At 52.9% G+C, this 71,260-nt stretch overlaps 2 protein-coding genes across 6 annotated transcripts; both read right to left on the bottom strand.

The window, feature by feature from the left end:
- Nucleotides 1–14,687: 14,687 nt before the first annotated feature.
- Nucleotides 14,688–38,984, bottom strand: ASMT (acetylserotonin O-methyltransferase; the record flags this gene model as incomplete). Its single annotated transcript, XM_082681199.1, has 10 exons — nt 14,688–14,821; nt 18,107–18,247; nt 18,737–18,768; nt 20,229–20,291; nt 20,957–21,131; nt 23,170–23,301; nt 25,270–25,444; nt 31,331–31,377; nt 34,392–34,501; nt 38,929–38,984. 10 exons carry the CDS (start codon nt 38,982–38,984, stop codon nt 14,688–14,690), a joined length of 1,065 nt encoding a protein of 354 aa, XP_082537325.1.
- A 1,796-nt stretch (nt 38,985–40,780) lies between these two features.
- LOC309839371 (A-kinase anchor protein 17A-like) lies at nt 40,781–50,041 on the bottom strand. Of its 5 annotated transcripts, XR_014298506.1 has the most exons (7): nt 49,929–50,041; nt 47,552–48,329; nt 46,778–46,926; nt 43,690–43,930; nt 41,745–42,700; nt 41,227–41,496; nt 40,781–41,097 (listed from the first exon to the last, which is right to left on the bottom strand). XR_014298506.1 is itself a non-coding variant. In XM_082681135.1 (6 exons), the coding sequence occupies exons 2-6, from the start codon at nt 48,311–48,313 to the stop codon at nt 41,472–41,474; spliced, it is 2,133 nt and encodes a 710-aa protein (XP_082537261.1). In that variant the 5' UTR covers nt 48,314–48,329; nt 49,929–50,041; the 3' UTR covers nt 40,781–41,471. The 5 variants fall into 5 exon arrangements, 4 of the variants coding, with proteins under 4 accessions (XP_082537261.1, XP_082537263.1, XP_082537262.1 ...); XM_082681135.1 differs by having other exon boundaries at nt 40,781–41,496; XM_082681137.1 differs by having other exon boundaries at nt 40,781–41,466.
- Nucleotides 50,042–71,260: the final 21,219 nt, after the last annotated feature.

Genomic DNA, 71,260 nt, shown 5'->3' with positions numbered 1-71,260 from the left:
AGCAGGTGCGGCGAGACACTCATTTTCTGCTTATTTTTATAAATTCCCGAACCTAGGTCGGAGGTCATAGAGTTCCTTTTCCAAAGAATATGCCTCAGCATCTCCGTATATAAATAACCTGCTTATTCAGGGGTAAGCAGACTCCAAAGGTTACGAACTGTGGGCAAAAAACCTGAAAGAGCGCATGTGCAGTCACAAAAGAAACAGTCTGCTCTGGAAATAAGCGCGTGGGAGAAAAAGAAGCACTCAGCTGCACTGCGGGGGGGGGGGGGATCATGAACCAACACAGGTGGAAGCAGGGGACGTCCCCCACCCCATCATCACCCGCCTCACCTGGGGAAGGTTGTCTGGACCAACCAGTCTCCTCTGTAAACCAGGGATTGGATATGGGTTTGGACGCTGCATCAAGGTTCCCAAGACCCCCCAGGATTGACAACTGTCTGGAAGGACTCAGGCTCGTTACAAGGTGGAACTCATGGTGGTGGTTTAGTCCCGTGAACGGATACAGAGCAAAATTAGCAAAGGGAAAGCTGTGTGGGGTGGATCCTGGGGGGAGCCAGGTGCAAGCTTCCGGGGGCCTGTCCCTGTGGAGTCGCACAGGATGCACTGAAGTCCTCAAGCAACGAGCTGTGACCACATGTGTGAAATGTGGTCACCAGGGAATTTTAACTGAATACAGTAGCGCTCAAACACTGTGACTGTGCCCCCAGGGGACACTTGGCAATGTCTGCGGACAGTTTTGGTTTTCACCACTGGGGAGGGGATGCTCCTGGCACGTGGCGGGTGGAGACCAGGGAAGCTGCTGCACAGCCCACAGGGCTCGGGACGCCCCGCATCAGAGCGTCACCCAGCCCCGATGTCAGTAGTGCTGAGGCTGAGAAACCGTGACCTAACATGAGAGACTATCTATCTATCATCTATCTATCTATCTATCTATCTATCTATCTATCTATCATCTCATGTATCTATCTATCGTCTATCTATCTATCATCTCATGTATCTATCTATCCATCCACCCATCCATCCTGTCTTATCTACCCATATATCCTCTCTCTATATATAATCTATCTATCCATCCATCCATGTCTATGTATCTATATATCTATCCATCCATCCATAACCTCTCTCCGCACCCATTTATCCATCTATCTATCCATCTATCTATTCATCCATCTATCCATCCATATCTATCTATCTATCTACCTACCTATCTCAGTGGTTCATAACTGGGGATGACTTGGCCACCCAGGACACTTGACAATGTCTGGGGACATTTTTGGTTGTTACAACTTTGGGGAGGATCCTACTGGCTGCTGGCGGGTGGAGACCAGGGAATCTGCTCCATAGCCCACAGGACACAGGACGCCCCACAGCAGAGGGTCATCCAGCCCCAGATGTCAGCAGTGCTGAGGCTGAGACACCCTGTCTAGCATGAGAGACTATCTATCTATCTATCTATCTATCCATCCATCCATCCATTTATCTGTCTATGGCTGTGGTTCTAAACCAGAGATGACTTTGCCCCCAGGGGGACATATGACAATGTCTGCGGACGTTTTTGGTGTCACACTGGGGGGAGGGGGTGCTCCTGGCACCTGATGGGTGGAGACCAGGGAAGCTGCTGCACAGCCCACGGGGCCCGGGATGCCCCGCCTCAGAGAGTCACCCAGCCCCACATGTCAGCCGTTAAAACTGCTCTAAGGAAGTCCTACCACCATGAATTTTCAAAACATTCTTTTCTCTCAGTCTTTCCCAGACTTGGTACCAACGACATCTGGCACCTGAAAGGCCGCACATGCCCGGCTTGTCAGGAAAAGACTTTTAACGGGAAAACGCAGAGGTGGGTGGGAATGTGAAATTGGAAGAGGATGGCTGACTTCAGGAGGAAGACGGTTTACAACTCGGACACAGAAAGGCCAGGAGAAGAGCGAGGAACAGAACGGAAGGCTCAGGGGAGCAACCACGCCGGGAAGCGGGCGGCGTGGATTCGTGTATTAATTCAAAGCAGGAAGCGAGGATGCAGGGCGCCTCCCGGTGCAGCTGAGATGTTGGTCTGTGACGTGTCACGGGGAAGCCGGGGTTCACCTGGTCCAGCCTCACCGGCTCAGGAAGCCTCGTTAAAGTTGCTGAAAACGAACACGGGGGGCGTGAGCCACAGGCTACAGAAGCCACAGCTGAGGAGGCAGGAAACACAGGCTGTGGGGAACCCAGGGCTCTCAACTGAGCCCGGGAGGGGATCAAAACCAGCCTGTGCAGTTAGACATACACGACCTTCTCCTCCCCTTTCACCTGGCCCTTCGTGGTCAGCAAACGTCACGGCCTTTGAAAAGCGCAGGACCTGCCCTCCGTGGACCCCGTGTGGCCGTCCCCCAGGGAATGACACACAAAGGGCCAAGCAAGAAGATGCCCTGAGCATCGCTCCCTGAATTCCCTCCTCCACCCTGCGCGCCCCCAGCCCCAGCCCCAGGCAGCCACTGACCTGCTTCCCGTCACTATGGCATTGATCGCACCGCTTAGAACTTTCTAAGCAGGGGATTTCCAGACGTTTACATTTTCCTAGAAATGGAAGGACACCGTGTGTTCTTTGGGGTTCTAGCTGCTTTTACTCTGCATCGTTGTTTGGAGATTCCTTCACCTTTCTCCTTCTCCTTCTTACACTTTCGTGCCAGGCTTCTTTTTTTTCTTTTTTTGCTTTTGCTTTCTTTTTTCTTGAACGGCCCATTTCAATGAATCAAAGAGGTAGATCCCTAGAATACATCCCCCCCATCAATGCCACACAGTTAATCCCACACGTCTTTAACCGTAAAAAATAAAATCCTGTCCTAAAAAAGAGATTGGAAGCTACGTGTATGCTTATATAAAGGAATGCCTTTCTAAACACGATGGACAGAGGTGGACACGGGGAACAGAGACTGGATGATTTGTTTTCCTACCAAATTAAAAATGGCAAATCAAAAAAACTTAAGCGGGAGGGATAAATTGGGAGACTAGGAGTGACATAGACACAGGACTATATATAACACAGATAACTAATAAGAACCTACTGTACAGCATGGAGAACTCTACTCGGTGCTCTGCAATGACCTATATGGGAAAAGAACCTAAAAAAAGAGTGAATACATGTATATGTATAACTGATTAACTTTGCTGTACACCTGAAACTAACACAACACTGTAAATCAACTCTACTCCAATAAAATTTTTTTTTAAATAAGTTAGGGACTTCCCTGGTGGCACAGTGGTTAAGAATCCGCCTGCCAATGCAGGGGACATGGGTTCGAGCCCTGGCCTGGGAAGACCCCACATGCCGTGGAGCAACTAAGCCCGTGTGCCACAGCTACTGAGCCTACGCTCTACAGCCCGGGAGCCACAACTACTGAGCCCACGTGCCACAACTACTGAAGCCCGGGCGCTTAGAGCCCGTGCTCTGCAACAAGAGAAGCCACCGCAATGAGAAGCCCGCGCACCACAAGGAAGAGTAGCCCCCGCTCGCCGCAACTAGAGAAAGGCTGCACGCAGCAACGAAGACCCAGCACAGCCATTAATTGATTAATTAATTTTTAAAAGGTTAAAAAAACTTAAGTGGCAAATTACAAACTGATTGGAAACGGGCAAAGCAGGCAAACGGGCTTTTTGCACAAAGTCATCACGCTTTGCACGCAGGCCAGGACTCATATTTTTCCAGCTGAAACCCCCCCCTTTCAAGTATTTATCAATAGGAAAAGTGCCTCAGAAACGCACAGTAATTAGCCCTGCGAGGAGGGTAACTGACACTTTTCCGATCCTTTCTTCCTTTCTCTACATCCTGCTGTTTTCCACAGGGACTGTCTTCAATTTTGCTGTTTGAAGCCACTTGTGTTATTTCCGGGAGAGCCTCGTTTCTTGTCAACGGAGACTCTGTTCTCAGGCGGCCCTGGGGACCTGGCTGTCATGTCCAGCCACTCTCCTCCGGGCACAATTTGGACGGTTTCCGGAGTATCAAGAGCTCTGTGTGTAGCATCAGCTAGGGAGGTGGGCAGCCGGGATTGGAGTGGGATGTCTCTGCACGTGAAAACGCATCTGGGGAAAGGTGACTGCTAGCAGTGGCCGGCGGTCCAAGGCTGTGGTTTCCGCTTTCTTTTTTAATTAATCAATTAATTAATTAATCTATTTATTTATTTATTTTTGGCTGCGTTGGGTCTTCACTGCTGCGCGCTGGCTTTCTCTAGTTGTGGCGAGCGGGGGATTCTCTTGTTGCGGAGCACAGGCTCTAGGTGCGTGGGCTTCAGTAGTTGTGGCACGTGGGCTTCAGTAGTTGTGGCTCGCGGGCTCTAGAGCGCAGGCTCAGTAGTTGTGGCACACGGGCTTAGTTGCTCTGCGGCATGTGGGATCTTCCCGGACCAGGGCTCGAACCCGTGTCCCCTGCACTGGCAGGCGGATTCTTAACCACTGCGCCACCAGGGAAGTCCCTGTGGTTTCCTCTTGGTGCAGCCTGGTCTCCGGTACGCGACAGGGAAAAGTCCAGCAAGGCTGCAAGCAGCCCGGGGCCTAAATGATGCAGATAAAGAGGAGGGGGCGGGGGCATGGGGGTCGGGCGGGCAGCCCTACTCAGCTGGCATGGGGAGAGGACCCCCTCTCGGGAAGCAGCACTTAACCCAAAAGCCAGCGTCGGCACCAACAAGCCACACGGGGGTGTGAAAGCATCTCACAAAAAAGGCATCGGGAGTGTGTTCTGGGCGGAAGGGATCCAACTCCTATTATTTTTACAGATCCTCCCGGTTTCCCAAAGTCCTTAGGATAAGCAGGGTCACGTTTATCGTCATACAAATGACCTGTCCCCTTTTCCTTCAAAAAGCATAAAAAGCGATAAAAACCGAAAGGGAGTTGATTCTTTTCACGGGACAAATTAAGCGGAAGCGGCCAACGCATCCGACGGAAGCCAAAGCAGAGCCGAGGAACTGGGGATTCATCTGAGGAAACAGATACCTGGGGCCGACAATCCTGTAAAACGTTAGGTCTCCTGGTTGTGGCAGAAACGCGAATGAGAGTCCACGTGTCATAAAGACTAAGGTGCGCTCTTCGGTGGAACGGTCCCTCCGACTGGACCGGCACAGTCTTTCTGGGTGGAAGTCTGCCCACATACATGAGTCTTGGGTCCTCAGATCTGAGTCGGAAATCAGTATTTTAGTTATTTCTCGACCCCATATGGATCAAACCAGGGTCACTGTCGGTGGCTTTCTGGGACCAGCACACGCTGTGGGATTTATCGTCTGCCTGTGGGATGAAAAGTCTAATCCCTGAGTCATCCCCAGGGACCACACCTGAGGGTCCCACATCCCCTCCTGGGGCCCAGTCCGGGGTCTGGCTCGGAACCCGTTTACTGAATGAATCGATCCGTCCATTAATGATTCAATGAGTGAGGACGTCCATAGGTTATCTACAGTGAAAAAAGTCAGAAATGACCTAAATGTCCTTCCGAAACAGAAGCCATTCAATGTATTCACACAGCCATCAAAAACCACATGGTTAAGGAAACTTTCAGAATGTGGAGGAAAGACCCTAATGAAATAGTAGACAGACATGATCAGTCTATTTTTGAATGTTTGGTGCCTAGCAAAGAAATACACCAATCATAACTAGCGGTTATATCACCAGGACGTGCAATTTTTAAGCATACTATCTTTTTCCTAACTCTTATTGAAAATCCTCAAGTTTTGTGTTAAATTATAAAGAAAAAAACCATGCACTTTCAAAGCGGTTTTGTAGTTTCTTGCATTAAGTAACTGAAATTTATCTGATGCCTACGTTATACAAGAACTGGCCTTGACATCTCCGCATGTCCTGTCCCCGGGGGGCCACAGGTGGGCCAGTCAGCAGGCAGCCTGGGGGGGCGTGCCCTGCACCCCGCTCCCCCATGTCTGGCTCCATTGCTATGTCAGCTGTCCCGTCTGAGGCTCTGTTTCCTGTTCTCCCCACTTACAAATTCTCTTCCCCCCTCATCCGTAACTTCAGCCACGCCAGACGACTTCCCGGCCGGAAATGTTTCTTCCTGTCTACACCAAGGCCACGTGCTCTCGAGGCCCTCCCTCCTCACGCATTCCACCTAGAAGCAGCGGGGGACTCAGCTTCCCCCCACGTAATGAGCCAGGAGGACCTGATTTCCTGAGACTGGGGGGGCGTTGAGGGTGGACCTTGTGTCCACACCTCATTTATCGTCTCTCCAGGGGAGCAGTGATGTTTATTTCCTTCCTGGAAAACCACGCTTTCAACAAAACATTTCTACTAGTGCCTTCCCATCCAAAGGGCCAAAATATTCCCCAGGGTTATATAGTACCTTTTCACAAGCTGTCCCTCTGATGCTGGACCAACTCCATGGAAACCGGAAGTTGAATCCCTCTGTCCACAGCCTTTTATCTCCTTTCCATACACACTTGACATTAGGTTTGGGGGCCGTAGACTTTAAATAAAAGCTGGAGTTGTCTGTCTTAGTCGCAGGACCCCGGTATCCCCACGACAGAAATTTCATTCCCCCTTCCACCTAAGCTCAAATGGGGACACAGAGCCCAAGCTGGCTTGATTTGGAAAAACAAAGGACTGTGACATGTCCCTTAAAACAGTTCACACATCATCCCTCTTCCACGTAGCAACCGGGTGACTTCTAGTCATCCAATGACCATCAGACCCCAGCCCCAGCACCAGCACTCCCGGGCTCAAAGCTCCGTGCTGATGCCCACTTCCAGAAAGTCAGTGATGGTCTGTGCCTCCGTTTCCCCATCCAGGAAGTGAGTATAAGAATGCCTGCCTTGGGGGAAGGTTGATAATGAAAATAATGAACGAAATGCGGAAAGCATGCAGGATGGTGCCCCGCACAGACTGCATGCCATATGGCTGTTAGCACTTTAAAAAAATATTATTATCATTATTAATCATTATTACAATAATTCTATAAACACAAGGGAGAAAATGGCTTCCTGAGATTACATATCTCAATGTGTGTTTAGCCAGACATAGAGAACAGACTTGTGGACATAGAGAACAGACTTGTGGACATAGAGAAGAGACTGGTGGTTGCCAAGGCAGGTGTGGTGGGGAGGGAAGCATTGGGGGTTTGGGGTCAGCAGATGCAAACAATTATATATAGGCTGGATCAGCAACGAGGTCCTACTGTAGAGCCCATGGAACTCTACTCAATACCCTGTGATAAACCATGGAAAAGAAGATAAAGAAGTATATCAGGTGTTTTGAACCCTGTGTTATTAAAAGCCAAAACAAATCAAGAAAGCAAGAAGAGAGAAATAAACAGAACAGGGAGAGAGGGGAAGGAAGGAAGGAAGGAAGAAGAAAAAGAGAGAAAGAGAGAAAGTTGAGTCAGGATTGGCAAACTCCATTGGAAAATGTAGGGGAAATTCATACCCAATACAGGAAGATTTATACTCAAAATTTTTCTTTTATTCAGACTTTAATTCAGTTGTGCGGAATACCTCTTTCCATGGCCACCTGGAATAAATGAGGTGTCTCCGTAGTTGGAAAAAAAATGCACAGAGATGCCAAGTATTTGAATAAATTGTAACGTTGTAAAAAACAAAAGTGTTTAGAACACGTAAGTTGCCTATACTTATAGACAGACCACAGAATAAGCTTTCAGATTATACAGAGACAAGCAGTGTGACCGGGGATTAAAGACACGGACATAGTCTTATCATCCCGGACACACACGGGTGTAGACACACACGCAGGGTCATAAATACAGACCCGGAGATATCTACGGACAGGCGCCATCCTTGGATTATATATTATAGAACCAGGTATAAACAGATGCTGTACAATTACAGAAGTAATACATGTAGTCATACACTGGTCCAGTCTCCACGTAAAACAGCAGGACAATTACTAGAAGTCATAAGTCAGACACGAGTAGATGGGAAGCCACTTCCGACCCAGAATCCCCGGCAAAGCGAACGCCCCGAGCGCCACCACCAGGCATCTTTCTTCGGGACAGACCACAAAGTGAATATATAACAAAGTGAATCAGTTATACATATACATATGTTCCCATATCTCTTCCCTCTTGCGTCTCCCTCCCTCCCACCCTCCCTATCCCACCCCTCCAGGTGGTCACAAAGCACCGAGCTGATCTCCCTGTGCTATGCGGCTGCTTCCCACTAGCTATCTATTTTACATTTGGGAGTGTATATATGTCCATGCCACTCTCTCACTTCATCCCAGCTTACCCTTCCCCCTCCCCGTGTCCTCAAGTCCATCCTCTACGTCTGCATCTTTATTCCCATCTCACCCCTAGGTTCTTCATGACCTTTTTTTTTTTTTCTTAGATTCCATGTATCTGTGTTAGCATACAGTATTTGTTTTTCTCTTTCTGACTTACTTCACTCTGTATGACAGACTCTAGGTCCATCCACCTCACTACAAATAACTCAATTTCGTTTCTTTTTATGGCTGAGTAATATTCCATTGTATACATGTGCCACATCTGCTTTATCCATTCATCTGTTGATGGACACTTAGGTTGCTTCCATGTCCTGGCTATTGCAATCAACGTGATACACCATATTAACAAATTGAAGGAGAAAAACCATATGATCGTCTCAATAGATGCAGAGAAAGCTTTCGACAAAATTCAACACGCATTTATGATAAAAACCCTGCAGAAAGTAGGCATAGAGGGAACTTTCCTCAACATAATAAAGGCCATATATGACAAACCCACAGCCAACATCGTCCTCAATGGTGAAAAACTGAAACCATTTCCACTAAGATCAGGAACAAGACAAGGTTGCCCACTCTCACCACGCTTATTCAAAATAGTTTTGAAAGTTTTAGCCACAGCAATCAGAGAAGAACAAATAAAAGGAATCCGTGTTGTGCTTTGTGGCCCAATTCTCGACGCCACCGAACGAATTATCCGGAAATTGTCACGCTCGAAAATCTCAGGTAAACAGCTCAGTGGAGAGGAAAGGAAAGACAGGGGCGGGGAAACAGGGAAGCATCCTCTTGGCTAACTGGGGTTGTACCATCTCGGCACAGACGTTTTAAAGGGGACGGGGAGGCTGTCGACACGGCAGGCCTCATCAACGGAACATCTGTTTGCAAACACTCATCGAAGCCTTCCCTCCGTGATGAATTTCTAGAGACGACTCTGGTCGACAGAGCAGCTGGACGGGATGATGAGGCAGGAGCGCCCCCTGCTGTCCATCGGGACACCAGCTCGCTCCCACCTGGAATGCGGCTTCCCGGATAGGACACCTGTGTCCTCCAGGTCTCTGCCACCCCTACCAGTGCAGGTTCCTCACCCTCCTGCTGCTTCTCCCGAGGCAGGTAGCAGGAATCCTAGCTTCCGCTCCCGGGGTGGGGGGGTGGGTGTGGAACTGTCTGTCCCCTGTTCTCGATCCTCTGTCTGCACGGGTTACCCGCCTGTCCTCCAAAGCCAGCAGGTTCCTTCTGCGGCCTGGGTCATCGCGTCTGCGCTGAGGGGAATGTGCCTACAGTTCTTTAGAGGGGATTTGTTTTAATGATGGAAAGAAGACGCAACATCAAACTGACCATTTTTAAGTGTCCAGCTCCGTGGTCTCGAGCATATTCATGTTGTACAACCATCTCCAGCGTCACCTCCAGAACTCTTTCATCTGCCCAGACTGAAACTGTCCCCATTAAACACCCACTCCCCAGCCCCAGGCACCCACCCTCCTTCTCTCTGTCTCTATGGATTTGACTCCCCTAGGGACCTCATATAAGTGGAAGCCTGCAGGATTTGTCCTTCTGTGACTGCCTTGTGTCACTGAGCCTCACGTCCTCAAGGTCCATCCACGTCGTGGCCCGCGTCAGAATTTCCCTCCCTTTTTAGGACTGAGTAATATTCCACTGTGTGCCTGGACCCCATTCTGTGTGTCCATCACCCATGCATGAACATTTACGTTTATGGACGTTTACAGTCCATATTTTGGCCGTTGTGAATAACGCTGCAGTGAACGTGGGTGTGCAAAGACCTCTCCGAGTTTCTGATTCTTTTGGGTAAATACTCAAAGCCTGCATCCTATGGTAGTTCGGTGTTTAACTATTTGAGAAACCTCCATTCTGTTCTCTGCAGCAGACACACCATTGTACATTCCCACCAACACCGCACAAGCATTCACGTTTCTCTACATCCTCGCCAACACTTGTTATTTTCTGGAGTCTCTTTTGATAGTAGCCATCCTGAGAGATGTGAACCTGTTTATGATTAATTTTAGAATCTATTTTCCCAACTGAAGTCTCCTATACTAATTAGGTTTTGATTTGCTGGTAGCTTGATGACTTGGGTGGCGGGTCAGGTATCTGGAGGATGGCTTTACTATTAATGACAAATTTTTAAAGCAATTTCTACTTTTCCAAAGCTAACCATTTCGTAGCCATGTCCATCTATAAGCATCATGAAGATCACTTATTATTCTAAAAAGTAAAATAATGTTCATAGCTGTACTATTTACAATAGCCAGGACATGGAAGCAACCTAAATGCCCATCGATAGAGGAAGAGATAAAGAAGATGTGGTACATATGGAATATGACTCAGCCATAAAGAAGAATAAAATCATGCCATTTGCAGCAACGTGGATGGAGCTAGAGACTGTCATATGAGGTAAAGTCAGTCAGACAAAGACAAATATCCTATGACGTCGCTTATCTGTGGAATCTAAAATATGGCACAGGGACTTCCCTGGAGGTCCAGCGGTTACGACTCTGCACTCCCAGTGCAGGCAGCCCGGGGTTCGATCCCTGGTCGGGGAACTAGATCCTACATGCCGCAACTAAAGATCCCGTGTGCCCCAACTAAGACCCGGCACAGCCAAATACGTAAATAAATAAATATTTTTTTTAAAAAACCCTGCTATACGGATTTACATTTGTTAAAGAATCACATTAGAAAATTTAAAATAAACGGTGCCAAGGTATTGTCTAGCCGAGGGTGGCCCTTTGAAACTCTGATAACGTCCGAATAATACCCGTTTGTACAGTCTGGCACTGAAGAAGCCACTTGCTTCCTTCCTGTACGGGTCAGCGCCTTGGAGATCATAGATGAGACACTCCTACAGCGTGGGCTCGGCCAAGGGGAATCCCCAAGGGAGGGGGATGCACCCCCCCCCCAGGTCTCGAAGACCAAAGGAAAGAGCTGCTCAGTTTGGGGAGAAGAACCCAGGAGAAACCCGCTAGACAGCAGCCCCTTCTCACCCATTGGCCGACACCCCCTCCCCGAAATCAGGCAGTTAGAGAGCCAGGCAGGTGTCAGTCACATGGGCACAGGGCAGCCCAGAGATGAACCACAGTCGATCTGGAGGACCCCGTAAGCCTTCTCCAGCGCAGTTTCATCACCAGCATCTCCACAGGGCAGGGGTTGGGGGTGACAGTCCCACCCTGGTGCATCGTTCTGAACAGGACAGACTCCGCTGCTTAGCAAACATCTCCCTGCATGCATTTGCACAAGCCCGCCAAGTCCATTTTTGCACACTCAGCCCCAGGGGTCCCATGAGATGCTAGGCGTGAAAGCTCTGTAAAAGAGGAGGGTTTGGGGTGTGCTTACTGACGTCTCCCTTCAATACCATATTTCCCTTCGATGCTCTTCCCATAGACACGGTCGTTCTGCAGGAGTGATGAAAGCCAAAAATGCAAACTTTTGTTTTAATTTTTTAAAAATATTTATTTATGTGGCCGCGCTGGGTCTTAGCTTGCGGCAGGCGGGATCGTCACTGCGGCGTGTGGGATCCAGTTCCCTGACCAGAGATCGAACCCGAGCCCCCTGCATTGGGAGCCCAGAGTCTAAACCGCTGGACCGCCAGGGAAGTCCCTTTTTTAAATTTTTAAAATGACTTTTTATTGCAGTGTGGTTACTTTACAATGCTGTGTTAGTTTCTGCTGTAGGGAGCCGTTAACGTACATGGATGGATGCATTCGGCCCTTGCACATAAAGGGGTTCCACTTTGTGCAGACTTGGGGCCCCACGTGGAGGATGCAGGAGGCATTGCAATGACCCAGGCAGCGGCAAACACGTTCTTTGGGAAATGTTCATCCGTTCAGCGCGCATCGTCGTCCCCCGTGGAAGCTAATGCGTCAGAGAAACAAAAGAGAGGGGTTTTCGCTTTCTGTGACAACCTTGTACAAGCACTGTGTGTGCGTGCGTGTGTTTTGTAACCCAAAGGGTCCGTGCCGTGCTACGTGTTTCAGCAGCTTTTCTTCTACAGAAGCTGACGGGGCTTCCATATCACCTCTGACCACGCAAGTTCCTTATTGGGGCAGAAACCCTCCAGAAGGAGGTGGCGTTTCCGGCAATGGCTCCAGGGCCCTGCTGCGAGAGATGCAGCCGGCCCTACTGTACACCAGGCCCAGGGCGTCTCTCCACGGGACAGGGTGTTGGCGGGGGGCAGTGCCCCCTCCCTTACTTAGAACCTGGAGAATGATGCCTTTTATTCTTACTTTGTAATCGCCCTTCACGGGGGAAAATGATGAAAAGGTACTTGTTTTCGTGAAACCTAACATTTTCGGGGGCAAAGGCATAAAGTGTGTGTGTCTTCTCCGTTTACGGCTACCCCAGCCTCCTCTGGTTGGTGACTGCCTGGTCCGTGGAGCCAACGTCCATTAAACCACCCAACGGCGCCATCTGCTGGCAGACAGGCATCCCGGTCCTGCCCCAAGTGATCCGGCGTCGCCGTGGCAACGGGAGGATGTCTCCCTCCAAGGCTCCAGGCTGTCCTGAGAGGTATTTGGGAAGAAGTCAGAGCAGGTGCTTCCCGGTGCCCTGGAGGGTCCTTCCTGCTGAGTCCACCCGGTCCCTCCCCAGGCCACGGAGCTGGACCAACGCTGGGGAGCACAGTCTGGGACCAGCAGCTGGCTTTCCATCATCTTCTGAAGGTCTTTCCAATACCTGTTTCTCTTCCTACCCCCAAGGAGACAGCGTGACCCTCCCAGAGCCCTCAGCTCAGGAGGACTCTTAAGAAATCTACGCACCCCTAAGAGCCAGGCCTGTCGTTACTGCCACGAGTATCGGGGAAGCTGCAGTGTGACCACATCCTAACCCAGTCTCCCTAGCCCGGCACTGTGGGCACTGGGGGCTGCTGGGCCACTCTCTGATGTGGGGTACCCTGTGCACTGTGGGGTGTCAGGCAGCATCCCTGGTACCCAGTTACCAGCTGCCAGCAGCGTCCTCCAGTCCAGCGTGACAGCCCAAGACGCCTCCAGACACTGCCAGGTGTGTCCCCAGCGGGGGGCGGGGGGCAAAATCACCCCAGCTGAGAAGCATTGGTTGGACGTAGTCAAAGAATCGCAGGGCATTTAAGACGAACTTTGGAGATTACCCAGTCCCGTCTGTTAAATTTGAAGGGTGAGGGTGCAGAGAAGGTAGGTGACGTGCCCGAGGTCAGCTTCCTGCTGGCTAGAAATTCCGGGCCTGCAAAGCCGTGCTCCTCCGCTTCCGAGGGCTGCCCCCGGCTTCAGCACCATCGACGGCTTCCCTTGCAGAGTTCCGGCCACATCCAGAGAAATATGCAAACCGGCAGGCGCTGTGTTTGCATCTCAGACACAAGGGGGGTGAGCGGCAAGGTGACCGTGGTTGCTGTGGGCAGCGGCCCCGGTGCCAGGTCCCTCCCGGGCGTGGCTTCACCCAGGAAACACGGCGGCTTTATTTATTTATTTTTGTAATTTTTTTTTTTTTTTTAAAAGAGCCTAAATCAGCTCTCCTACAAGAGCTGGGGAGAAATATGTGTGAGGGGGTCAGATTACAAGCTGGACTTCTCTGCCTGGACCTTTCATCAGCATTTGGTTTTCGAATCATGCAAATGTGTTAGTCCTCCAAGAATTAACACATAAAAAGCAGAGGCAAGGCCTAAACACTGGAAGCAAACCAAAGACCAGGAGCCGATCCATCGGCGACATCACCTCCGGGCGACAACTGCAGTTTCTGTGACCCTGGACGCACCAATTCGTGGATATTCTAAACAGAAGAACTGCAGACAAGCCACAGCACGGCCTGGCAGTTCTCTTGTTTGCAGTAACCTTGGTTTTGCTCCTTTGGGATGACGTCATGTACAGATCAGGACAGGCAAACAAGTACTATTGATGATCTTAGGAGCATGGCTCCGGGCGTAGGACACCACACAAGGACGGCGTTAGAAACACTGAGTAGCTGCCCGGTAACGTCCCTATGGATGGAAATGTAAATAATTCAGCGTGTTCAATCCATTTCCTAGCTCTCTCCGCGGAAGGGGTCTAGAAACACTGCCCTCCCAGCAAGGGCAACTCCGCCTCTGAAAATGATTCTCCACCAACAGAACCAGTTTCTGGGGAAAATGGACGATTCTGGAGAGGGAGAAGCAATGCAAAAGCCTGAGGCATGGTGACGTCCCGAAAGCAAGGAAACCTTCAGCAGTCGGCTGTGACTGTGACCTCATCACACACAGAGGCTGTGCCCACTCCCTCGTGGACCCGCAGCATCGTGACCTCACAGGATACTGTCCCCATCACACACAGCGGCTACCTCCATCTTTCGTTGGGATACGCTCCAGGATGGTTATCAATGCCATTTTTTTGTCGGTTTTAATTACTGCTGTGGAAGGAGAGCCATTTGGTTGGACGACTCCCCTTACCTGTGACATGAACTCAGTCCCCGGCACCCCAAGGAGAGTCTGCCAACCCTGCCCCGAGTTGACAGCACAGCGACACCCAGCCCTACCACATATCTGTCTTGCAGGCTTGACAGATTCTCACCAGCAAGTGTGAACACTTCTCATCCGTCCAGTCATGCAGGGCCCTGGCCAGGATGCACAGATCCGGCTCTGGAAGGCAGTCTTTAAAGAAATCTCCTGCGACCCAGGGCGAGTGCCCTGGGGTCAGCCTGCATCTCAATCCCGTTGGACCACACCAACACCCAGCAGGGAAAGGCCACCTGTATGGACCGAGCTTTCCCAGATCTTCCCAGCTGGTGACCCTTCAACCAGCCCCTGAACAAAAAGAAATCTCAGTGAAGACAGGACCATTCCGAACGATGTTTGGGGGCCCCTTTCCCTCCATCAGATCTGGACAATGGTTTTATTTTTATTTTGTTTCCGAAGGTCTCGTGTAAACAGACAGCATCCTTTAAGCCATGGATTTCAGGAGGTCCCTGGCAATGGATCAGAAGCTCCATTCCGATGAGTCAAACTGGACCAACAAGGTCCATACGTGTTTCCCTGACTGAATAAAGATGCCCACGAGACTCTTATCTGTAGGTGATGGCCAACACTCAACTCTCCTCCCATTTTTCCTGCAAGAAGTATCAATGTGGGAAGAGAGCTTGGATAGCCCTGAGCCGTACAGGGTTACCTCAGCTGACCTGTGTGGTCCATGCTCTGCAAATTCACGGGAATTGGGGAGGATGTCTTGGATGACATAGATGCTATCCCCTGGATCTCTTTCTTGTGCTGAGTGTCCCAGGAAACATGGACCCCAGAATATTCCCCCATGAGACAGGGCACGGAGAAGGAGGTTCCTCCAAATGGGTTTTCTTCCACTCAGTGAAGAAAGACGGGTTTTTCTTAGAAAACTACGGCCCAAGGGCCAAATTCGGTCAGGCGTCTGTTTGCCTACAGCCTGGAGAGAATGCAGACCCAGGAATGAAGGTCGACATGCCTGCACCTTCTACCAGCTGCCCTTGGGGACCAATCGCAGACACCCAGCCTCAACGGGGTAACAGCACATAATACAGTAGAATTTCACTTAATTCCCCCAACCTCCAGAGTCTGCTTCTTCACCCCATTTTCCAAATGAGGCACCGAAGTAACACTGATCGTGTGTCTCCAAGAAGTAGGAGGAAGACTCCCCAGGGGTGGGATTAGGGTTAAGATCAGGGTGAGGCGCTGCCTCTGCCCACAAAATCTAAGGGGCCCCAAAACTTGGGCATTGAGGTTCAATGTATTTTAATACAATGGCTTTAGAAATCAACATTAGGGACTTCCCTGGTGGCGCAGTGGTTAAGAATCCACCTGCCAATGCAGGGGACACGGGTTCGAGCCCTGAGCCGGGAAGATCCCACATGCCAGGGAGTGACTAAGCCCGTGCGCCATAACTACTGAGCCTGCGCTCTAGAGCCCGCGAGCCACGACGACTGAGCCTGCGAGCCACAACTACTGAAGCCCGCACGCCTAGAGCCCGTGCTCCACAACAAGAGAAGCCACCGCAATGAGAAGCCCGCGCACCTCAACGAAGAGTAGCCCCCGCTCGCCACAACTAGAGAAATCCCGCACGCAGCAACGAAGACCCAGCACTGCCAAAAATAAATAAAAATTAAAAAGAATTTTTAAAAAATCAGCATTAAGCCCCCCACACCCCCCAACAAATTTCTGATGGTCAAAATTTCAGAATTTTAAATATTTATTTTTATTTATGTATTCATTTAGGCTGCACCGGGTCTTAGTTGCAGCACGCAGGATCTTTAGTTGTGGCGTGCAGACTTTTTAGTTGCAGCTAGTCTAACTGCGGGGTCTAGTTCCCCGACCAGGGATCGAACCTGGGCCCCCTGCATTGGGAGTGTGGAGTCTTAGCCACTGGACCACCAGGGACGTCCCCAAATTTCAGAATTTTCAATAAAGATGGTATCCAGCCCTTGAAGGACACGATTCAGCACATTCTTGTCACCTTGAAATCAGCCTATCGGATCCAGAGCTACTCAAAAGGAGATGATCCTTCGTCTGGATCAGTCAACATTTCGGGAATGTCTACCCCACATCTGGCCCCAGATGCAACGCTGATGGCCTGTCCCATGAGATGCCATGAACTTGGCGGTGATTTTTTTTTAAAGATCTTTTGCTGTAGATCATTTTATTGAATTTGTTACAATATTGATTCGGTTTTATGTTTTGGTGTTTTGGCCATGAGGCATGTGGGATCTTAGCTCCCCGACCAGGGATCGAACCCGCACCCTCTGCATTGGAAGATGAAATCTTAACCACTGGACCGCCAGGGAAGTCCCGTGCAGGTGATTTTTTTTTAAAAAAACATAATAGCGAGGGACTTCCCTGGCGGTCCAGTGGTTAAGACTGCACGCTTCCACTGCAGGTGGCACAGGTTCAATCCCTGGCTGGGGAGCTAAGATCCCACAAGCCGTATGGTGTGGCCAAAAATAATAATAATCATCATAGTGAATTTACAGCAGATCTAAGAGTGGATGGAAATGATATCCCCACCTGGTGTTTTTCTTCTGAGCGAGCAGAAAAATAGAAGCACGAAAGGCCAGTTTCCTCCATAAATGGAGGTACAGGGCGTCTGCTGGTAAGACCTTAGTTCCTGGTACAGCATCTCTGGGAGCCGCACCCCGCATTTCCAAAGCAAGAGGAAGTCCCTTCCAGCTCTCGGCAAAGCTGCTGTGGTCTCTGAGCCTTGGAAAGCCCGAGAAGCTTCTCAAGCTTCTGAGTCAGGAACTGACCCCTGACCCTACCTTCAACCCATGTCATTTACTGTCATTCATAAGTGACCTGGATTTAGACACCTGTGTGGGTGCCCTGCGGTGGCCGTAAGAAATGGCCACAGACCAGGAAATCCATCCTCCCCCATCCTGGAGACCAGACATGTGAGGTCAAGGTGTCCCAGGGCCGCGCTCCCTCCAGAGGCCCCAGGGGAGGGTTATTCCTGCCTCCTCCAGCTCCTGGGGGCTCCAGGCGTCCCTTGGCTTGTGGCCGCATCCCTCCCCTCTGTGCCTCTGTCTTCTCGGGGCTTCTCCTCTGTGTCTGTGTTTCTCCTCTTCTGTCTCTTAGAAGGACCCTGTCATTGGATGTAGGGTCACCCTCCTCCAGGAGGACCTCATCTCAGACCCTTCACTTCATCACATCTGCAAGGACCCTATTTCCTAATAAGGTCCCATTCACATATTCTAGGTGGACATGAATTTTGACGGGACACTGTTGAACCCAGTACAATACTCAAGAAAGAATTAATTGTAAGAAAACAATATACCCTCCCGGAGTTTTCCATCTGTCATGACTCACAGTTCTAGGTTGAGGGGAAGTATATTTGGAGGGTGAAGGAACCCACTCTGACCATCCACTGCCGCCTTCTCCCACGCCCCCCCGGGACGCATGTTTCCCCGTGGACACAGACAGCGCTTGGAAACCCACCTTCACAGAGGCCGATCCGTTCATCCTCCGGGAATGAGAAGTGCCTCTTTGCCATCTGGACCACGTCCGGGATGTCAAACACGGTGACCTGAGACCCCGGGTACAGAGACATGCACACCTTGGCCACAGCCCCGGAACCACCTGCAAGCGGACACAGGACGTGACAGGGTGGGGACCTGGGTGGTACCCACACTCTGGTCTCCATAGTTACAGGTTCACCTACGGGCCCTGGAATCTAGGGGGTCTTCCTGGTTGGGCCAACCCGCATGCCAACCTTCCACACAGACTCTGACCTGACTGTGTCCTCTCGTGCCAGGGCATTTGTCCACCCGAAGACAACAGCCAAGCAGAGGAAGCCCTGGGCAAATGCTGGAGTGAGATGTGCCCGTGGGTCCCTGTGGGGGACATTTCCAGGGGACGCCCCAGTGAGAAACAAGGGGGGCCCTCCCAGCCAACGGCATGCACGTCCCAGGTCCTGGAGACCCTCCTGTCTTGTGTTTTCATGCCCAGCTGGCCCCAGGGCAGAGCAATTGCAAGTCTGCTCTTGCTTAGAGGAGCCTGATACCAGCGAACATGGCAAAGACACCCCTTGTGCACCAGAGATGATTTTCTGAAGCCTCACATCCCTACCCGAAGGGCGACCCGTGCTTTCCGTCCCTCCTCTATGGGAAGGCGGTGCTGGGTCAGGAGGGAGCTGCGGGGTCTCCTGAAACCAGACCGAGGGTTGGTGCTCACCGCTGCCGTTTTGCCCTCAACCGAGCCCCACCCCCTTATCCCGTAAGACAGGGAGAACGACCACCCACCCAGTCCTGCGTCTGTTCTGGGAGCTTCCCAGTGTCCAACGTGCAGGCTTGGCCGGCCTTCCTTCTCATCCCCGCTAGCATCACAACGGAGGAGTGACATCTGCCCCCCAGGACCCCAGTAAACTCTCCTGATCCTTGCAGGCTCACACGGTGTTTTCCTCCACCAGGAAGGCAGCGTGAGAAGACTCTGCTCTCGGAGTTTCAGCAGACCAGCCTGCAACCCCGCCCAGAGGATTCTCACTGCTGTCTACACGGAGAACCACATCTGTGTCCCACGCCCTCGTCCTTGGAGCCGGTGCTAGTTGGCTGCAGTGAAAGGAGCTAGGACCACAACAGCCTTTGGGAAGTGACAGAAAGATGCTCCCCACTGTCCTACTGGGATATCCATCTTCTTCCTTCGCTGGGTCACCGGGAACCATTAAAACCAGGGTGTCCTTGTGCACTGATGGTGGAGATGTAAATTGACGCAGCCACTATTGAGAACAGTACACAGGTTCCTCAGAAAACTACAAAATATAGTTGCCGTATGAACTTGCAATTCCACTCTTGGGCGTGTGTCCGGAGAAAACCATCATCTGAAAAGATCCCAAGATGCACCCCCAATGTTCACTGAAGCACTGTTTCCATGCAGGACATGGCAGCAACCTACATGTCCACTGACAGAGGAATGGATAAAAAAGATGTGGTGCATATATACAGTGGAATACTACTCAGCCATAAAAAAGAATGAAATGATGCCATTTGCAGCGACATGCACGGACCTGGAGATGATCATACTAAGTGAAGTAAGTCAGAGAAAGACAAATACCATATGATATCACTTCTACGTGGAATCTAAAATATGACATAAATGAACTTATGTATGAAACAGAAACAGACTCACAGACACAGAGAACAGACTAGTGGTTGCCAAGGGGGAGGGGGTGGGAGAGGGAAGGTCAGGATTAGCAGATGCAGCCTCGTATATATAGGATGGATACACAGCAAGGTCCTACTGCAGAGCACGGGGAACTACATGCAATACCCTGGCATAAACCATCATGGAAAAGAATATTAAAGATTGTATAAATATGTATAACTGAGTCGGTTTGCTGCACAGCAGACGGTAACACAACACTGTCAATCAACTACACTCCAATAAAATTATAAAATATAAGCATAATCCTATCAGAGCAGGTGCTTGGGACCTGCCTGGCAGTCCAGTGGTTAAGACTCCTGCACTTCTACTGCAGGGGGCTCGGGTTCAACCCCTGGCTGGGGAGCTAAGAGCCCGCAGGGAGGCCAAAAAAAAAAAAAAAAAAGCAGGTGCTTGGCGTTACCTGTAGATGGCAGTGAAGAGCTCCTCGGAGGGAACCCCAAAGGCCTTCAGATACCGGTTCCTCCTGTCTCGGAAATCGGGGGCGGGCATCACTCGGGTTCTGAGACTTTACTGCACATTAGGTACCACACACTGGTGCTCACAGACCCTATCCTTACATCGCAGACAGAGCAAACAGGAAACAAGTAACCCAAGACACTCACGAATTCATTTCTAGTTTGCAAAAAATAACTCCACATTCAGAGCTGCACGTTACCCGTCTTGCAGGCCTCTCTGATGTGAGGAAAGAAGAAACGAGGGACAGTCTAAAGACGGTGTAAAGATGCCGTGAAATGAGGCGATGCCTCGGTCCAGGAGGACTCAGCCCCTGGCACCTGGGGATGGGGCCGTCCGTGTAGCTGGAGGGCCAGCGGGTCTACCCACAGCTTCCTGCTACTCCCCTGAGGCCGGTGGGGGGGGATTTCTGGGTCCTCCTGGGCCCCGCTGCCTGATGTACAGGTGAGCTGGCTCCCCGCGGTGTGTCCTCCTTCCATCCTGGATCTAGTCTGGCTGCAGTCAGCCCCCTGCTCCTTTCATGGATATGAGGTGACCCAGCCTTCGGTCAGGTGAGGCATCTCTTTCCACCTGACCTTCGGGAGACACTGATGAAAATTACACAGCAGCAGAAATACGTGCCTCCGCGTGGGACCCAGATACACCAGCACGAGGCAGGAGGAAGGAGCCTGTTACTCTCCGTTGCTCCGAAACCAGAGGCTCCTTTTGCCCGTGGGGCAAAGCACTGAAGTCCCTCGGACCGACTCCAGAGGGTCCAGCAAGGGCTGCGGAGATGTGGCGGCGCCGCTGGTTACTCGCACCCTCGGGCGGAGTCCACTGGGCTGTGTCCAGCTCCTCACGGCTTCCTTAACTGAATGGGCCCCAAGGTCAAAAGCTCAGGGGGCGTCCCCTTGAAATCGCGACATCCTGCTTCTCGTAAAACACAAAGTTCGGAAGCTGGGGCGGCTGTCACCCCATGGCCGCGTGGGCACAACGTGTGGGAGCTGACGGGGGGCTGACCCCTTAGACGGGCGTCCACGCTCTGCCGTGCCACTGCCCCTACTGTGCCCTCTTGTCTGGTTGTGACACGAGACCCCTGACGCTTTGGTCTCCCTCAGAGACTCACTGAGAGTCCCCTTGGCTCCAAGCTGTGGGCCCGACCCTGACGCACTTTGCGCACCGGCCCTGGGCCACCTGGGGATGCTCAGAACAGCATCGACGCCACGTGCGCAGTGAGTCTCTTATCTTGGAAGAGAAACGTGAAATCAAACAGTGACGATAAGCGTGAATCTGATGAGCTGTACCTTTTCCAAAACCAGCGGCAGAACTGGGTCCTCGGGTTCTCACGGCTAAGCTACCGGAGGCTCAAGATGGGGTTTAAGTTAAAATAATTAAGAAAGAAAATGGAGAGCCACGGTTCTCAACAATGTCAATGTCTTCAGTTGGTTGTCACAACTGGGGGAGGGGCAGCTCCTGGCACCCGGCGGGTGGGGACCAGGGAAGCTGCTGCACAGCCCACAGGGCCCGGGACGTCCACATCAGAGGGTCACCCAGCCCCGATGTCAGTCGTGCTGAGAAACCCTGACCTAGCATCAGAGATTCTCTCTATCAGTCACCTATTATAATTCCACTAGCTGTCGCTTATTGTCTATCTATCTATCTATCTATTCAGCCAGGGTTCCCCAACCCCTGGGCCGCGGACCAGTACCGGTCCATGGCCTGTCAGGAACTGGGCCACACAGCAGGGGGCAGACGAGCGAAGCTTCATCTGCCGCTCCCCACGGCTCGCATTACCGTCTGAACCATCCCGCCATCGCTTGCGTTACTGCCCGAATTATCCTGCCAGCCCCCTCGCCCCGTCTGTGGAGAAACTGTCTTCCATGAAACCGGGCCTTGGTGTCAAAAGGTTGGGGACTGCTGTATTCATCTATCTCTCTATCATCTATCTAGACCCACCTATCAATATTTATCATCTTCTATCAGTATTTACCAATAATGTCCATCCATCATCATCTATCTCTCAAACTATGCATATTACCTATCAATCATCTGTCAAGATCTATCATCTATTGATCACTATCTATCAGTACTTATCTATCAGCATTTATCTAACAATATTTATCTATCATTAACATCTACCTATAGATTCACTATCTATAGATCCATCTATCTACCTATCATCTATCCATACCTAACAATAGCTATCATTTTATCAATATCTATCTATATCTATCAATCACCTATCAAACTGTCAATATTGTCTATCAATCATCTATCATCTATAATGTATCATTACTTATCTATCAGTATTTATCTAATAATTTTGATCTACCAATATCTATCACTTATCTATAGCTCTATCCATCTGTCTCTACCGTAGTGATTCCCAGTTACAACTGATTTTGCCCCCAGGAGACACCTGTCAATGTCTGGGGACATTGTTGGTTGTCTCACTGGGGGGAGGGGGTGCTCCTGGCACCTGGCGGGTGGAGACCAGGGAAGCTGCTCCGCCCCCCACAGGACCCAGGACGCCCCACATCAGAGGGTCACCCAGCCCCACCCAGCCAGTGGGGTGAGGCTGAGAAGCCCGGTGTGCGGCACAGCCATCACATGCAGAGAGCAGCACGCAGGGTTTTCCACCGTATGTTCCAGATTATCTTCCTGCTTTGCCCTGGGGCACCCCCGCTTCCCCTGGAGACTCCTGAAGCACAAGGATTCTCATCACGACATCATTAGAGTAATCCCGTCGGTCGACACCAGGTGACCTCACACATCTGCTCCGGATTCCCAAATCTAATGATGTCGCGTTTGGTTCTACAAGAAACCCGGCATTTCGATTCCTCGGATGCCCTGAAAACCAGCCCCCAGGCAGCCCTGGGACTCAGGAGCGCCACCGACACCGCACCCACCTGACAGCCGCGCGGCCAGGTGGCCCCAGCCCAGGTAGGTGGTCCTGGCCGCGTACAGCAGCATGTCCTGCTGGGACTTGGGGCTGGCTCTGGCCAGGTAGGTGCTGGCGAGCTCTGTGTTTTCATACACAGCTGAAAACACACAGAACAGAGGAAAAAAAAACCAAAAACGCATTAGATACCAAGGCACCGCCGACATGCTGACACCAGCACTGGGAACACCCTGATGGAAACGCGATTCCTGCCTGGGACAACGGAAGTCCCAACAGCTGGACCCTCGTCCCGAAGGGCCGGCTGACCTGTGGGCAGCAGGCGCACCTGCTGGGTTCAGCTTCGGCAAATCCCATGGGAAGATCCGGCGGAGCAGTGAACAGCCAACGAGCCCGAGGGAAACGTATATTACAGTCTGCGGACCTTTAAGCAACACCTGATTCTAAAATGGACATATGGGGGCAACAGCCCGACTCGTGCAGAGGAAACAAAGATCAGGGGAGAAAGGGGCGCTTTTTGGGTGAGCTCAGCTGTGCAGCAGGGACCCGAGCCTGGTGGGGCCATCATCTCCCCAAGGTGCAGGACGCCCACAGCCCCCCGGGGCAGACAGCACCGTGCTCCCCGGCTGCACCCTAAGCCACTCCATCCCTCCAGCCCCCGACAAGGGGGGACGGCCCTGGGCATCTCGGGGCCACATGTCCGAACGGCTCATCCGGTGCCTGGGCCTGTCCTGGGGGCCCAGCTGTGGTGCTTGGGGTCCGGCGTGGTCCTGTTCTTGGTCATGGCATCCCTCCTAGGACAGGAGCGCCTTGTCCCGCTCACGAGGAGGAAGGATCTAGCCTTTCATTTCTCCTGCACAATGCGTACCTGCCCAATGTTTGTGGGTCTCCACAGGGACCCCAGAGGCACAGCCGGAGTGGACGCTGCCGTCACGGGGCTTTCCAGCCTGTGCGCTTGCCCAAATCCTCACCTGCCTGGGCCGCATGTCAGCGGGAACCACAGGCTCCTCCCACCCCCAGGTGCTTCCCATAGAACAGCCAGCATCCTCCACAGGTGTATCCCGGCTGGGTCTCAGCATGGGCTGGGCATTCAGGGGCAGTGTTGCCAGTGGTGGCCGGGAGGGGGACCTGCAAAGCTTGTTCCCGTGGTGTGGCTGGTACCTGCTTGATTTCCAAGCCGGGCTATCTGAGCACCACCAACCCCTCAGATGATGTCTCCCTGTTCAAGTTAACTCGGCCGCACCCCGGAAATCCAACAGGTACACAAGTCCTTTGGCTGCAAGAAAAAAGCCCACCAGCTACCCTCCCACACCTCTGGTCCACCCACTCCTGTTCCATCAAGCGATAGTCCCTACACTTTGCAATTTCTCGGATTGACAAAACTCTAAAAAACCATCTGGATGACCGACATAGGGTTGACAGTTTTGAATTTTGCAAAGGAAGGACATTAAAAAAAAGAAAAAAAAACCCTACCATCACCATCTTCCATAAGAGAAAAGCAGCTTCAACACCAAAATAATACACTCTCGTAAATGGCAACCCCTGAACTGAATCAGTTCAGCTTGATGGAAAATTACTCCCTTGAGATTTCTTTTTTTCACATTTTTATCTTGTTCCTTGGATACTTCATCGGGGTTCCAGTGCATACACCAGCCTGAGGAAACCTCTAGATCCAGAGCTGGTAAATGACATCCCGCCTTTGCTCTCTGATTTTGGCCCTCTGCCTGTTTTTGTCAATAAAGTTTTATTGGAACCCTGGCCCACTACCTGTTTTATCAATAAACTTTTATTAGAACCCTAGCCCACCACCAATTTTGTCAATAAAGTTTTACTAGAACCCCGTTCCACCACCTCTTTCGTTAATAAAGTTTTACTGGAACCCTGGCCTACCACCTGTCTTGTCAATAAAGTTTTATTGGCACTCAGCCCCTCCCATTTGTCTCCAGCTGCTTGGGTGCGCCAAGGGCAGAGATGGGTGGCAGCTGCAGAGACCACACGGCCAGCCCACAAGGCTAAGAATACTTACTCTCTGGCCCTTTACAGAAAAAAAAAAAAAAGTGCTGAGGGTGCACCTTTAAAATGCCTCCTTCGAACTAGCCAGGATGCTTACCTTTTTCTCTCCTCACTTCCACTTGAAGCAGCTTCAGGGACACACAGGCATGCAGCAGTAGCTCTGTCCCCCGGGAGCTGACGCCCAGACGTGCAGCCACTGCAGCCGAGCCCAGGGCCTCCAGGACCTCGGCCAGAAGGTCAAAGACTCCCAGCTCACAGGCGGCGAAGAGAACCTCGGGGCAACGGCAGAAACCAGACTCAGCTTCAATTCTCTTAAGAACCAGACGCACACGCCATGGGGAGGGAGCGTGCATCTGCAAGTGCTCAGGGAAACAGGGCAGTTCCTCACAAAATTCAGCGTAGCATGACCACAGGATCCAGCAATTCCACTGCTGGGTGTAGACCCCAAAGAACCAAAAGTAGGGGGCCAGATAGCGTGGACACCCGTGTGTTCACGTGAAGCATTCTTCAAAATGGCCAAAAGGTGGATGCCACCCAGGCGTCCACTGATGGATGGATGGATACACAAAATACCGTGTAAAAACAATGGAACATGACTCAGTCTTAGAAAAGACGGGAATTCTGATTCAGGTACAATGTGGATGAACCTTGAGGACATGATGCTGAGTGAGAGAAGCCAGACACAGAAGGACACGTACCGGGGTTCCTTAGAAGAGTCACATTCACAGAAAGTAGATGGTGGGTCCAGGGGCTGGGGGAGGGGGAGTCAGTGTTTAATGGGGACAAAGTTTGGGAAGATGGGAGAGTTCTGGACATGATGGTGGGGATGGTTGCCCAGCAATATAAATGGACTTGATGCCAATGAACTGTGCCCTTAAAAATGGTAGATTTTATAGTACGTCTATTTTACCACAATAAAAACAGTTTTTAAATGACGCTTCCACCTTGCACCCACGAAGAGACCGCTCCTGCTGTTTCAGCCCTAATCCTGCCCCACGGGAGTGGATGGATCGGTCCCCAGGGAGGGTGGGCGCCAGGGCCCGGGGGGGGCTGTCCCCCTAGGGGCAGGGGCCAAGGGGGTCATTCATGGGCTGGCCAGCCGGGCAGGAGCCTGGTAGGTCCAGGCGTCTGCAGCAGCTGCCCCCGCCCTGTCCGTCCACAGAAGCTCTTCATGGAACCTGCCCGGAACAGCAAGAACCTGTCCTGGGAAATGCACACCCCCCGTGAGGGACCCTGAGGTCCCCAAAGGGGACGCCCGAGGGATATCGAGGGGCACGTGCAACCACGGGAAGCCACGCGTGAGTTTTCAAAATCCTATAATCCTCTCTCTGTCCCTCGCTGGTCACACTGGTCACCTGGGAGCAGAAATTCGGGGGATGGGGGACAGACAGGTCCTTCTGCGTTTTCATTCCACGCCCTTCCTTCTGCATTGTTTGCATTTTCCAAACAAGGAAATATACGCAGTCCTTTTTTTTTCCTTAAGGTGTCAGTGGTGTTCCCTACCTGCTGGTGTCCAGAGTCTTAAGACGGTTTATTTTCTCTTTTTCTCTCTCCATCTAAAGAAGTGAATGGGGTGTCTCCAAATAATACAAAAAGGGTAAAAATAATGAATAAACCATCAATGCATTTTTCTCCCTCGCACACAAGGTTCGGGATAACATTGGCCATGAGAGGTGGATCCATTAACGCCCCACAAGGAGAGACAGTTATTTTTCTTTTTTCCAGAATTGTACCCTAGATTTCGGGTGCAATTTTTATTTCTTTGTTTTTGAAGTAGAGTTGATTTACAACGTCGTGTTAGTTTCAGGTGTACAGCGAAGTGACTCAGTTATATATAAAAGAATACACGTGTACATTCTTTTTCAGATTCTTTTCCCACATAGATTACAAAATATTGAGTATAGTTCCCTGCGCTACACAGTAGGTCCTTATTATTTATCCTTTTTCATTTTTAAAAATTAAAAAAAATTTTACTGGCGTGTAGTTGGTTTACAGTGTTGTCTTAAGTTTCAGGTGTGCAGTGGAGAGATGGTTTCTTGAGACAATGTGTTTCCCACACTTACGATTAGGTTTGTTTTAACAGTATAAAAATAAGACCTGTGTCTACGTTAACTAGGGAAGTTGCTGCTTCCCGACCCACGATGACACTGGAAAGCCCTCCAAATGCATGTGCGAGAGGGGAGTGTAATACTATTGTGTTAATTCCTAATTCTGCTATTAAGGTTCTAGTAACTGTTATTCTATTAAGGCAGCGGCGCTACCGATGTTGGGGGCTGGATCAACCTCTGATGTGGGGCGTCCTGGGCACTGCGGGGTGTGCAGCAGCAGCCCTGGTCTCCACCCACCGGATGTCAGGAGCTCCCCTCCCCCCTCCCCAGCTGTGACAAGCAAACATGTCCCCAGACACTGACAAGTGTGCCCCCGGGGGCACAGTCCCCACTTGAGAACCATTATATTAAAGTTCCATCAACTCTCACTCTACTAAGATTATATTTTATGTTAACTCTTGTTAAGATTGTATCCATTCCTATTCCCTTAAGATTGCATTAACTCTTATTTTATTAAGATTGAATCTACTCTTCCAAAGGTACTATTGGTTGTTATCCTATTAAGGTCGCATGAACTCTTGCTGTATTAAGGTGCTAAGTTTTATCCTATTGAGATGGTATTAGCTCTTGCAGTGAGGTTGTATTAACTCTTGGTATAGTAAATGGCAATCACTCTTGTTCTACTGAGATGTTATCAACTCTCATTCCACGAAGGTTGTATTCAGATTTTTTCTATTAAGGTTTTATTAAGTCTCATTCTATTAAGGATGTGTTAAGGTATATTCTCTAAAGATGGTACTAGTTCTTCTTCTGTTAAAGTTGTGTTGACTCTTGCTCTGTGAAGTTTGCATTACCTCTTACCCTGTCATGACTGTATGAGCTCCTGTATTAAGGCTGTACTCACTCTTTGTGTGTGAAGATTTTACGAACTCTTATTCTATGTGGTTGTAGTAAGTTTTATGCTCTTAACGTTGGATGAACCTCTTGTATTGAGATTCTATTAACTCTTGTCCTATTAAGGTTGTATTATCTGGTTAAGACGGTGTTCGCTTTTATGTAGTGAGGTTGTATTAACTCTTATTATAGTAGAGCTGTAATCACTCTTCTATTGAGAGGTTACTGACTTATTCTTTCAAGCTTGCATTCAGCTTTCTTCTACGGAGAGTTTATTAACTCTCTCGTTCCGTTCAGGCTGTATTAAGTTTTATTCTAAAACTAAAATTGCATCTGCTCTGATTCTGTTACAGGTGACAGTACACGGCATGAAATTGCGTGTACCAAAGCGACTTTCCTCCCAAGAGTTATAAGCCACCGCACACCCTGTGAGCACGCAGCTGGCACTGAGTAAAGAGCGGGCAGCCCCAGCCGGCTGGGGACGGGATGGGAGCACAGCCAGGTCACGTTTTCAAGCCAGGGGAAGGCAGCAAGTTACTCTGTTTTCTGTAAGGTCCTCTTCCCTATATCTCAGTGGCGCTAAGATAGGCGTCGTAGCCCAGGGGGGTCCCCGGGTAGCGTTCGGGGGATCCGGACCTTGGATGGGGAAGATGCTTCACTCCCCTTTTCGGTCCACCCTTCCTGAATCTAAGCACCCCCCTCGAGGACGAAGTCCGCCCAGACCATGCATGTGTGACCACGTGGCCAGGAGGTGCTACACTGTCCTCAGGGGCACGACAGCAGCCGCAGAGACCGTGGGACCCTGCCGGCGGGCAGTGCCCTCCCTGAAGCCGGGGGTCTGGATGGACCACCAGCTGCAGACAGCGCCCCGTCTTGCTGCCACAGACCCACACACCCCTCCCCTCCCGCCAGCGTGGCCAAGCTTGGGGCATCTCTAGGCCTCAAGGACAGTCAGCTGCCACGTGGTGAGGCTGTGTGTTCTCAACGGCGGAGCCTCACTCGAGAAAGCCTGGAGGGCTCGTGCTCTTCAGAGAGACAGGCCCAGCCTCGCCCTCAAGCAAGCGGAGACTGGCCTGCCCCTACCTGCTTCCGAGCGACTGCGCACGGCGAGCTGCACCACCTGGACCCCAAAGCGAGGACGGACTGGATTCCCAGTGAATCTGGCCGAAGGGCTGCACCCGCCGCTCACAACCTCATTCAACACACCTGCCACCCCTGTCTCTCTACAACACAAAATCCAGCTCCAACTTCCCTCCAGTTTTCATTGAAGCAAAAATGCAAGTAACACAAGAATCACCTTTAACCATTTTAGACTAAACAGCTCAGCGGCGTTTAGCACATCCACAACGTTGGGTAACCGCCACCTCTATCTGGTTCCAGAACCTTCTCACCCCCCCAGAGGACACCCCGTCCCCACGAGCCGTCACCCCCATCCCCCTCCCCAGCCCCTGGTGCCACAAGCCCACTTTCTGCCCGTCTGACTTGCCTGTCCCCCTGGCGCCACAAGCCCACTTTCTGCCCGTCTGACTTGCCTGTCCTGGACGTTTCCTACAAACAGAGTCACACACCCTGGGACCTTCTGTGTCTGGCACTTTCACTGCACATAATATTCAGCCACAAGAAAGGATGAAACACTTACGTCTCCTACCTCCTGGGTGAACCTTTCAAAGCTGCCTCGATTTTAAACGCATCACCTTAGGGTGCAGCAGACGAGCACCCGTATTCCTCGATCACCAAGTGTTTGAAATAAGTTGATACCTGTATTCCAATAACCACCATTTCCTTTGTAATCTTATCTAGTTCAGGTTAAGCTTTCATGAACATCATTCTGAGATGGAGTCCACGGGGGTCAACAGATCCCCAGAAGGGCCCCAGGCCCCGATGGCCAAGCTTCTGCACACAGTCTTGTCCAGAGTTCCCGGACATTCTCATCCCCCCGGAGGAGAGCAGACAGTGCAGGTGACAGCCTCAGGCTGTCTACGTGCCCAGCCGCTAGCTCTCAGAGCCCCCCACCTGGGCGACCACGAAGGCGCTGGAATATTCCTCCAGGAGACCGCAGTTCTCCTCCCCAGGGGGAACCCGTCTTCCCTCCAGGCCAGCCTGGCTTGGAGGACCCCAACGTCCTGGCTTCGAGAATCACGGGTCTCTGAGCAAGCTGAGGGGACGGCCAGGGGCTCAGTGCTGATGCCCCAAGCTCTTTGCTTGGGCCAGGAGTGAGCCCAAGATGGATTATTCTAGAAAATTCCATCAGCCTGATTAAGGGGATGACAAAGCTTATGGGGACCCCCGGGGTTTCCGCTCACTCCTTCTGTCCCTGATGAGCACACAGCCCTAAAATCACCTGCACCCCCAGCCCCTGCCCGCCCTTGCACCATCAGCTGTGGAATTGGTCCCAAACCCGTATGCCCACTAATCCCTGGCGTTGATAACCCATTGGATGGACTGAACAGGCTCTGGGCCCTTCATATGGGGAGAGAGGGGGTCTATCAATTTTCTGGTGCAGCTGTAACAAATGACCACAAACTGGGGGGCTGTAAACCACAAACATTCATCCTCACCTAGTCCTGGAGACTAGACGTCTGAGGTCAAGGTGTCCCAGGGCCGTGCTCCCTCCAGAGGCTCCAGGGGAGGGTCCTTCCTGCCTCTTCCAGCTTCTGGAGGCTCCAGGCGTCCCTGGGCTCGTGGCCGCATCCCTCCCATCTCTGCCTTTGTCTTGGGGCTTCTCCTCTATGTCTGTGTCTCTTCTTTTCTGTGTCTTAGAAGGACCCTGTCATTGGATGTAGGGCCACCTTCATCCAGGAGGACCTCATCTCAGACCCTTCACTACATCACATCTGCAAACACCCCTTTTCCAAATAAGGTCCCGTTCCTGGGTTCTGGGGGTTACGACAAGGACATATGTTTTGGGGGGCCATCATTTAATCCGCTACACCAGGGTGATCAATTATTTCCACTGAAGGCGTTTCAATCACCAATGAACCATGGTGAGCCATGCTAATCCCAGAGGAAGCCCAGAACCCGCCCTGAACCGGGTCCTGCCATGGCCCAGCCCTGCTGGGGAGCTGCTCCCCCCTTTTCCAGCCATTTCTGACACTCAAGTTTAAACCCTCAGAGCCCAGATGGGGGCTGCAGCTCCCCCCCGCACCTGCCCCCGCCGTGGTGGCCCTCCTTTTCTCACCCTGGACCCCGGCAAGCAGGACCTCAGTGTCAGCTGACCATGCCACGGTGGACACAGCCTGAAGGCGAGAGCGACGGGGGGATCCCTGGGAGGGACCCACAGGAGGCCAGAGGGACTGGCCTTGGAGACCATTTGCTTGATTAAAACGCAAGCAGCCCTTTTTTAGCCAAATCCCCCTCGGCTGCAGGATCAATCCGGCATCTTCACTTAAGGTGATTAGTTTAGTAACGAGATTGAGTGACGAGAAGGAACCTATGAAATTCAAGGTCGGGGCTTGGATTTACTCTTCCAGGGGCAGAAAGTGTTACCGACCGGGGTTCCTGGCCTCCTTAATCAATAAAAATTGATCAGAGGCCAGACAAGAAATTCAGGCAAAGCTTTACTGAGGTCCCTGCTGCAGCAGGCGGGGAGCGAGAACAAGTAACAGGTGCCCTTGCCCCGCTCCCCGAGGCGGGGGCAGCTGGGTCCTTCTACGGGGTGAGGGTAGGGGTGTGTCCAGGGGTCGGGCCGGAGGGGAGGCTTAGGGGGTCTGCCCACCCCTTTGGTGGTGTGAGTGCAGGGGGCATGCGCAGTGCCCTGCTTTGGTGGTGTGAGTGCAGGGGGCGTGCGCAGTGCCCTGCCTTGGTGGTGTGAGTGCAGGGGGCATGCGCAGTGCCCTGCTTTGGTGGTGTGAGTGCAGGGGGCATGCGCAGTACCCGCCTTTGCTCCCGGCTCTTCAGAGATCACAGGTGGGTTTTTGGTCTCTTTGTATCTTTTGTCCAGAATTTGCCCCAACTGCGCATGCACGCAGTTATTTTTAGTCCCTTAGTTTCTTTGTATTTTGCTGCTCCAGGAGAGGTGTGTCCAGGTGCAAGCCCTGCAGCGAAGGGTCCCAGGTCCCAGCCTGTCTCAAAAGGACTTAGAGGCCACGAGAGCCCCAAGGTGCCTGGCCGTGCTGAGCTGTTCATTGGATCAGCATCTGCCCTGCACAGCCAGGCCCTCAACGGTCCCCATTTATACCGGAAAAAGGAAGACGGCATCCTGACAGAAGGCTATTCTCATCGGCCAGAAAAGAATTTATGTGGACGAGTGTTCTTTAAAAATGAGCCTAGGGGCTTCCCTGGCAGTGCAGGGGCTAAGAAGACTCCGCGCTTCCACGGCAGGGGGCGTGGGTTCGATCCCCAGTTGGGGAACTAAGATCCCACATGCCGTGCAGCGAGGCCAAAGAAAATAAAAGAAAAAAGCACAGATATCCGCTGGAGAGATTGCGGGTTCGGTTCCAGGCCACCCCAATAAAACAAATATTGTGAGTCATGGTAATAACATCAAAAACCACAGACACCATAACAAATAATTTAAAGGTTTGAAATGCTGCGAGAATGACCCAAATGTGACACCGAGACACAAGGTGAGCAAATGATGTTGGAAAAATGGCGCCAACGGACTTGCTCGACACAGGGGGGCCCCACACCTTCCATTTCTAAAAAATCCACCATCTGTAAAATGCAGCAAAGCAAAGCATGACGAAACAAGGTCTGCCCATCCGTGGAAACTTAGGAAGAACCAGAACACCAAAGCAGCCTCAGGTGATCGCACGTACAGGCCGGATGAAAATGCACGGCCTGTTCTGGGCTGCGTGGCTGCCCTGCCTCTGTCTCCGGGGGTCCCTGCACATCAGTGTTGAAGACACACACGTGCAGGACAGAGACGGCTATCCCCACTGCTCCTCTGCTTCTCAGTACACGAGCTTGCAAACAGCCTCTTCTGCTTTCACTGCAAACAACCATACGCGTTCTAAAACCATCTCTAAATCATATGGTCCAGTAACACACTGACTGGTAAAGATCCATGCACCCCAACGTTCGTAGCAGCACTATGCACAGTAGCCAGGACACGGAAGCAACCTAAGTGCCCATCAGCAGAGGACTGGATAAAGAAGATGTGGCGCACATACACAAAGGAATATTACTCAGCTATAAAAAAGAATGAAACCATGCCATTTGCAGCAACATGGTGGACCGAGAGATGATCATACTAAGTGAAGCAAGTCATCCAGAGAAAGAGAAATACCATATGATATCACTTATACATGGAATCTAAAACATGACACAAACACCTATGAAACAGAAACAGACTCACAGACGTAGAGAACAGACTTGTGGTAGCCAAGGGGGAGGGGGGTGGGGGAGGGATGGAGTGGGAGTCTGGGGCTAGTAGATGCAAACTATTACATTTAGGATGGATCAACAACAAGGTCTTACTGTAGAGCACAGGGGACTATATTCAATATCCTGGGATAAACCATCATGGAAAAGAATATGAATAAAATACATATATACGTATAACTGAAACACTTTTGTAGCAGAAATTAACACATTGTAAATCAACTCTGCCTCAATAAAATAAATTTTTTTTTAAATCTCTAACTTAAACGTAAGCACAAATGTAAAAAGCTTCCGGCTTTTTAAACACTCCCAGGGCTGACGTGCAAGGAAGATGTTAAATCAGAGATTCAACGTGATCTAGTCATTAGGTGAGAAATGGTTGTATCAATTCCAAAATGTACATTTAAAAAACCCAAACACTTAACATCTCTGAAATTGGGATGTTGCACTGGGTTGAAGACTGTCCCCCTAAAATTCCTGGAACCTCAGAAAAGACCTTATTTGGAAATGCAGTCTTTGTGGGTGTGATGCAGTGAAGGGTCTGAGATGAGGTGGCCTCCTGGAGGAGGGTGGCCCTACATCCAATGACAGGGTCCTTCTAAGAGACAGAAGAGGAGAGACCCAGACACAGAGGAGAAGCCCCGGGAAGACAGAGGCACAGAGGGGAGGGATGCGGCCACAAGCCCAGGGACGCCTGGAGCCCCCAGAAGCTGGAAGAGGCGGGAAGGACCCTCCCCTGGAGCCTCTGGAGGGACCTCAGCCCTGGGACACCTTGACCCTCACATGCCTGGCCTCCAGGACTGGGGAAGGATGACTGTTTGTTATTTTAAGCCCCCAGCTTGTGTCCATCTGTCACAGACGCCCCAGAAAACCCATACAGATTTCTCACCAGTAGCACCGAGTCACGGATCAGTGTTGGACGGCAGCGTTCCTGTTTCAGAGGTGCACCCCTCACTCTGCGCCTTGCAGCGGGTGGGGTCCAAGGCCGAGGAGATACCGAGCTGGTGTAAGGACGACGCATGAGCAGGAGAGACGCCCCGGGCTGTGAGCCGCGTGGGCCTAAGCCTGGAGAGGCCGAAGCATGGCGGGTGGGCGGCGGCCACACCATCCTCTGCTCCCCGCCGCGGCCCAGAAGGGCGGGGCTGGCCGATGTCTGGGGAGCTGTACACCCTCCAGTCCCTGAACCAAACCAGCCTTCTAAACCTTTTCAAAGATCGAGGCGCCCAGGGAACTGTAACCGAGTAGGAGCCTCTGGGGCCTTCCGGGACAGACCCCTCCCCCATGCCCTCTGCCGTAGCTCCTCCCTGAAGTACTTAGATAACAGTATCTGGTGCACGTTTCCGGAGTTGCTCTGCAGAGGCTAAAACCACCACCAAGTGGAAGAAATTAACTACCTGATGATCATGAGCACACAGCCCCCAGACCTCCTGGCAGCTGAGGACTGATGACGTGAACCCCTGTGACCCTGTCCTGGTCCCTCACCGTCAGGCAATCAGAGAACTGTGCAGGAGCTGATCGCACATCCTGGGACACGCCTACCGTGCTTCGCCTTTAAAAATGCTTTGCCGAAGCCCTTCGGGGAGGTCGGGTTTTTCGAGCACCAGCCCTGTTCTCCTTGCTGGGCCCTGCAGTAAGGCTGCACTTTCCTTCGCCACAGGGGTGAAGGAGACTGGCTTTACTGCACACAGGACCCGAGTCTGGCTCCGTTACTGAGTTAGACCAAGAAGCCGGGAAAGGAGAAATCAAACAAAAAGCCAAAACACCAGATCCTTAGGTTTTCATTCGTGTAAAATGCACGTAACATAAAACTGACCATTTTAACCATTTCAGGTAAACAGCTCAGAAGCGTTTAGGACTTTCACAGTGTTGTGCAAACATCACCTCTATCAAACCTTCTCATCCCCCCGAGGAGACCCCGTCCCCATGAAAAGTCACTCCCCCTCCCCCTCCCCCAGCCCCCGACAACCATGAATCTCCTTTCTTGTCTCTGTGGATTTGCCTGTTCTGGACGTTTCCTACCAACGGAACCACACACTGTGTGTCCTTCTGTGTCTGCTTCTCTCACTGAGCATCGCGTGTTCAAGGTCCGTCCACGTGGCAGCCTGTGTCAGGGCTTCACTCCTTTTCACGGCTGAGTCCTATTCTACTGTGTGCATGGGCCCCGTGCTGTGTATCCATCCATCCATGGACACTTGGGTTGTTTCCACATTTGTCGCCGTTGTAAATACTGCCGTTATGAATATCCCTGTACAAGCTTTTCTTAGATGACTGTTTTCAGTTCCTCTGGGTGTACACTTGGCAGTGGGATGACTGGGTCCCACAGTACGTCTATGTTTAACTTTTTAGGAAACTGCTATACTGCTTCCCACAGCAGTTGCCCTATTTACATTCCCACCAACTGTGCACAGGGACCCAGTTTCTCCACATCCTTGTCAGTGTTTATTTCCCTTTTATTATTACTATCAGTGGTGGTGACTAGTAGTCCTAGTAGTACTGCCGTTCTAGTGGGTTTTTTAATTGAGCAAATTGTTTGCTTTTTAGTTTGGAGCCTGGGGCCGCAGGATGATTTAACTTGCTGCCCTAAAGCAAGAGGAAACGTGATTAGAGAAGGGCGAGTTCAGACGTACTTGGAGACCACCTGGTATTCGTTACTTGCAGCTCCTGTAATACCTCAGACTGGGGGCTTATAAGCAACACACACTGATTCCTCACGGTCCTGGAGGCTGGACGTCCGAGATCCCGGCGAGGGCAGATTTAGCATCTGGTGAGGACCCTCCTCCTGGTTCCTAGATGGACGTCTTCTCACTGTGTCCTCACACGGAGGAAGCGGTGAGGGAGCTCCCTGGGGTCTCTTTTCTAAGGACACTAATCCCATCCACGGGGGCTCCACCCTCATGACCTCATCACCTCCCAGAGGCCCCACCTCCTGACACCATCGCCTTGGGGGTAAGGGGCCCCCCACAACATGTCTGAATTTGGGGGGACGCGAACGTTCCGTCTACAGCGCCTGGGTGCGAGCGTTCTGACGGGGCGGTGAGGGTGGTGGGAGTGTGAGGGCAGCGCCTGAGTTGCAGGGCAGGAGAGAAGACCCTCCTGCAGGGGTTTTATGGACGAGAGCAGAGATGGGGGGACTCAGGCTGAAGTGGGTGTGGGGAGACACGTACACAGCTCGGGGATGGAGACGTCAGCCTGTCTGCGCGCTGACTGGAGGGGCCTGATGAGAGAGGCGGGTACGTATAGCACCCGGGAAGGGCCTGCCCGGAGGAGGGGGCTGGGCCTCGGGCACGCCATGTGCGTGTGGGCAGTGGGGCAGGTGGGAGGGGCTGGAAGGGACGCTCCACGAAGTGCACCCCCTCCTCCGACAGAGCAAGAGCATCACCTGGAAAACAGCTGTTACAGGAGCTCCACCCCCCCACAGGCCTGCCGCGTGGAATCCTGCCTTTTCCTCTCACCCCGAGGTGAGCCCAGAACACCTGGAAGTCTGAAACCAGACCGCCATCCCGGGGGAGGGGTCTTTCAGGTACCCGCTGCGCTTTTTTTTTTAATATCATCTAAATGCAAATGCAAACGGTGCAATGCTTGGCATATAACAGACGTTTTTCCAATTTGCTGCGTTCTTTGGAGTGTCTGATAGACCCCGAACACCCTAGCGATTTAATAACTCTATCCATCCACTTAAACCCACAAGACAGCGTGTTTAAAATAATAATGTCGTGCGGTTTCCTTTTCTAGTTCTATCCACGTTCTCAACTCACTTCTCTCCCCGCCAGGGTTCTGGGCTCTATGTTTTGTGCTTAGAAATGTACCTGGTCGTCCCATCATACTTGTGAAGTAAGATGTCTATACACGAGGTGACGGAGGTTAATTAGCCTTTTCGTGGTGATCGTTTTGCAGTATACACAAATTTCAAACCAATATGTCAATTATATCTCAATAAAACTAGAAAAAATAAAATATATAAATTGAAATTGTACGAGAATTTACGTTTTTTGGGTTTTTTACTGTTAACAGGTTTTATGTGTTTTCTGTGCTCTGACTCATCGTGAGCAGGTGTATAAATGAAAACTTTGCAAATGTTAATAACTGATGTTCGACTGGAAATGCGTCCTCTAAACGAGGTGGACAGGGCTTCCTCTCACGATGGCTCAGAGTGAACTTTCTCCCGGTTTTCCTGGGGTCTGGGGGAACCTGGTTCATGTACTTGGTGGGAGCAGAAACATGGACAGAAGGGTGTCACTTCCTTTTTAACAATCTCCCAGCACACACCTCCAGGAGGCCCTTCTTCCGTTCCGCTGTCACCGTGTCGCTCCCAGACCCACCTCTCCAGGTGACACTGGGACCCTAGAAGCCGTGTCACCTTGGGGAGCAAAGCCCAAGTATGAGGAAGGAGGAGGCACGGTGCCTCCACGGGGGCCGCGAGAGGGAGGAGAAGGGGGACGCTGGAGCCAGGCACATTCCCAGGACGATCAGTTACAAGAACAAGTTTAGAGCGAAGCCGAGGACTGAGAAATGGACCCGATCCCCTTCAAACCGTGTGTGCATCAAGGACCCCGTGAGCTGGCATGAAGCCCCACGTGGGAGATCACAGGGCAAAGACAGGAAGTGGGGACTCTAGCTGGCAAGACAGCAGCCTAGGTGACTCAGGTGAGTCGGCGGGGTTTCCGCCGTGTGTGTTGAGCAGGGATAGGCATGGTGAGGAAAAGCACAGGTGCCTGGAGGAGCGAGGCATGGTTACAGTGGTGACACCCTCCTCTTTGGCAGAACTTTAAAAATCCAGATAAGTAAAAGCAACTACAAAACGAAAGCAGGTCAAAAATCCCTTTGCATCGATAGTCGCCTGTCAGATGCAGGGTCTGCAGGAGTGAAGATGGCAGTGACAGGGGTGAGACAACGGCGCGACGCCACGTCAGCCCCGTCCCTCCCTGGAGCCCTCCCTGAGAGCTCTGCGCCTTCCCTCATGTCCCAGTCTCTCCTCGAATGCAGGGCGCTAGGTTCCAGAGGACACAAGAGCCAGTCAAGTCCCAAATCCCAGAACACCTGGTGACCCCCAGGCCCTCAGGTCTGGAGAACATCTCCGCCGGGTGAAACGGATAAATTGGGCGTGGTTTTTATTTACCTACAATGAGATAACGAGCCCACTCGGCTAGAACGAGGCTCAGGACAAAATGCTGTGAGACAGACAGAAAAGGAGAAGCAAACCTCCCATTCATTCACCCCAGAAGTTGGCAGGACAACGCTTCTAGGGTGGAAACCTTCCATTTCCTCAATGAACGTGTTCCTTACTCACAGCGCCCTTGATTACAGTCTAGTCACCTCAGAACTAAGAAAAATCCTGGTTTGTGAAGATAAAATCGAATTAGTTAACAGACGTGTTTCAATTAATCTCTATTTTTTATCGCTAACAACTCCTACAGAAAACAAGAGAACTTATAGAAAATAAACGAAAGCACAATTGTCCCTCGGTATCTACGGGGATCCGTTCCAGGACTCACCGCCGGTACCAAAATTCGCCGATGCTGCAGTCCCAGAGTCCACCTCCCGGATCCATGGTTCCGCACACACGGCTTCAACCAACCGCGGGTGGTAAACATAGTATTCAATCTGCGGTTCACTGAATCCATGGATGTGGAACCCGTGGATAAGGGTTGGTTGCACTGTAACCTGGGAAATCCCACCCTAAGTCATAAGGACGACAAGTGCCTTAAACCCAAGATGAGTCCAAACCAGCAGGATCCCAACGGGCTGTATGGGTGCTCTTCACCTGGTCCCCACGCAAGTCACTGCCGTCAGCCTCACAGGAGAGGGGCTGTTGGGTGAAACGGTTCTAAGCCAGGCTCCCGAATCCTCATTCTTAGGCACGTTGCCTCTAAAAGTATCTGCTGTGTCACAACAAAAAACTACTGTCCTCTCCTCTGTGGAGCTTGGCTTGAAAAGAGAGAACAATCATGGCTTACGCCAAAACCTTCTTTTCCCCTGACACCCTCGGATGCTGTGTGTGTGTCTAGGAGACACATACACGTAACGGACATCTCTTTCCATCAAATTCCTTTCCTCCCCATTTACCACCAAACAGACTTCAGGACAAGGAAAATTATCAAGGTACAGAAGGGCACTGCAAATGACCAAGGAGCCAGTTCTCCAAGGAGACGTGACAATCCTTAACTTGTACGCAACTAGTAACACAGTGTCAAACACAAAAGGCACAAACTGTTAGGCCTTTGAGGAGAAAAAGATGCATCTGCTGCTACGGCTGGAGATGTCAATGCCACCCGTCTCAGGAACTGACAGACCCAGCAGGCGGAGGACCAGTCGGTAAGGGAGGATTGGCCTGGGCAGCACTGATTATGCCTCTACCTTCTGCTGCGTAGCTCAGTGGTTTTGGAGGTGGAATACGCATGATCAGTGGAACAGGTTTAGAAGTCAGAGGCCTGACTCTCGTCCACAGCGATACCTCCCCTGACCTCAGAGATGTGTGCTGATCTGACTCTCCCTCACTTCAGAGAAACCTCCTCTGACCTCACGGAGATCTCCCTTGACTTCAGAGACCTCCCCTACATACACACACGATGCCACGTGGCCTGCTCCTCAGTCCTGTACTTGCTCCTTCAAGATTCCCATGTTTCAGGGGGCCTGTCTCATCCAGCAACACATCCTGGGCACCCAGAGTGACACCCAGTCCTCCGACTTTCTCAGAGCTGCTGATGGGGCAAAAAACACTTAATGCCAGGCTGCAGGAATCCTGACACAGCTGCCCGTGTGCACCTCTGAGAGGCATCTCCAATCACTGGGCATCTGAGCACGTCCTGCACGCACACCTCGACTGGTGACAGACCAGACCAATGCCAGCGCAGAGAAGGAAAGTGCAAGTCTATTGTGCCGACCTGAGATCTTGACGATGATGTGACTAGGGTGGAGAAAGCATATAACTGCCCTCCACGTGCTGAGAACATCTGCGTTTGACTTAAAACACAGACAGACGGAGGGATCACTTGCAGCTCGGGGTCCCAGCAGGGGCACTGACACCTACCTGCTACCCCAACTCAAGGTGAGGAGAGAACCACTTGAAGTCTTTTTTTTTTAATGGCACTGTAGCTTTAAAAAGACTGCTTCCGTGAACTTGCTACACTTTTATGTTCCCGGCAAGCAAATTGAAGGAATCTCAGGACCCGTGTTCTCCTCCAGGGAGTTACTTTACAAAAGTGACAGCATGTGAAATGAATCTTTAGAAACCAGCGATTTCAGATACGCCAAATCACGCTCAGGTCAGTGAGGCAGCCCAAAGAACTTAAAAACGCGAACACACATTAAGTATGGGAAACATTAGTTCATTGGAAAAGGATTTTATTTCACCATAAAAAGGCAAACTGGAATAAACACCATCTCTCCTAAGGCGGACGATAACAGCTATTTTTAAGTATTTCTGAGCTTCACTCAGAGAAGCCAACGATTATAAAATTTAACATGTTTGCAGCATTAAATCTGAAACGCTCCAAGTAAAAATAATTTAGCAAAACGGTTTCTTAAAAAAACCACACAGGCTAACCTTGACTAGGAACCAAAACTAATTTTAATCAACCTTTTTTTTTTTACGTTGAATTACTTGAATTTGTAGAAAAGTGAGCTTCTGGGACCCTCCGTACCACTTCCGCACCTGCCCACACCTAAAAAGACGGCACGTCTGAGTTTCCGCGTTGCAGAACGTACAGCTTCCCCGCCGATGACTTAAATGCACCAGAGCCATTTTCCTTTGGCATCCCACCCAAACTTTGTTCCCAGTCCGTTAAACTTACAAAAGAGGGAAGAAACCAAAAAACAAAAAAACACCCGCAGGGCGAGGCTTCCTCTTTTCCATGCCCCATGGGGCTGTGGCCGCCACACCGGACAGTCCATCCCCGTGACGCGACAGGCAGCTCCCGTGAAGTGACTATGAGAGGCGTCTCCGAGCAGGTGCGGGGATTCGGCGCTGCCAGCCTGTGTGCCCAGGGTGGGGTGGTCTGCAATTCTCACGGCTGGCGGCCTACGTGTTCCTCCTGATTCAGAGAGGACTGCTGACGTTAAAGCTATTGGATCAACAGTTTTAAGGGAAACGAAAGCTCGTCACCGGGGACGATGCCTCTAAACTAGACCCACGGCCACGAGCGAGAGGAGGCTGGAGGCGGTGCCTTCCTCACCAGGGAGCTCCCTGGGTGTGCTGGGGGGGGGGTGGCGGGGTGGCGTGGGGGGCAGCGAGCAGCAGCAGGACGTGCGCCCCCCCTCCCCCCGTCCTGGTCCTCCGGGACGGCTGCTGCCTGGGCCCTCCGTGCATTACCTGTTCCAGGTGCTGCGGTGCCGGCTGGGGGAGCCCGAGCGCGACCTCTCGCTGCGTCGGTGGCGGCTGCGCTTCCTGCCCGAGCTGCCCCTGCGGTCCCGGTCCCGGCTCCTCTCCCGCCGGCCATGCCGGTCTCTGCTGTGGGACCTCCGCGACCGCTCGTGCTCGTGCTCGTGCTCGCGCTCGGGGCTGGCGCTGCGCCGGCGGGGGCTCCCGTCCTGGTGCGAGCGCTTCCTGTGCGACCTCCGCTCCTTGGGCAGCCTCACGTCCTCCCGGCTGCCCGCCCGCCGCGGCCGGCTGCGCTCCCGCTTGGGCCCGTCATCGCTGCCCCGGTCCCCGCTGGCCCGGCCGCGGCCCCCGCTGGGCTCACGGTTGCACTTGTCTTGCTCGGAGCGCGCGTCCTTCCTGGGCGCGCTCTGCTCGCAGACAGCGGGCGCGGCCTTGGGCTGCTGGTTGTTGTCGGGGATGCAGGCGAGGACGCCGGGGCACCTCTTCTCGGAAGGGCCGTCGTCGGGGGCGACACGGCGAGGATCCTGCCCCTCCTTGCTCGGGGCCTCGTCCGCGGCACCGCCGTTCATGTTCTGGGCGGGACCCGTGGCCGGCGGCCGGGGCGGGTCCTCGCGCTGGGCGCCGGGCGTGGGCGTGGGCGTGGGCGTGGGCGGGGCGGCGCCCGAGCAGCCGGCCGACACGGTGTGCAGGATGTCCAGCACCGGCTGCAGCAGGTGCGCGTGCGCGGCGCCCAGACCCGCGGGCGCGCGGGCGCCGTCCGCCTTCTTGCTGAGCAGGATGCTGAGCAGACGCTCGCGCAGCTCGCGCTCCCGGCGCTGCAGGCCCAGCGCGCGCTCCTTCTCCTCCTCCACTCGCCGCAGCTCCGCCTCCTGCAGCCGCCGGCGCTCCTCCTGCTGCTGCAGCCGCAGTGTCTCCTCCCGCTGCTCCTGCTGCCGCAGCTTCACGGCCTGCGGGACAGAGGGGGCCGCGCCTGAGCTGGGCTCTGAACCCGCACGGACGCTCCGCGGCGCGCGGCTCTGCAGACGCCGGCCTGGGGGACCCGGCGGGTGGGCGGGCGGCCGGCTGGAGCCCGGCCCGCCGCACCTGCCCGCGCCCGGGCGTCCTGCCCAGCCGGCGGAGGAAAGCCCTGGCAAAGCTCCTCGCCGCAGCCCCGGGGCGGGCCTTCTGCGCCTGCTGTCGGTGCGAAGGTCGCCGGCCACGGGGAACTGAGATTACGGCGCGGAGGCGCGGGGCCGGGCCTGTTCAGGGTCTTCAATATTCACCATGAAACAAGAACACGCTGCCACAGGTCTCAGCGCGCCCGCCACGCTCCTTCCCGCGGACTGATCACAACTGTAACCAGACAACAGGTTAGGGTCGCCCCGCGCCTGACTCCGTGGCCCGCCTGAGCACCAGGCGCGCCCAGCAAGGTCCGTCCACGCCCCCGGCCCGGCTCGCGGCAGTTACCGGCCTGGCCTCCAGGAGAAGCAGGTGCGGAAACCGGGAGGGCCGTCCGCACAGCGCAGCTGAGACCTGTCAGCTCTGCAGCTGCGGACCGAGGGGGCGCGGCCCGGCTCCAGGCGCCTGGCTTCCCGGGGCCACGGCGAGGACCGCGCATCTTCCGGCCTCCGCCCCGACCCCCGGCAGGCCCCGGCCCAGGGCGGCTGACCTGACGGGGCCTGAGCAGCGCGGCCCCAGTGAGCCCCGGGGGTGGGCGGGCGGCCCTTGGCGGGCTCTGCCCACCCCCACTTCCCGCCACCTAACCCCCGCCCCCCTCCCCGTCAGGCCGGCCCTTGCGAGGCCTGGACGTGGGGAGGCCGACCCACAGCTCCGCAGGCTCCCTCAGCACAGGGCGCGGATGTGGAGCGCCGACCCGGGGACGCCAGAAGCGTCGTCCCGCGCAACGAGCCCCACCCGCGGGCCGGGCGCCGTGTCCCGCAGGCGCGGCAGGTGGTACCTTGGCGCGGCTCAGCAGCTCGGCGATGAGCCGGATGGACTGCAGGTTGCGCTGCGCCAGCAGCAGCTTGCGCTCCTCCAGCCGGATCTTCTCCTGCAGCTTCCGCTGCTCCTCCGCCTGCAGCCTCTCCAGCTTCCGCTGGCCGCGCCGCAGCTCGCGCTCCCGCTGCCTCTGCGCGCGCCTGCGCAGCTTCTCCTCCCGCCGCCTCTCGCGCTCCTGCTCCTCCAGCTCCTTCTGCTTCCTGCGCGAGCGAGACACGGGCTCCGTGAGGCCGCGGGCCGCACGCGCGAGGGCGCGCCATCCACAGGGCACCCGGGTGGCGGCCGCGGGGCTCGGCATCGCGGCGCTTCCTCCCCGGAGAAACCTCAGTCGCATCCGGGGACCCCGAGGAGCGCGGCGCTCAGGGGCTGCGACTTTCTGGCGTCATCCGCGGGAGAGTCTCGCTGAGTGCGACCCCAGCCCGGAATCGTGAAGAAAGGGATGGATGGCCAGGGAGGACGCAGCGGCCGCTGAGTTTTGAACAAGAGGCACCCGGATGGCGGAGGGGCGACGACGGACGGACGGGGAAAGGGCTGCGACGCAGAGCGACGAGGCCCCTCCGCTGGCCGCACGCACCCTGAACTTAGAGCCAGCGTGCTGCACCGTCCCCAGCCCCAGCGGCAGCGGAGACACCCGGCCCGGGCTTTCACACCCTGGGAACCCGCGGGCCCTGAGCGGGAGGGAATCGGCAACATACACAGCCGCAGGAAGGTTCCGGAAGCAGCGAGCTAAGGGCAAGACCAAACACGAGAGACTGTACCGCATGGCCTTTCATAGGAAGTAGTGGAAACGACAAAGGCACGGGGACGCAAACCCGACCCGGTCTGCCTTGGGGTGTACCCCGATCAAGGGGTCCCGAGAGGACGCACTGCCTGGGGAAACCCTGCGAGATCACTGCGTACACACTCCCTGGAGACAGCGACTGTTCCATAAACACCCCCGCACCACACCCGCCAGCCTAGACCCTAACAACATCCTTCCTCGTTCGGAAATGAGGATGCCACCGAAAGCAGGATGGCTCCAGACCCCCAGGGAAGGTCTGAAGACCAATGGATGTGTCCACCCGGCACACCCGCATCTCCTGCGAGCTTTTGTTCGCTGAGTTGCCGGTGGGGCCGGCACAGCAGAGAGGCGAGGTCGCTGCGGGAAGGACCAGACACAGAGGAGACCCCTGAGGCCAGAAGGCGGACTGTCTGCAGAAGAGCCGACATCACTCCCAGGGTGCCAGGCCCGGAGGAGGCGGCGGGAGGACCCAAGCTCATCCGGACGCAGAGGAGGGGGCGAGCTGGGCACCGAGGCCGAGCTAACACGGGGAAGCAGGACAGCTCGAGGGTGCCGGCGTCCAGGAGGCCACACACACCTGAAGGCCTCCCGCAGCAGGTGTCCGTCAAGAGCTGCGGGTACTAGCTGCCTCACGGGCCTCAAGTGCCCACAGCTCTCAACTGTGGAGCTCATGGCCCACGGCGTGCCACGACCAGGAACGCGACCGCTACTGGGCAGTTGCACTCTGTTCCTATGAACACCGAAGGACCCAGAGACGCGCGCCCGTGATGCGGCACAGACGCCGAGGCTCCGCCCCACAGCCCTGGCCACCACTGCTCACCCTGGGCGCCTCCCAGGCCCACCGCTCGTGCCAGGCCAGCCCTGCCACGCTCCGTGGCCACAGCCGAGGCGCCGCCCTGGGGCTGCGAGGCCGGGTCCTCACCAGGACGTGTCCTGCTCTGTGTCCTCCAAGGCCACTCTCAGTCCCGTTTCCCCACCCCCTTTTCCTGCCATAAGGTCAAGCAAATTGCCTTTAACGAGACCTCAGAGCTGCTTTAGGAAGGCCGTGGGGAACTTCTACACCCCCCAGCTCGGGGGCTTGTGGTCACGGCCCACCTCGAAGAGGGAGGACAAGGCCCGTTTGGGACAAGGGCGGGTGGGTGGTCCACACGCCACTTGCGCTTCCCGGTTCTGCCTGAGGGGGCCGTGCTGACGCTGCGGCCCGGTTCACTGCACGATCCCAACCGTCCCCGCCAAGGGCCGCCTCCTGAGGGCAGCCACGCAGCGAGCACAGCCTACACTCCCTGGACGCCCGTTCCTCTCTCTGCACCCACGGCCTTACTCCGGGGCTCCTGGCCCCCGACCAACGGCTACACCCTTGTCTGCAGCCCAGGCATCCCCGCCTCCCCGCGGGAGCCACGTGGGGCTGAGCAGAGAACAGCGGCATGGTCTGGACGCACTACCCTGGAACTGGGTTCCGGTGCAGACAAAGGAACTGCTACCCGCCGAGATATCTCCGCATCTGTGTTAGTGCTGTCGGTGAAGAAGGGAAAACAAAACAGGAACCCGACAGCCAGGGCAAGAGGTAAGTCAATTCAGGCAACAGATAAACAGACTGGTGAACAATGAACTGCCCAGATCACGCACACCTAAGACTGAACAACACTCTGCAAAACACACGACACCTTGACTGTAACACACACACACACACACACACACACACACACACACACACACACACACACACACACACACACACACACACACACACACACACACACACACACATATATATGCTGGAAAGAAACACCAAGCGCACAGCAGCCGTGATGGACCAAGAAGAATCTTTCCTTGTTTTCTAAAATCCAGGTAGTATCGTTAGTCAGGTTGCTCTTATAACTCATAAAGCAAAAGATAAAAGGGGGAAAGGTCGTCCCCCGAGTTTGCCATTAGACACGTGAACCTCAGTTACTTTACAGACCTAAACGAGGCGTTTTTGCAAAAACCCGCCAACGTCATCAGTTCTCTACTTCACTTAAAAGCAGCTTCAGCCTGAACGCAAAAACCTGCAAAACAGCCAAGACTCCGTGCCTGTGTCAGCAGGACCCGCGCATGGCACTCAGGGAGGCTCGGAGGGGGAAGGCCCGTCCAGGGCACTGGGCAGGGCCACGCGGGTAGGGGGCTTGGCCCCGCCGCCGCCACCGCCGCCGCCGCCGCCCGCACATGCGCACACGGGTGCGCGCACGGGGCCCAGGCGGGAGCCCCGAGCGGCCCGGGCCGCACGCACCTCTCCTCGGCCCTCTGCCTCTCCTCCGCCTCCTTCTCCCGGCGCTTCTGCTCCTCCCGCTGCTGCTCCAGCTCCTGAAGCTTCTGCCGCTCGAGCTGCCGTTTCCTGATGGAGGCGTCGCTCAAGTGTTTGGTCGAATCGAAAGAAACCTTCAGAGGGAGAACGGGGCAGGTTGGGGCGGGTCCGGCGACCGGAGAGCCTCCCTGAGGGCGACAGCCCCGCCCGCGCGAGGCCGGCTCCCCCAGACTCAGCGCAGGGAAGGGGCTCCCGGGACGCCCTCCCCTGCGTGGCCACGGGTCCCGAGCCTCACGGTCAGCGCTCAGGACCCCACTTCTCCCGAGAGGGGAAGGGGACCACGAACCACAGGGACAGCGCCGGGAGCACGAGCGTACCCGGAGGCCCGACGCCCTGCCCCGGTACCGGCGGGAAACGCGCCCCTCTCTCCTCCTGCCACAGGGCCCTGGGGCCCCGAGGCCGGCTGCCGCGCCTCCCCCGCCCAGGCGGCACGGGGCACAGTGCGCGGCCGTAAAAGAACCGTCGCCTCGTTTCAAGGGACGTTTGGGGGCCCGGCTGGAGCTCCTCCCAGGGCGACCGTCACCCTGGCAGCCACGGGAGGACGTTCGGCTCCCTCGCGCGCCCTGAAGACGCAGGCTCTGTGAGAGAAGCACGGGGCCGCCCGCTCCCCTGCCCGCGGCTGCCGTCCTGCAGGGCGCGGCCTGCCGCGGGGACCTTCTCCACGGGGCCCTGCCCGCGCTGCGGGGGCCCCTCCCTCACCTTGATGTTGCAGGCCACGGCCTTGCCGTCCTCGCCCTTGTACATGAGCTTCATGCCGCGCAGGGCGCTCATGGCCTGGATGAAGCCCGCGTACTCGCGGTACTGCACGTAGGCCTCGAAGTTCAGGTGGCCCCCGAAGCTGAAGGTGTGGAAGTTGCGGCCCGTCATCTCCTCGCGGTAGGGGTCCAGCATGGGGATGTCCACGTTGCGGATCTCCCCGAAGCGCTCAAACACCCGGACCAGCACCTCCTCGCTGGGCTTCTCGGAGCCCGACTCCTTCAGGGCGAACCACTTGCAGGGCAGCCCCTCCAGGTGGATGGTGTCGGGCCGCTCGCCCGGCAGCGTCTCGTTCATGTCCTTGGCGTCCCGGAAGAAGGAGTCCCAGTCGTGGCGGGTGGGGAAGTCGATCTTGAACTCGGCGGCGCGCACCTTGAGGATGTCGGAGAAGCCGCTGAGCTTGATGGTCTTGCCATCCAGGCAGGCCAGGAAGGCCCTGACCAGGCTCTTGTTCTCCACCTCGCCCTCGAAGCGGATGAAGTCCATGGTGCTCTTGGAGATGCGCAGCGCGGAGAACTGGTGGTCGCGCACCATGCCCTTCAGGCGCTCCATCACCTCCCAGTTGGAGATGGACTTGCCCGGCTGCTTCAGCTGCGGGAGCGCCACGCTGATGGTCATTTTCGTGATGGGCTTCAGGTACAGGCCGTAGGGAGGGCACAGCTCCACCGCCTCGGACGTGTCGTGCACGATGGTAGCCGCAGCCATAGCCGGGACCTCGGGCCTGAAAAACAACCGTGCGCGACGGGTCAGGGCCGGGCACCGGGCCGAGGTGTCCCAGGCTGGCCGGTGCCGCGGGCCCGGAGCAGGGAGGCAAGTCTGCTCGCTCTCTGTACGTCAGGCACACGGGCCTCCACAGAGGGAAAGGCCCTCGGCCCGAGACGTTGGTGCTTTTAATGAGATTACACTAAAGCAGGGGAGAAAACGGGCCGACAAAACGTTTAGGCACAGCTGGCAGCCCGACTCCTCCAGCAGCGCTGACCTGCCCCCAGTACCCAGAGGCAGCTCTCCTGGGGCCAGGGCAGTGGGAGCCCAGCTCGGCGGGGTCGGTCGCTGCCCTCAGCGAACACGGGGCAGGCCGACTCCACCCGCCACCTCCACCAGAGGGTGCACACACCTCACGGGGGAGGGAAGGGACGGCTCAGGACAGGCATCTGGCAGGGTCTGTGGAGGAGGTGGCCCTGTGTTTCCACGGAAGAAACAGGAAAGAAGTTTCAGGCTGAAAAAAACAGCCAAGGGCCATCGACTTCAACTTCCCCACTGTGGGCAGAGGCACCCTCTCTGTTCCCAGATAAAGCATAAAAAGTGACCTTTTGGAAACCGGGGGAGGGGAGGGAGCCCCTCCTACCCTCCTCCCCCAGCTCTTCCCACCTGCTGGGAGACGTGCCTGCTTCCAGAAAGCCTGACCCATGGACACCAAGCCCTACAGGTGGCGGCCTCAGCCGGTCTGCCCGCCCACCCGCTAGCTCTCGGAGCTCCCGCCCCAGATCCAGGAGGAACCCCAGGGGTGCGGGCGTCCCAGCTGGAGGAAAGCCACGTGGCAGGGTCAGGGGCACTGCAGAGCAGCTCTGGCCTGGTTTGAGACCTGTGACTCCCCGCTCCACAGGACCCCAAAGGCCGCAGGGAGGGCCCGAACCAGAGCGCCGGACACCCTACCCCCTCCCCCGCCTGCCTGCCGGGAGCCCTGGTACTCCCAGCTTCCCTGTTGCTTGGCTTCTCCTGCATCCTGGGCGCGACCCCCAGCCCCTTCGCTGCCCGGATACCCCCAGCTAACCCTACGCGGTGCCCAGTACCTCCAGCCCCTCTAACTGTCCCCCCCGCCCCTCAGTTCCCGCCTTCCCTGTCCCGGGCCGCTGCCTGTAACCCCCGCCAACCCCATTAACCTCGGAACCCCCAGCTCCCGGCCCCGCCTCCTTCCCTCTCTGTCACCGGCCCTGCCCTCACCCCCCGCACCGCCCCCCCCGGTACCAGTGGCCTCCTGGGAACCCCCGTCTCCCCGGACGCCTTTGGCTCTTCTCCCAGCCCCCAGTGTCCTCGGCCCCAAGATCCCCGCAGACCTCGGCCCCTGCTACCTCGTCACCCCAGGTCCCCCTCCCCCGGCTCCTCACATACCTAGGCCCTCGATTCCCAGACTCCAGGTCCCCAGGCCTACGACCCCCGCCCCCAGGCCGCCCGCAGACTCCCGACCTCTGGGTCCTCCGCCCCTGGGTCCCTGTTCCCGAGAGCCCCGCAGACCCCGGCCCTCTGATACCACGGCCACTGGGTCCCCGCTCCCAGACCCCCGCCCGGCTCGCGGGCGGAGGCGGCTGCGGGCGGCGCTCACCGGAGCGGGGTTCCGCCTGCGTCCCAGGCCGCCGCCGCCCTGGCCCCAGCTCTCCGCGGGCCCCCGACGACCCTGGCAGGCGCGGCCTCCCCGCCCCGCGTCGCGACCGTCCACCGGAGGCAACCCCAACGCGACCCGCCGCCACCGCCGCCGCCACCGCCGCCGCCGCCCGCCCCTGTGACGCATATCCGCTTCCGGCGCCGGGGCCCGCGGAAACGGCCGCGCGGCGGCTCCCTGTTTCTCCTCCAGGCCCTGGTCCCGCCCTCAGAGGCGGGACTTCCGGAGACGACGGGGTGGTGCAGGCCGGGGCCTCCCCTCCCCCCCCGGGCTTTGCACTGCTCATGCGCGAGCCCACCCCGCCCCCAGGCCGCTACCTGTGTTCAGGTCCAGGCGGAGGCCACACCTGGGGCAGGAGTGTGAGGCCACCTGCCTTAGGACCGGGACCAGGTGTTTGGGCCTAAATTTCTATTATAATTATGCATCGCACATAATATGTAATATAATTTCGTTATAAACTATTACCTAATTACATATTGATTATTTTATTTACTATAGGAATTGATTCGTTGCATAACGTTATTATATTATAAGGTAATTACATCTACATATGTAATACAATGTTAGTGTAAACATATAGTATTTTTACATTTTGAATGTTTTACATTTTAACATTTATTTTTCTATAATATTTATTTTTAATATCTGAAAATGACACAAATTACATATCGATTATTTTTACTTGACATATACTTTATGTATTTTATCATTTTAAGGTGAAGCCTAATAATATCTAAAATTTAAATGTAAATAAGTAATAATATGCTTTAGGCGTTATATGCAACGTATTTCATATGTAATGAACTTTTGCATAACTACATGTTACATATATTTTATGCATAATAATATACATATAATTTTATGATATAAATTAACAAATGACAATTTATTAAGCTCCCACTTTGTGCCAGGCGCTGCACAAGGCATGTGATTCTGATGCCCCAAATATGTCACAAGTCCCCACATTGAAAATCCAGGGTTGGGGGCTTCCCTGATGGTGCAGTGGTTAAGAATCCGCCTGCCAATGCAAGGGGAACGGGTTCGAGTCCTGGCCTGGGAAGATCCCACATGCGGCAGAGCAACTAAGCCCTGCGCCACAGCTACTGAGCCTGCGCTCTAGAGCCCATGAGCCGCAATCACTGAGCCCGCGTGCTACAACTACTGAAGTCCGTGCGCCTAGAGCCAGTGCACAGCAACGAAGACCCAACACAGCCAAAAATAAAAATAATAAGTTTATTAAAAAATAAACAACCCAGGGTCGGAGAACAAGAGCACAGACCCTCTGTTTTTCAACACGGAAAGTGCCAAAGCATTTGCTTCAGAAGGGGCGAGAGTGGGTAACTCCACCCTATGTCAGGTGGAGTTTTGAAAAGAGGCTCCTGGGTTTTTGCTGGGTGTCTGCTATGGGTGAGATATGTAGTCGAATTAAATGCTACCCATATAGTCAAATATAATCATGACATCCACCTGACAAGGAGGAAACGGAGGCTCCAGGGTCCCCCAGGTAGGGGGGTCCCTCTTTGAACACAGGCAGGGTTCTCAGTGGGGTATGTATCTTTTCTGCTTTCTTTTGTCTTCTTCTGGAGAACGTAAAGGTGTTTGGTGTTCCCTTGAAAGCCGTTCTCCCAAAGGCTGCTTGCATGTGGATGGCTTGCTTATTTCCCTGGAGAACTGTTAAATTTGGAAACTGCTTTTCCGCTGTGTTCTACCAAGCAATTTGCAAAGTGAATTAAGAAATGAGGTATTCACTTCTTCGGGAGCGGCAAGACTAAGAGATGATTGTAATAATTTGGGAAATGTTCAAGGAAAATCCTTTTACAGTTTTGAGCAAAATGTTCCTCCAGGGGATGTACCCCAGAAACAGAAAAACAAAGTTCCCAATTACCTGTAGCCTGAATCCTTTGTCCTGGCATGGTATATGCGTGGGTATATAAATCCCTCTCGTTGAGCGTGACGGGGACCTGGGAATAGGATGAGATATCGCTCCCAGGATTATATGGCAATGGTGAAGGAATTCTGTGGTTGTAATTTAAGTCTATAATCCACTGATTCGAGCTAATGGAAGGAGAGATTATTCTGGATGGGCCTGACCTAATCAGGTGTTGGAGTCAGGGCTAAGACGTCGGAGAGCTTTGAAACAGCAGAGAAACTGCCTGGTTGCCTCGAGGGAGCAAACTGCCTGGTGGAAAAATACCACTTGGCAGGGATTGGCAGGTGGCTTCTGGGAGATGACGGTCTTAATGCCCCAACACAAGAAACTGAAATTCTTCCAACAAGCACTGAGCTTTGAAGAGAGCCCAAGCCCCCAGTGAGACCCCTAGCCCCGGCTGACACCTTGATTTCAGCCCGGTGAACCCTTGAGCAGAGGACGCCATTAGCCCGGGGCCTGGACGCCTGACTTAGGGAGACTGGGAGATGGTAAACATCTGTTGTTTATAGCCTCTACGTTTGGAGCCCTTTGTTACCCAGCCATACATGACTACTACATCTGGAATCAACATATGGATCCTCAGCCCTCCTTAATCACAGAAAAACATGCCTCTTTACCCCACGCAGAAAATGACCTCCTCTCGTGCTTAAATAAGCAGTGATTTTCTTATCATCACTCGATTCAGTTTTTAGGACTGCTGTAACACATTACCCCAGACAGCACAGAAATGTACCCCCTTCAGACCAGAAGCCTGAAATCAAGGTGTGGGCTGGGTGGGTTCCTTCTGAGGGCTCCAAGGAAAGATCTGTCCCAGGTCTGTCTCCTGGCTTTGGGTGGTTTGCTGGCGATCTCCAGTGTCCCTTGGCCTGTGGCAGCTTCCCTGCCATCTCTGCCTCTATCCTCAAAGGATCGTCCTCCCTCTGTGTGTGTGTCTCCGTCTTTTTCTCATAAGGGCCCCGTACACATTAGATTAGACCCACCCTCCTCCGCTGTGCCCTCATCTTCATGTAACTAATTACAGCTGATGCAGAGGTACTCAGGTTCATGCTGGATGTAGGCATTCAATGAGGTACTGCGAGAATTGAGAACAGTAAGCTGGACACCTGTTTCTGAACCCAGAGCTACTCCAATTCTGGCTTCCATCTAGATTCGGATACTTCCCTCTAGGTTAGACACCTTCCCCGCTCTGTATCAGCATTCCTTTCACTTTGAGCCATATCGAGGGACCCTGTTAATCCATTCCTTCGAGAAAAGTGCCTGGTGTTAGTATGGGCATCTATAAATGTATGTATATATGTATGCATACATCTATCTATCTGTTCATCCATCCATCCACCCACCCATCCATCCATTCATCTATCCATCTACCCATCCATCCATTGACCCATCCAGCCACTCATCCAACAACCCATCCATCCATCCATCCATCCATCCGTCCACCTATCCATCTGTGTGTCCATTCACCCTCCACCCATCCACCCATACGTCTGTCCATCACCCATCCATCCATGTACCCACCCACCCATCCATCCATTCATCTATGCATCTATCCATCCATCCATTGACCTATCTGTCCTTTCATCCAACAACCCATCCATCCATCCATCCAACCAACCATTTGTCTGGCTATCCATCCATTCATCCACCTGTGTGTCCATTCATCTGTCCATTCATCCTCTACACTCCATCTGTCTGTCTCTTCATCCATCCATCCATCCATCCATCCATTCATCAGTCTATCCACTCATCCACTGGTCTACCCACCCACCCACTCATCAGCCTATCTGTCCACTCACCCATCCATTCACCCATCCTTCCATCCACCCACTCACCCAACTGTCCATCTGCCCATCGATCCACCTACCCATCCAGCCATCCCTCTCTCCATCCACCTCACAGATCCATGCCTCTCAAGACTTTATTCAAAACAACCCCTTTCCACCAGGTGGCGCACCCACCTCCTTAATGAACACTGGCAAGAGCTCCACCATATTAATCCTCTGGTCTGGATGTGAAGCCAAGGTCTGAAGGGTCATCCATCCTCAGCAAAGTAGTCATTTCCCATGAACATTCCCCTATTTATGGAGTCCACCTTCTGCCACTCAGTCTCCTGTTAGATCATTTCTTATTTATTCCAGAACTTTCTACGCAATGTATCATGCCGTAAGCAGCACAATAGAAAGAAAAAGGCACCCCACCATTGAAGACTCTGCAGAAATGCACTCTCGCCTCTGCTGGTGCTGGCGGTACAAATTAGCCTGATGTTCAAAAGTAAATTCCACAAAATCTCTCAAGTACCATGTTTAAAGTGCTCACATTCTCTGAGTCTCCAGCCTCAGTGTGGGTAATTCAGACTATAGAATTATTCCCCACAGATATACAAAAGCATATGTGTAAGTTCTGCATACGTGCGCGTGTGGCCACACACACACATATAGTATGCGTATATAAGGTACATATGTGTGTATATACATATATATGTGTGTGTGTGTATATATATATATATATATGTAGTCCCTGTAGGTATAAAAGGCATATGTGCAATTAATACTTCTGGCTGCATTAGAAGACCTGACATTGGAAACAGCCCTAACGCACACACACAGGACGCTGGGTAAGCCGTGACAGCAACCTCTATGCTGAGTCAGGCACAGATATACTCACCCACTCACTCTCTGAGTGTTACATGAAGACCTCATGCTGCAGATATGTTACACGCCCCTGCTGTTGTGATGATACGGTGGTACTCAACGGTGACGTCAGACTGTTGGATCAGTAGTTTGGGGTGGGTGACTGCATCACTGTCGAAGATGGAGAAAGGGGATTAGGTTGGGATAAAGGACTCAGGGATTGATCAAGGGTGTCTGGTTGGGTTACAAGGGTCAGGGGTGGTGGGATAAGAATGACTCTGAGGTCCCAGGCTCTGGCCACCGGGTGAGGTCAATGACATGCACTGAGGGGAAACCAACAGAAGAAGGTGCAGTTTGGAAGAGGAAGGAGGCAGGTGGGTCCAGGAGGGTTGACTTAGCTTGGAGGTGCCTGCAGCCTTAAGGGAGCTGTCCTGTAAACTCAGGAGCCCCGGGTGAGTCTAGAGCAGGAAAAACCATGATGTTGGAGGTGCATCCCTGGTACAGGAGAAGATACTGGGCACAATTCAACCATCCACCCCCCAATTCATCCATCCATCCATCCATCCATCCATCATCCATCCATCCGTCATCCATCCATCAGCCATCCATCATCCATCCAGCCACCCATCCATCCATCCATCCATCCATCCATCCGTCATCCGTCCATCACCCATCCATCACCCACCCGTCATCCAGCCAGCCAGCCAGCCACCCATCCATGCGTGCACGCATCAATGTGTGACAATATGCACAGAATATTGTCCACTAGGGAAACTCACCTGAGCCTCAGCATCCAGTATTATTGGTACTCAACCACGTGGCTGTCCTTTAGTCTCCAGCCCCCTCCAGACGTTCAGGATACTAATGTTTGTAGTCTCCATCTTCTCCTGGAGTTTGGAACTGATATGGCATGTCCCAAAGTCCCCATCATAAATCGCATCGTTAAAGGGTCCAGCAGCCAACGTCCCCAAGCAGACAAAGACACGCCTATGAAGCAGGACACTGCAGGGGCCTGGAGGTCACCTCTCGGGAGTAGAGGGCAAAGACAGGCCTGTCTCTGGGTCAGGTTAAGTCTTCACTACGCACAAGCAAAGCACAGGAGTGCTACAATTTATGGCAGTGCTTTGAAGGAAGATGAGAAAGGGTGACATAAAGCCTGGGGAGGGCGAGGGTGGGGTCCCCTCATGAGAACAGGGCGAGAGCTTTAAGGGCAGTACAGCAGGGCTTGTGGAAGGTAGTTGAAGGGAACGTGGCCTCCTGGTGCAAAGAGGCACCCTCTGCACAAGCCCAGGCAGGAGTGGCCAAATGTCCTTATGGGACTTTCCCTGGGGGAGATCAGAGAGCCCTCCGGTGGGGTCCCCAGGACAACGAGATCCTGGCGGGTCCAGGAGAGGCTGAACCATACACCAGCCGTCAGCACCCAAGTGGAGGCTGCGGTTATATCTTGCTGCGTTAAGATCGATTTCATCTCCCACTTCCCCTCGCCTGTGTGGTCCATCATACGATCGCAGAGGGACACACAGTGTTTCCTGGAGCAGAAGGTTGGTTTAGCAAGGGCCCTCCCTCCTCACTCTGTGCAAAGATGGACTATATTTTCAGGGTGGTTGTTCCCAGTCTGTAGGCATGAGTAAAGTGTCTTCATGGTTTGGTGCCTTCCCCATTATTTCTCAAGAACGTTCCTTAAATCTCTACATTATTTCCTCCCCAGATCTGCATAATTAGAGCTGGAATTTTTTTTTCTTTTTTTTAGTAAACGGTACCAGCCTCACCTCTCCAAGTCTTTGGAAGGAAAGGTATTATGTGTGTGGTTCTCTCGGAGACTTTCTCCCACCGTCCCTTTCTCTTCCCCCGACTGCACTACAACACGTTAATCATCTGTAAGCTTGGGTTTGCAGATACAGAGACCTAAGGGGTGGTCGACAGGAGACAGACACCACCCCAGTCACTGGAAGTGGTCTGGAGGTGAGGTCACCAGGAGAGATGATCCGTGTCTAGCCCTGTTAATGATGAGATCACAAGAATCAAATACACTCCATGAGAAAGGACCCAGGGTACCACGACAGGTTACCTAAGGTTGCTTAGGAACAGGGGGATGGGGAGATTTCATGGACAACATAGCCTGATGAGAAAATGCTGCTTCCTGTGTTGCAGAGTCCGGGAATTCATTAGCTGTTGATGTGCAAGTGATATTTTAAGGAGATATGCTATGGGGGGTGGGGTCTTATATGCTATGGGGGGGGTCTTATTTCCTGTGTGAGGAGGAGAAAATCAGATGTTGTGAAGATCAGAGCAGAGGGCAGTCTCGGAGCAGGAGATAAAGGTACAAAACTGAGATAAAGGAGAGTCCCTCCTTTCACAGAAATGACGTCCTCAGGTCTGTCACCAGCGTGCGGGCCTTCCCTTTTCTCTTTAGGGTAACTGGGGTGTAATTCAGAACAGAGTGGAAGGTGTTTGTCCGGGATGAACAGAACCAGGAAAAAGCATGGGCTCCAGAGCCAACTGTGTAGCGATGGTCAACTGGAAGTTTCCAGTGGCAGGTGACAGCTGGGGGTGGGGGAGGCCCAGGACTGTGGTCCACACCACGAGGCCCCCAACAAGTGAGGGCTGCCAGACAGACTCACAGACAGGGCCCAGTCCTGAGAGGTCGGCGAGAGAAGGACTCATCCTCGGGGACTGGGCTCTCGCCTCCTGGAGCTGGACCCTGAGGGTGACGGGGGGAGTGGGTAAGCGTTGTGTGGACTGAAAAAAATGCAGAACCTAAAAGTTGAGAATTCTGTTTTATTTGGTGGACTTGCTGAGGACTTAAGTCCGGGAGGCAGCGTCTCAGAAGGCTCTGAGGCACTGCTTGCAAGAGGTCGGGGAGGGGCGAGGGTATCTAGGGGTTTTTGCAACGAAGACCAGGTGGTCAGAACATTAGAAGGTCCCAGTTAATTAAAGAAAATCAGGCATTTCAAGTGCATGAATTTAGCGCGTTTCTATGTATGGGGAGATGCAAGAGTCTGGGCTCATCGAAATCATTCCTTTGATGTGCACCTTAGCTGTCCGGGGCCAGCATCCTGTTTTTCTCCATCCTGAGTCCCCCCAGGGTGCACCGTTGGGAGTGGCTGTTGTGGCCTCATGGCCGCAACATCCTTTATTTACTGAAAGGGCAGGCAATATTTTTCATTCACGGTTGCAAGAATCCCAGCGACCAGTGAACTGAACGAGGGCCCAGTGTTAGAGCACTGGCCACCTTTGTCCTCTCCATCCACCCACCCATCCTTCCTACATTTCTACTGGCCCAACTTCGATGGATGAATGCTCATCAAAAATATTCTCAAAGTCTCCTTCTTCACCCATCTCATCTTAGGTTGAGAGAATTGCCCCACTTGACAAAATTCTCTTGACCAAGGGACCATCAACCTCTCATAATGTTTTACTTCACCTCATGGGTCCCATCCTTATTTAAAACGCTAATGTTTTGTTCCTTGTGGATTTTTGCATCAATTTTTATTGTTGTCAGTGATCACATGACATGAGCATCGTTACGCTGAAGACTGAATTTGGGGCACAGTAGTTTTATTTTATTCCCCCCCCCCAGGACGTGCAATCAACAAACCCAGGGAAACTCTCACCAGTAGTGCTGGGTTTTCCCCGCCACAGCTGGGTTGCCAGCCCTGTTCAGTCACCCAGGTTTGCTCAGAGGTGGGGCTCCCCAAGGTAAGGGGATAGCTCGGGCCGGCTCTTCATTTCCTGCCTTTTTTCTGTTCCATTTGCACCTCATTGCTCACTGGACATCCTGTGGACATGACTGACATGCAGAATTCCAGGGATGTTTAGAGCTGGAGAAAGTGTTACCCGCCGCGTTCCCCTTCTCCCTCTACCCACTGTGGCCAGGACCACCACGCCTGGCTCTCTCCATAAACCAGCCAGTTCCCTAGCATTCACTGTACCACCCTCTGGTCCCAGGCAGCTGCAGAAACGCAAGCTGGCTTTATGATTTTCTTCCTTGCACACGGAAAGCTGTGAGGGTAAGATTAGCCTGGACGCAGGAACAATGGTATCTGCTCAGTCTTCTTGTCGGCAAACCGAAAGCTGAGCACCACCTTCTCACTGGAAGACTTGTCCACGGAAAGTTAGCACCTTCCTGATGCTCAGAAGAGCGAGCCTTTTCGGTAATGAACACCTACCAGCCTGGGTATGAAACAGACAGCAGCCCCAAGCCTGCCTGCCTCTCCACAAAGGCAGCAGCAAGAACTCAGCCACCTGCCCTGGTCCAACGTCCCGTTTTAGCAAACGTCATCATCGTGTTTCCCTGACACCTTCCAGGGGTGACTGCGTCCCCGGACAAACACCACAGGGTCCTCATCCCAGAAACAGCCTGTCTGTGGGACAGATGTCCCCCCTGTGACCAAGCCTGGACCCCACCGCAGTTTGTCACCCGAACCCGTTGCATTCCATCGGTGTCTACGCAAACCAGCCGACGCCAGTAGATAAAAACAGACAAGACTCCACCTCATAAGGCTGTGGATTCACTCGTGGTGGCTGACCGAATGGCCGCCACTTCTGGGTCTGCGTTTCGGATGCGACGTGGAAAGGAAGAACACGGACTCAGGGCACAGCGCGCCACACGAGCTGGTCCCAGGACCTGCTGGATTTTTGTAAATATTCGCAGGCTCATTCCCGGTGGTTCTATCACGTGGACCACCTGCATGGTCTTGCGACGTTCACTGCCATCCATTTGCAGAAGCGCTGGACGGCTGCCCAAGGCGTATTAGGAGTGCAGACAACGGCCCTCCATCCCCACCCTGGTCCCTAAGAAGCTTAATTTAAAACCAGGTATTTTTCTTTACTGCGGTGACCCACAGAACATGTAACTCACCATGTAAAACGTACAGCACATTCACAATGTTGTGAAACCACCACTTCTCTCTGGTTCCAGAACCTTGTCATCCCCCTAAAGGAGACTCTGTCCCCATGAGCTGTCACTCCCCATCCCACTGCCCCAGCCCCTGGTAACCAGGAACCTACTTTCCAGCTCTGTGGGTTTGCCTGTTCTAGAAACTTCTTATCAGTGGAATCCCACACTGTGTGTCCTTCTGTGTCTGCTTCTCTCACGCAGCGTCCTGTGTTCAAAGTTCATCCACGTTGTAGCCTGTGTCAGGGCTTCAGTCCTTTTCATGGCTGAGTTTTCACCCCAAGGAAAGAAAGCCAGTTATTTTTACTCTAAAGAGAGCAGCAGGGCATTCTTCTGGTTTTTTAAACTGGGTTTGTTTTCAGTAGATGTTCTGGGAACAGGTCAGAGCAGAGAGCATCTGCCTACACACTTTCAACTAGCATGGGCCCGTGGACCTGTGGGGCAGGACGGTACAATCTTTCCAGGTGTAGAAACCTGCCCAGTGCGTTAACTATCACTGGGGACTACCACGGGTTTCAGAGCTATCCCTCTAACCACCCAAAAGAGAAAGGGCCCTTCTTAGGGATGGGAGCTGGGGAATTTTTAGGGACCAGACAGCGTTTGTGCTCCGCTTTGCATCTCTGCATTCCTCTTGGGTCCTGCTGTGATCTGCTCCCTGCAGACAGGTTTTCTCCATTCTCCATGTGGAGCAAAGAGGCAATCCCTCCACCTCTCAGCATACAAGGTTATCTATTTGTGACGGTTACTGTTATGTACCCACGTGGCTGGGCCACAGTGCCCAGATACGGGGCCATATATTATCCTGGATGTTTCTCCGAAGCTATTTTGTGAGTGAGATGAACATTTACATCAGTGGACTTAGAGTAAAGCAGACTGCCCTCCCCGGTGTGGGCGGGCCTCATCTAATCAGTTGAAGCCCTCAAGCGAATGAAAACCCATCTTCCCTGAGCCAAAAAGGAATTCTGCCAGCAGATGGTCTCTGGGCTTCAGCTCCAACCTCAGCTCTTCCCTGGGGTCTTCAGCCTGAATATCTGAGACTTGCACCCCGACAATTGCGTGAGCCAATTCCTTAAAATGAATCTCTCTCCATACCTATACATCTGATGGGCCCAGTTCAAGTCACGTGTCTCACTTCAGCGTCTGCCCTGATGCCATCGGTAGGTCTAGCCAGAGGTCCTGCCCCCTTTCCAGGGGCAGGATCCTGGAAAGCACTGTCGGGAGATGACAGGACAGCCCTGACTGTTCCTGCTCTGGGAGGTGGGGGCCAATCCTTGGTGTCACCCCGGTGAGCAGGGCAGCATCCTCTGCTTGCCCCCCACCCCCTAATCCCACCCCCTACCTGCTTGTGAGCAGAGACCCTGCCTGAAAGATGCAGACATACAGGGAACCCAGAGAACCGGGGAAGCCCTGCAGGGCGACTGCTGATTGTTCAGAAACACGGTAGACCCCACAGCAGCTGCTCCTTCTGCAGATCCAGCACGAAGATGGGGGACAGGTGGTCAGAGATCCCCGCCTCTTATCTAAGTGCCAGGGGAAGGGTGTCCTTGGGACTGGAGTGATCAGAAAAGTTACGAGTAGGAAGGACAGCATGGAGAATTCTTAACAGGCAAATTAAAATCAAGAGCCAGGGCAGTAAAGATGGGAGGCCACCCATCATTAAATCCATCAGGAAGGGTCAAACTCCGGCGGAATAGTGAGGTAAAAGGATTAAAAGATAATTTAATACCGAATATATTATTACATGAATGTGATATAACATATGTATGAGTTACACGAATATATATAAAGTATATGAATATAGTATACATATGGTGTTTGTGTATATACACACATACGGTGTATACATAGATTACATTATCTATGTGCATGCCATATTTATTATTTCATATCTCTACACATAGTATATTTGCAACATAAATTCCATGAAGAAAACCAATAAAGCAGAAACAATAATCAAAAAAAAATAAACAAAAATATCCCTGTACTGAATACAGCTGTGCAAAGCAAAGCACCCCTCCCCCAAGGGAAAAGAGACCCAGAAATTCCTCTTGGTAATTTTTCTTAAATACTGAAGATAAAGAACATCGTCTAGAACCCAAGAAAAATAAACAGATTCTTTACAGAAACAAATCCTCAGTCATCCCCAGAACCAAATACCCAAACATCTGAAGCACCAGATCTCTCCAGTTTTTTTGGGGGGGGGGCCGGGGGCAGGGGCTGTCTATCTAGTTTTGACAGGGAAAGGTTTTCCACCCCAAAATCCTGTGCTGGAAAAGGTGTCATCTTGGAAGCACAAAATTGCAGGCATGATTCAAAACATGCTCCTAATGTTCCCTTTTTGGAAAAAAAAAAAAAATCTCATAAAACTAACTCTGGTCAAAGAAGAGAGGAAGTGAAATCTAAAATTTTAGAGTGGAAAAGCTTTGGTACACAATAATTGGCAGTTTGCCATAAAAAATAAAGAGTTTAACAAAAAACATTTTAAATGTGTAATATATAAAAATACACAATGCATTGGCATAATTACATTGTAATTAATAATTAATGGTAATGGAGTAATATTATACATATTAGTTGTTACGAACTAATATGAACATTATATATTTTTAACCTTTTTAAAATTGAAGTATAGCTAATTTACAATGCTGTGTTCATTTCTGGTGTACAGCAAACTCATTCAGTTTATATATATATATATATATATATATATATATATATATATATATATAAAATATATAGTTCCCTGTGCTATACAGTAGGTCCTCGTTGTCTATCTTATATATAGTATATATAGTAGTGTGTATCTGTTAATCCCAAACTCCTAATTTAGAACACAATGTATTTTTAAAGTACAATATAGAAAACACTGACTTTGAAATAAAAGATGTAAAATGTTTCAAGAAATATAGGATCTAGCTCTGGAATACCCGACTGTATTCTCATCCCACAGATTGGGGTCCACAGTGGACTGGGGTCCGCTTTTCATGATAATAATAATTTTTTTAAAAACAGGATTCCATACAGTTACTTCTCACTGCAAATGCAACTGTCAGCAGGGAAAGGTTGATATTTGCAAAACACTGAAATAATAATTCCTGAACATAATTCAAGCAAGTGTAGCATGAGAAATAGAGGGCATGAAACAAAGTAATAATCCTTTCAACAGTAAATGCAAAGATGTTCCATTCTAGGAGCCCAGACTGGTTTTTTCTGTTTGTTTGTTTTGTTTTTTGTTTTTGCGGTACGCGGGCCTCTCACTGTTGTGGCCTCTCCCGTTGCGGAGCACAGGCTCTGGACGCGCAGGCTCAGCGGCCGTGGCTCACGGGCCCAGCCGCTCCGCAGCACGTGGGATCCTCCCGGACCGGGGCACGAACCCGTGTCCCCTGCATCGGCAGGCGGACTCTCAACTACTGCGCCACCAGGGAAGTTTATCTCCATTCCTACCGCCAATTTTCTCCAGTGGGCGTTCTTTTTACAATTAGAAGAAAAGTGATTAAGAAAAACTGAAGCAGAGGCAGCAACAAGGCAATAAAGGTGAAGCCCACAACAGGGGAAGAAAACAATTTTGGAAAGGCACAACTGATGTGAAAGTCTTAGAAAATGGCAACTATAACTAGAAAGAATCATTTTTTCCACTTGTTGCCCCACGTACTTGGAAAATACCACAAACTTTATACAGCTTCCTTTTTTATGCTTTTATGTTTTTGTTTTTATTTTATATTGGAGTATAGTTGATTGACAATGTTGTGTTAGTTATACAAGTTCTATTTTATTTTTTTAAAGAATCTAAAAAGGAGTGGATATATGTCTTTTTATAACAGATTCACTTTGCTGTACACCTGAAACTAACACAACATTGTAAATGAATTATACCCCTATAAAAATTTTTAAAAACTGGTTATGCAACGTCTAATGTAACACCATAGATCTTCCCTCCTGGCTTTATTATAGTAAATTAATATAGATACCCTTGTATTTCACTTTGATGACATAAAAGGATACACAACTCCTCCTTCCTTGTATTGAAAAACAGAGAGAGTCCCAGGGAGGTTTCAGAATTCAGAAAGATTCCCTGAAGGATGAGTTTGGACCTGCTTCCCATGGATGAGTGGGGTGAAGTTCGGCTGACCGCAGAGATTGCTGACGTCATGGGTGGGGGGAGCCCCACTTCACGGGGTGTGCAGCCAACTTAGAAAGGTCCCTTTGCCACACGGTGTTGAAGGAATACATCCCATCAGCCCAGCATTATTGGATTATCTCCCAATGTTAAAAAAAAAAAAAGTATATGGTGTTTGCAGGTGGAATTCCTGACCCAAATGTCCTTCCTAATTGCATTGCAGATCCAACCTCAGGATCAACCCCAAATGTCTCGCCCTTGACATCTTCCTGCTTCCTTACCCCTCCACACTCCAGCCACGCACACGCTCAGGGTCTCCTTCCCCATAAAACATCCTGAGAAATGACACCACGTTATTACAGAAACTAAACAGCACATATCTTCCCAATAGGGTGACTGTTCCCTGATAGGGAAGAGCCACCCGCAAAACAAGGGGGAGTGTCAGTGCCCTGGTCCCGAAACCGAAGAATCCTTGGAGACCAGGTGTCTTGTCCATAAGGCACCTGGGGGCCTGGGGCTGTTTCTTACACCTTCCCTGCCAACTGGGTCTGATGTGCACCCTCCAGGGGGCTGTGAATCCCGGGAGACGACTGTCCTCTCTGGGGTCACAGCCGCTCCCCAGACGGGGACGGCAGGAGTGTGAGTGAAGTGTGACCCTCCCCGGAGCCAGGTGGGACCAGGCCAGGGCCCCCGGGGGTGGTATGGCCCCGGTCACAGGACAGAAGGGCCGGCAGGAGCCCTCCAGTGCATCTGCCACAGCCAGGGTCCCTCTATTCGGCTGGTCTCCAAATCTCCATTCACAGCGATGGTGACCGCACGGAAGCTCAGCGACCCCAAAAGCACGCTGTGCCGGGAGATCAGTGCGGGACAGACCCGGAAGGACAGTGCGGGCAGACTCGCCCTCTTAGGGCAGACTTCTCAGCCTCAGCACTCCTGGCATCTGGGGCTGGAGGACTCTCTGATGCGGGGCGTGCTGGGCTCTGTGGGGTGTGCAGCAGCTTCCCTGGTCTCCACCCACCACGTGCCAGGAGCATCCCCTCCCCTCCGTGCTGACAACCGGGAATGTCTCCAGACGTTGTCATATGTCCCCTGGGGGCAGTCATCCCTGGGTGAGAACCACAGCCGTAGATAGATAGATAGGTAGTAGATAGATATAGAGAGACAGGCAGGTAGATGAGGTTCTTTGCTCAGTTTCTGAGCTGCCGAAAGCCAGGAGTCTGACGAGGAGTCAGGGAGGGGTCCCTCGCTCTGAGCAGTTCTGTCTTCGCCTTGATGAGAGGGAATCAGACAGATGAAGAGTGGCCCAGCACTTGCCCCAGAGGAAAACCCCAAACCGCACAGGAGTGGGTGCTTTCTGTGGGTGGGTCCACAACCCCCGGATTGCCCCAGAATTAACCCATTCACAACCACAAAGCAAACCCCGGTCCAGGGGAGACTCCGGCGTAACCCCATGGCCCCTCCACCGCAGGTGAGCCCTGGAAGCTGAGGCTTCATGTCAACCTCCAGAACTTCTCTGTGGGACGTAATGGAAATAGTCTTTGCAGAGGTAATTCATGCAATGATCCACATGAGGTCCCCCTGGAGGAGGGTGGCCCTACCTCCAATGCCAGGGTCCTTCTAAGACACAGAAGAGGAGAGACCCAGACACAGAGGAGAAGCCCCGGGAAGACAGAGGCAGAGACAGGAGGGACGCGGCCACGAGCCCAGGGACGCCTGGAGCCCCCAGAAGCTGGAAGAGGCAAGAAGGACCCTTCCCTGGAGCCTCCGGAGGGAGCACGGCCCTGGGATACCTTGACCTCAGACGTCTGGTCTCCAGGACTGGGGGAAGATGGATTCCAATCGTTTTAAGGTGTCCAGCTTATGGTCATTTGTGGCAGCTGCCCCAAGAGACTCACACACCGGTATTATTTAAAACGTGCAAGATTTCGGGTCTTTTGGACATGTAGAGAAATCTGGGGTCTGGAGACCCCAGGCCAGGAGACCCAGAGGGCACGCACGGGCCTGGCAGGTGAGGGTTTGCTCTCTCGGGGCTGTGTCCTTGGCTGGGAGCCCGCACACATCCCGATAGGCCAGCCAAGTGCAGGCGGGCCTTGGGCGTCCCACAGAGCCTGGTGTTTGCTTTTGGTTTCAAGATCAGCATTGCAATGTCCCAAACCCTCATGGGGAGCTCACGCTGATGGGGCCGTAGAAACTAAAACTGGGGTGAGTCAAAAGCAGGTTATTTATCTTCCATCCATTGTCAGTTTTACTTTTTGTTTCCAGAGAGCGACCTCCAGGGTCCCATCAGCTCTGTGTGCAGCCTGGCTCTGCTCTGCAGGACCATACGAATGCCAGAGGGACCTTATTGCCGAATCAAACACTCCCCCATCCCAACGGTGGGCTCTGGGCTCTCAGCTCGGGGTGGGAGGGGGCCCAGTGGGAGACCTGAAGGTCCTGGTGCAGCTGACATTCCCATGAACGGAGGCCAGTCCGTCTGATTCTTTTTATTTCTTTTAAATTACAGGGAAATCCACATAGCATACAAGTAATCCCTTTAAAACGCACAGTCCAGAGGCACTTAGCACTTTCACAGTGCTGTGCAACCACGACATTTATCTAGTTTTAGGACATTCTCATCCCCCCCAAAGAAGACTCTGTCCCCACTAAGTCATCCCCCTTCCCCTTCCACAGAAAGCACCACGAACCCACTTTCTGTCTCTGGGGATTTGCCTGTTCTGGACGTCTCCTATCAGTGGAATCACACACTGGTTGTCCTTCTGGGTCTGGCTTCTCTCACTGAGCATCGCGTGTTCAAGGTCCATCCACGTGGCAGCCTGTGTCAGGGCTTCACTCCTTTTCATGGCTGAGTCATATTCTACTGGGTGCATGGACCCCGTGCTGTTTATCCAACATCCATCCACCCACCCACCCATCCATCCACCCATCCACCCATCCACCCATCCATCCATCCATCCATCCACCCATCCATCCAAGGATCCATCCATCCATCCATCCACCCACCCACCCATCCATCCATCCATCCACCCACCCATCCATCCATCCACCCATCCATCCACCCATCCTTCCATCCATCCATCCATCCATCCATCCATCCAAGGATCCGTCCATCCATCCATCCACCCATCCATCCATCCATCCACCCACCCATCCATCCATCCACCCATCCATCCACCCATCCATCCATCCATCCATCCATCCATCCATCCATCCATCCAAGGATCCGTCCATCCATCCATCCACCCATCCATCCATCCATCCATCCAAGGATCCGTCCATCCATCCATCCATCCATCCATCCATCCATCCATCCATCCAAGGATCCGTCCATCCATCCATCCACCCATCCATCCATCCATCCATCCAAGGATCCGTCCATCCATCCATCCATCCATCCATCCATCCATCCATCCAAGGATCCGTCCATCCATCCATCCATCCACCCACCCATCCATCCATGGACACTTGGGTTGTTTCCACCTTTGGGCTGTTGTGAATCATGCTGCTTGAACAACACAGAGTCATTGCCTCCTGGGTCCCAGTTAATGGGGCCGAGAGCTTTTTGTGACACCCCCTAAAGCTGGAGGATCACTCACACACCGAGACCGCCCAGCCTGGCCTCACGCCAGGGCTATGGGGAAGTGAAACAGTTTCCCCGGGCCTCCCGTACCCATGAGCTTGTTTTTTCTCTTGAGGTTTTGTCAGTACCAGCCTCTGGAGGGAAACAACCGGCCCAGAAGTTGAGGACCTGATGTTGTGGTGTGAGCTGGAGGGTGTGTCCCTTCCTTTTCCTGTGCATTCACCAGACTCTCAGCACCGTTCGGTCCACCCAGGGCTGCACAGAGACCAGGAGGCCGTGGGGCAGGGACCCACCTTCCTGAGAAGCCAATCATGGTTTCTGTAGAACCGGGGCCCCGCTTCATTGCCTCTTGGGGTCGGCTTTGCTCTGAAAGTGGGGGTGGGAACAAAAGTGCAGGCTTGGGGCTGTGACCCGGCATGTGGGTCTGATCTCTGTGGTTTGGATGAGGAAGTGTGGGCAACTGGATTTCCCCCAACACATGCTCAGGGCACTCGCTCAACCCAGATGGCATCAGCGTCTACCCTGGGGGGTCTGACCCTCTCCAGTGGCAGATCACCCTTCTCTTCCTGCACCCCATGTTTGTTTGCTGGAGACAGGACCGCTGTCCCAGCAAGCCAGGATGGAGCGCAGACCCTTCACCTGCTGGAAAGACCCCAAGAGGATGGGTCTTGGGGTTTGGGGGTTTGTGGGGCTTGGGTGGCTGCCACATTGCCATCCTGTCATCCTAAAGTGTTTTTCAGCAACTAAATAATCTCACACCACGTGGAGAATGGACTTCTCTCTCCCCACTCTAACCGAACAGGGCCCTGTAGGGGAACAGATCCCCACCACCACCACCCTGCAATGTCCTCCGCATGCCTTCTCATTTGTAGAAAAGCTTTAGCCTCCGAGGCCGTCCGAGTTCCAAAGAATACATTTAATCAGAGAATGAGAAAATGCAGGAAGAAAGGAAAACAGTCAAGCAAGACAAAATTATAATAGTTGGGCCATGAAACAAAGTCAAGGACTTTAGTTCCTCCTCAAGGGCTGTAGATCATATTCTGAGCTGTATCCTGTGGGCTGTTTTGCAGATACTGAAACCTCCACCAGGTGGGAGAAGTTACCTTCATATGCTGCTCGCCAGCATGGAGACGCCAGACCAGCTGGGACCAGAAGGTTGATGATGTGGACTCCCGATGACCTCGCCACCAACCACTCAGAAGAAGGTCCACCAGCTGATCACACAGCCCACAGCTCCACTCCCTCACTGTCTTTAAAACCCTTTCCCTGAAAGCCGTCAGGGAGTTTGGGTCTTCTGAGCACCAGCTGCCTGGACTCCTTGCTTGGTGCCTGCAATGCACGCTGTACTTTCCTTCACCACAACCCAGGGTCAGTAGATTGGCTTCACTGCACGCAGGCGACTGGACCCCAGTTTTGTTCGCTGGGGACAGGATGGGGCACACCTCTCAGATGAAAACCCTAGAAGATGAAGATCAACCAGGGGGGGTCCAGCATCAGGCATGCAGGTGGCTCCAGTGGGGCTGTTTGTCACCCTCCTAATGCCTTTTGGGAATTAAGGGGCACCAGGGGCCATTTGTCATGGAGCCTCTGAACTTCCCAGAGCCGGTACCTTGTCTACACTGCGGCCAGTCCTGGGGTCCGTCTGTGTTAGAGGCAAACCAAGAAGCAAGCTGAGGATGTGGAGAAATCGGAACACTCATGTACAGTGGGTGGGAAGGCGAAATGGAGCAGCCACTGGGGAAAACAGTCAGCAGATCCTCAGGAAGATGAGTCCATTTTCCCCACCAGGCACACACAGACCACGTCCCACCAACACATGGGGTTCACGAATGGCCCTATGTTAAACCCCCGCGTGTGGCCTCTGCACAGGGGACTTCGCCGTTCCACCACAGGGGCCACAGAACAGGGCTCCAAAACTCAGCCCTCAGACCTGATCTGGCCCTCAACTTGCTTTTGTAAATAAAGTTTTATTGGAACAGTGCTGGGTCCACCACACTGTTGTGGTGTCAGCACCACATTGTTCATTACAATGGCAGAGTCCAGTGATCTCAGCAGACACCACATGGGGCTCAAAGCTTAAATATGTACCTGCTTCCCCGCTACAGACAAAATGTTCCAATGTGTGTTCACCACAGGTCTACACTCCAGGGCAGGGTCTCTGACGCCTTCAGCCCATTCTTCAGCCCATCAGGATTCTGAGGTATTGGCTGCATCATTTAAAAAACTTCTTTCTTGGCATGGGTCTGCCTTAGACCTGCATACTTTGGAGCTGATGGGACAGCGGATTCAGGTAAACTCCACCTGGTCTGTTTAGAGATGAGAGAATTGACCTTAGGATGGTGAAGTTAATCACTCAGCATCCTCTGTATGGCCGGGGCAGCATCCTGTAGATAACGATCCCATCCACCATCTCCTGGACCAGGTGGTTCTTTCTCCACACGACTTCATAGGACCTCTCCACCTCACGGCCACACCTGGGCACACCTGAGCCCTGCGGCCCAATCCACCTGCCCCCTTTCCCACGCACGGTGCCCATTTCCCATGAGGAACTCCATCATGGCCCCTCCAACCTGACCACCTCCGCAGGAACCTCGTAACGGTTTCCTGAAATCAGCCATGGACACCAGGGAACAGTTCCTCTCGAATCTGCCTTCCAGTGAGTCAGCCCCCTTAGAGGTTGAACTTTGTCCTCCTCAGCCCCACCTCCCAAAAGTTACTTTGGATTCCTCAGCCTTGATGAGAAAGGATGGTTTTGAAAATGGAAATCATGTGCAAACTCACCAGGTGGAAACTTTAGATATCAGGGGTGATGGGCAGAATTGTGTCCCCCTCCTCAAATTCTTTTTTTTTAATATAAATTTGTTTATTTTATTTATTTATTTTTGGCTGTGTCGGGTCTTCATTGCTGTGTGTGGGCTTTGTCTAGATGCAGCGAGTGGGGGCTTCTCTTGTTGTGGAGCACGAGCTCTAGGCGTGTGGGTTTCAGTAGTTGTGGCACACAGACTCAGCAGTTGTAGCTCGCGGGCTCTAGAGCACAAGCTCAGTAGTTGTGGCGCATGGGCTTAGTTGCTCCACGGCATGTGGGATCTTCCCGGACCAGAACTCAAACCCGTGTCCCCTGCATTGGCAGGCGGATTCTTAACCACGGCGCCACCAGGGAACTCCAGACACAGGGTCTTTATGGAGGTGATCAAGTTAAGATGAGGTCATTAGGTTGGGCCTGATCCCATAGGACTGGTGTCCTTATAAGAAGAGGAGATCAGGACACAGACACACACAGAGGGACGGCCACGTGAGGACACAGGGAAGAGACGGCTGTCTACACGCCCAGGAGAGAGGCCTCAGGAGGAACCAGCCCTGCCCATGCCTGGATCTCAGATTCCAGCCTCCAGGACTGGGAGACATAAATGTCTAACGTTTAAGCCACCACCCGTCTGTGGTGTTTGTTATGGCAGCTGAGCTGAGCTAACACAGACGCTTTCAAACACAAACCAGAGAATAGCGCACGGAAGCCCATATACCTTCACCCAGTTCCAATCATTACCCACAACTTACTGACCTTTTAAATTCTCCTCTGACACTTATGCCCAGCACATGTGCACCATTGTCCTTTCTTTTCTTCCGTTTTACATTTGGGCCATTTAAAAAGAAACAGGGACTTCCCTGGTGGTGCCCAGAACCGTAGCAGCCCGGGGCCAGGTCCTCTCTGAGGGGCCGACCCACCACCATTAGCTGTGAACTTGCAACATGGGAGAACCACAGTCTATAGAAGGACGATATGTATAAATCGATGGATGGACTGATGGATGGTAGATACAGATAGATGATAGATACACAGTGAGATGCTGGATGGATAGATAGATAGTAGATAGGTAGGTAGATAGATGGATAGTTAATAAGTGGTGATAGATACAATGATGGATGGATAGGTAAGCAGACAGATGGATGGATAGATGGACAGATAGATAATAAGCGGTGATAGATGCAAGGGTGGATGGACGCATGCATGAATGGATGGATGGGTAGGTAGGCAGACTGATGGATGGGTGGGTAGACAGATAGAAGAATGGGTGGAAGGTTATGTGTGTGCATGGGCAGGCAGATAGATAAATAAATGATTGATA

The sequence above is a fragment of the Grampus griseus genome (genome assembly GCF_964374135.1).
Source record: "Grampus griseus genome assembly, chromosome: X".
Taxonomy (NCBI): domain Eukaryota; kingdom Metazoa; phylum Chordata; class Mammalia; order Artiodactyla; family Delphinidae; genus Grampus; species Grampus griseus.
The sequence above is the reverse complement of the archived record's forward strand: the minus strand, read 5'-3'. Positions and strand labels throughout refer to the sequence as shown.

Bases quoted from the DNA above. Each gene is read 5' to 3' on its own strand.
- LOC309839371 (XM_082681135.1), bottom strand. From the start codon at position 48,313: ATGGCTGCGGCTACCATCGTGCACGACACGTCCGAGGCGGTGGAGCTG. The intron at 46,927-47,551 runs GTGAGGGAGGGG...CTCCCTCTGAAG, and splicing joins CCGTGGCCTGCAACATCAAG to GTTTCTTTCGATTCGACCAA. The intron at 42,701-43,689 runs GTACCACCTGCC...TCTGTCCCGCAG, and splicing joins AGCTGCTGAGCCGCGCCAAG to GCCGTGAAGCTGCGGCAGCA.